Source organism: Populus trichocarpa, chromosome 2 (assembly GCF_000002775.5).
Source record: "Populus trichocarpa isolate Nisqually-1 chromosome 2, P.trichocarpa_v4.1, whole genome shotgun sequence".
Classification (NCBI taxonomy): Eukaryota; Viridiplantae; Streptophyta; class Magnoliopsida; order Malpighiales; family Salicaceae; genus Populus; species Populus trichocarpa.
The window spans coordinates 18,870,235-18,942,323 of record NC_037286.2 but is presented as its reverse complement, the minus strand read 5'-3'; the positions used below and the strand labels follow the sequence as shown (position 1 = coordinate 18,942,323).

Here is a 72,089-nt window from a genome sequence, read left to right as displayed (position 1 = left end):
CTAATCAAGGTGGATTTCAAGTTCAGAACGTGTTCTTTCTAGATTGTCAAACCATGATTGTATTGGACTTTTGTGTAAGAAGATATGGTTGTTTTAAATTTGGTCTGTTTGTGTTAGAAAGGTCAAAAAACGTGTGCTAGTTAATTTGTCTAGGTTAGTTTGTCAAAGTCTGTTTTTTGGGCTTGACTTCTGCCATGTTGAATTATTCCTAACTTTGGAGGGATGTTCCAATTATAAATATAGTATCAGAATATGTAATAAAGAACTTTTGGCCAAGATTTGAAACTTAATTCACAGAATTAAGAGTTGTTCTTCCAAATTGATTTTGTGAAGAACCCTACCTGACTTATCACTCTTCAATCACAAAGAGTGTGGCGTCGAAATCCTAGATTGATCTTTGTGGCGTCCAGATCGACTTATCAAAGTATCATTCTAGTCTATCCTCCATCTTATTTACCTTGAAATCACTATAATCCAGCCTAAACACCAAAAGAAAGACAACACAACCAGACCCATCCTTCATCCATTTTCGTCAGATTCATTGTTGCCGATTTTCGAATCATTCACGGCACATCATCTGGTGATATGCATCATGGGAATTATAATCCATCTTGTAAGGCTAAAACTAATGTGCAAGAGGATTCAGATGGTCCAATGACAAGAGCGAGAGCGAAACAACTACAAAGGGCCTTGACGAGTCAAATTGGAATGATTGAAGCTGCGTCAGAGTTAAAAATTAGCAATCAGTTTGAAATTGGTTCAAGGATGTTTATTTGCCTACAATTGGAACTTGGAGATGAGAAAAGCCCTTAATTGTTCTTTTGATGCTGGGCTACTCGAATTTGGGTTGATATGCAAATAAGTGAAGGAATTGATGCTGTTTATGGTCAGAACAGCAAATGAATTTGAACCCGAATTTGAAGTCATCCATTGCATGTGAAAACAAGACTAATCAAGGTAGATTTCAAGTTCAGAACATGTTCTTTCTAGATTGTCAAACCATGATTGTATTGGACTTTTGTGTAAGAAGATATGGTTGTTTTAAATTTGGTCTGTTTGTGTTAGAAAGGTCAAAAAACGTGTGCTAGTTAATTTGTCTAGGTTAGTTTGTCAAAGTCTGTTTTTTGGGCTTGACTTCTGCCATGTTGAATTATTCCTAACTTTGGAGGGATGTTCCAATTATAAATATAGTATCAGAATATGTAATAAAGAACTTTTGGCCAAGATTTGAAACTTAATTCACAGAATTAAGAGTTGTTCTTCCAAATTGATTTTGTGAAGAACCCTACCTGACTTATCACTCTTCAATCACAAAGAGTGTGGCGTCGAAATCCTAGATTGATCTTTGTGGCGTCCAGATCGACTTATCAAAGTATCATTCTAGTCTATCCTCCATCTTATTTACCTTGAAATCACTATAATCCAGCCTAAACACCAAAAGAAAGACAACACAACCAGACCCATCCTTCATCCATTTTCGTCAGATTCATTGTTGCCGATTTTCGAATCATTCACGGCACATCATCTGGTATCAGAGCATCAGTTGCGATCTAAGGCAGGAGCCAAAAACAGAAGAAAGGCTTGCTGGAATTAAGGTTGATAAACTTAATTATGGCTGGAGATAAAGAAGATTTGCCAAGAGGGTTAAGTTTGGAACAGGCACAAGTTATGGGCTTACAACGATCTCATGCTGAGATTCGGGATGAAATGACTGGAATTCGTGAACAGTTGAATACCCTTATGCAAATGATGCAAAGACATAATTTGCAACCCCAACAAAGGCAAGCACTTAGGGTGCCACGAAATGATATTATAGAAGCTGACGAAGATCCAAATGGGGATGATGATGCCGACGATAGGGGCAGACCAAGAAGGCAGAATTATATTCCTCCTAATGGTCTCAAACTTAAGATTCCACCGTTTAGAGGAAGTAGTTCACCTGAGGAATACCTGGAGTGGATTCAGAAGGTTGAAAAGGTGTTTGAATGGTATGAATATTCTGAAGAAAGGAAGTGCAAGGTGGCAGCACTTGAGTTTACAGATTATGCTCTTTTATGGTGGGAAAACTTGAAGATTCAGAGGAGAAGGGATGGAGAAGAGGAGATTACAACGTGGGCAACTATGAAAAGAGTGATGAAGAAGAGATTTGTTCCTGATTACTATAAACAGGAGCTATACATCAGACTTCAAACTTTGCGACAAGGATCTTTGAGCGTGGAAGAGTATGTGAAAGAGTTTGAGTTGCTGCTGATTCGATGTGAATTGATGGAACCCCAAGAGCAAACAATAGCTAGATTTCTTGGAGGGTTGAGGAAGGATATAGCTAATGTTGTTGAATTACAGCCGTACATCTTCCTTGAGGAAGTTATAAAGCTTGCAACTCGAGTAGAGAGGCAGCAGAAACGAGGAGGTGTCCGAACTGGTGTAACTACGTCAAGCACAACAAGGGCTGTTTCTACACCTACACGAACATGGAGCACACTTAAACGAGATGAGAAGGTGGAGTTTACTAAGGGGAATACCAGTTCTGATTCTTTGAAGGGAAAGGAGAAGGTGACAGAACCTCAACATCCTAGGAGGTCTCGGGACATCAAGTGCTTCAAGTGCTTAGGACATGGGCACATTGCTTCGGAATGTCCAAATAAAAGGGTGATGATTTTGCATGGGGATCATGGAGAGCTGATCAGTGGAGATGAGGTTGAAACTGAAGATGAAGATGAGATACAAGTGGCTGAACAAGAAGAGGATTTCGAACCAGTGAAGGGAGATTTATTGGTTGTGCAACGGGTTATGAATGCACAAATTGATGTTAGTGATGAGCAACGCGAGAACATCTTTCATACTCGATGTCAGATTCGAGATAAGGTGTGTGGGATGATCATTGACAATGGAAGTTGCACTAATGTTGCGTCAACTACCTTGGTGGAGAAATTGGGTTTAACTACCCTTCCACATCCCAGGCCGTACAGTTTGTGATGGCTGAATGAGAATGGGGAGATTCGGGTGACAAAGCAAGTTCGTGTACCTTTTTCCATTAAAACCTATCATGACGAGGTTTTGTGTGACGTTGCGCCAATGTCAGCTAGCCATTTGTTGCTGGGTCGTCCATGGCAGTTTGATAAGGATGTGACCTACAATGGACGAAAGAACACTTATTCTTTTATGCTGAATGGAAAGAAGGTGAACTTGTTACCATTGAGTTCTCAACAGGTTAGAGAGGATCAGATACGAAGCCAACAAAAGGAGGTGAAATCACGTAAGGGGCTGTTGTTAGCCAAAAAAGGAGACATCAAACAAGCATTAGCTTCAGCAGGGGTTGTTTTCATGATCTGGGCAAAGCAATTACTACAAGTAGAAGGATTGGACTTACCAATACAGATTAAAGAATTGCTTGAAGAATTTAAAGATGTGTTTCCAGATGAATTACCTAAAGGGTTACCACCTATTCGTGGAATTGAGCATCAAATTGATTTGGTACCGGGAGCTTCACTTCCTAACAGACCAGCATACAGATGTAATCCAGAGGAAGCAAAAGAGATTCAAAGGCAGGTTGGTGAGCTCTTAGAGAAGGGCTATGTGCGAGAATCACTTAGTCCATGTTCCGTACCTACTTTGCTTGTACCGAAGAAAGATGGTACCATGAGGATGTGTATGGACAGCCGCGCTATCAACAAAATAACAGTTAAGTATCGATTTCCTATACCCAGACTTGATGATTTGCTTGATGAGTTGCATGGAGCTGCATTGTTTTCTAAAGTCGATTTGATGAGTGGTTATCACCAAATTAGAATGAAAGAAGGAGATGAATGGAAAACAGCATTTAAAACTAAACAGGGGTTATATGAATGGATGGTAATGCCGTTTGGGTTATCTAATGCGCCTAGTACATTTATGAGGCTTATGAATCATGTTTTGAGGAAGTATATTGGGCTGTTTGTTGTAGTATATTTTGATGATATCCTGGTGTATAGCAAGACCTTTGATGATCATATGAAGCATCTTAGAGTTGTGTTTGAAACTTTGCGAGATTCTAAGTTGTATGGGAAACTCACAAAGTGTTACTTCTGTAAAGAAAGTGTCGTGTTTCTTGGGTATATTATCTCTAGCAGGGGAGTTAAGGTTGATGAGGAGAAAATTGAGGCAATTCGGGACTGGCCAAAACCTGCTAGTATCGCTGATGTGAGGAGTTTCCATGGTTTAGCTTCTTTCTACAGGCGATTTGTGAAAGACTTCAGCTCTATTGTTGCTCCTATGACAGAATGCTTGAAAAAAGGGAACGACTTTAGATGGAGTGAAGATGCGCAGAAAGCATTTGAGCTAATTAAGGAGAAGTTGTGTACTGCTCCAGTTTTAGCACTTCCAGACTTTGCTAAAACATTCGAAATAGAGTGCGATGCTTCCGGAGTTGGAATTGGGGCTGTCTTGCTGCAAGAAAAGAGGCCGATTGCATTCTTCAGTGAAAAGTTAAATGGAGCACGTTTGAACTACTCTATTTATGACAAGGAGTTCTATGCTTTGATTCGGGCTCTAGAGGTATGGCAGCACTACTTGTTGCCTAAAGAATTTGTTATACATACTGATCATGAATCCTTGAAGTATCTTAAGGGGCAAAGCAAGCTAAATCGCAGACATGCTAAATGGGTGGAGTTTATGGAGTTATTTCCTTATGTCATAAAGTACAAGAAAGGGCAAGTTAATGTGGTTGCTGATGCTCTTTCTAGGAGGTTTGCACTGATCTCTATGTTGAATGCAAAGCTGATGGGTTTTGAACAAGTGAAGGAACAGTATGCTAATGATTCCTACTTTGCTAATGTGGTTGTTGAATGTGCAAAGGGAGCTTGTGATGGGTTCTTTATGCATGAAGGTTACTTGTTCAAAATGGGCAGAATGTGTATTCCTTCAGGATCGTTACGGGAGTTGCTTGTGCGAGAGGCTCATGGTGGTGGTCTTAGTGGTCATTTTGGGGAGAAGAAGACTTATGAGCTGCTGAAAGAACATTTCTTTTGGCCTAGCATGTTACGGGATGTGCACAAGGTGATTGAGAGATGTGCTATTTGCAAGAAAGCTAAGGGTAAAGAGAATGCATATGGACTGTATATGCCATTGCCTATTCCAGAGCAACCATGGATGGATGTTAGCATGGACTTTGTACTTGGGTTACCAAGAACACAGCGTGGAAAGGATTCAATAATGGTCGTGGTTGATCGATTCTCCAAAATGTCTCATTTCATTCCTTGCAACAAAACTGCTGATGCAGTACATGTTGCTGATTTGTTCTTTCAAGAGATTGTTCGTTTGCATGGAGTTCCTAAAAGCATTGTCTCTGATCGTGATACAAAGTTCTTAAGCCACTTTTGGAAGACTCTTTGGAGGAAGCTTGGAACGAAGTTACTTTTCAGTACGGCATGTCATCCACAAACTGATGGACAAACTGAGGTAGTAAATCGAACTTTATCTTCTTTGTTACGAGCTGTTATACATAAGAATTTGAAGAGTTGGGATACTTGTTTGCCTATTGTGGAGTTTGCATATAATCGTAGTGTGCATGGGGCTACAAAATTTTCACCATTTGAGGTTGTGTATGGCTTTAATCCTTGTGTTCCTATTGATCTTATTCATATTCCAATTGATGAGAGGACATCTATGGATGGAATTAGAAAGGCAGAATTGATGAAGAAACTACATGAGCAGGTTCGATTACATATTGAGGAGAAAACGATAAAGTATGCTAAACAAGCTAACAAGGGGCGGAAAATGGTTAGGTTTGAACCTGGAGATCTTGTTTGGATTCATATTAGCAAGGGCAGATTCCCAAGCAAACGTAAGTCCAAGTTGATGCCAAGAGCTGATGGTCCATTTCGGATTATAGAGAAGGTGAATGACAATGCGTATAAGGTAGATCTTCCTGGTAATTACAACGTATCAGCTACTTTTAATGTGAAAGACTTGACTCCATACTTGGATGACGATGACGATTCTGATTTGAGGACAAATCATTTTCAACCCGGGGCTGATGATATGCATCATGGGAATTATAATCCATCTTGTAAGGCTAAAACTAATGTGCAAGAGGATTCAGATGGTCCAATGACAAGAGCGAGAGCGAAACAACTACAAAGGGCCTTGACAAGTCAAATTGGAATGATTGAAGCTGCGTCAGAGTTAAAAATTAGCAATCAGTTTGAAATTGGTTCAAGGATGTTTATTTGCCTACAATTGGAACTTGGAGATGAGAAAAGCCCTTAATTGTTCTTTTGATGCTAGGCTACTCGAATTTGGGTTGATATGCAAATAAGTGAAGGAATTGATGCTGTTTATGGTCAGAACAGCAAATGAATTTGAACCCGAATTTGAAGTCATCCATTGCATGTGAAAACAAGACTAATCAAGGTGGATTTCAAGTTCAGAACGTGTTCTTTCTAGATTGTCAAACCATGATTGTATTGGACTTTTGTGTAAGAAGATATGGTTGTTTTAAATTTGGTCTGTTTGTGTTAGAAAGGTCAAAAAACGTGTGCTAGTTAATTTGTCTAGGTTAGTTTGTCAAAGTCTGTTTTTTGGGCTTGACTTCTGCCATGTTGAATTATTCCTAACTTTGGAGGGATGTTCCAATTATAAATATAGTATCAGAATATGTAATAAAGAACTTTTGGCCAAGATTTGAAACTTAATTCACAGAATTAAGAGTTGTTCTTCCAAATTGATTTTGTGAAGAACCCTACCTGACTTATCACTCTTCAATCACAAAGAGTGTGGCGTCGAAATCCTAGATTGATCTTTGTGGCGTCCAGATCGACTTATCAAAGTATCATTCTAGTCTATCCTCCATCTTATTTACCTTGAAATCACTATAATCCAGCCTAAACACCAAAAGAAAGACAACACAACCAGACCCATCCTTCATCCATTTTCGTCAGATTCATTGTTGCCGATTTTCGAATCATTCACGGCACATCACATGCCGTACTGAAAAGTAACTTCGTTCCAAGCTTCCTCCAAAGAGTCTTCCAAAAGTGGCTTAAGAACTTTGTATCATGATCAGAGACAATGCTTTTAGGAACTCCATACAAACGAACAATCTCTTGAAAGAACAAATCAGCAACATGTACTGCATCGTCAGTTTTGTTCCAAGGAATGAAATGAGACATTTTGGAGAATCGATCATCCGCGACCATTATTGAATCCTTTCCACACTGTGTTCTTGGTAGTCTATGCTAACATCCATCCGTGGTTGCTCTGGAATAAGCAATGGCATATACAGTCCATATGCATTCTCTTTACCCTTAGCTTTCTTACAAATAACACATCTCTCAATCACCTTGTACACATCCCTTAACATGCTAGGCCAAAAAAAATGTTCTTTCAGCAGCTCATAAGACTTCTTCTCCCCAAAATGACGACTAAGACCACCACCATGAGCCTCTCGCACAAGCAACTCCCGTAACGAACCTGAAGGAATACACATTCTGCCCATTTTGAACAAGTAAACTTCATGCATAATGAACCCATCACAAGCTCCCTTTGCACATTCGGCAACCACATTAGCAAAGTAGGAATCATTAGCATACTGTTCCTTCACTTGTTCAAAACCCATCAGCCTTGCATTCAACATAGAGATCAGTGCAAACCTCCTAGAAAGAGCATCAGCAACCACATTAACTTGCCATTTCTTGTACTTTATGACATAAGGAAATGACTCCATAAACTCCACCCATTTAGCATGTCTGCGATTCAGCTTGCTTTGCCCCTTAACAAATTCTTTAGGCAACAAGTAGTGCTGCCATACCTCTAGAGCCCGAATCAAAGCATAGAATGCAAAGTCTGGAATGCAATCGACCTCCGGAAGCATCGCACTCTATTTCGAATGTTTTAGCAAAGTCTGGAAGTGCTAAAACTAGAGCAGCACACAACTTTTCCTTAATTAGCTCAAAAGCTTTCTGCGCATCTTCACTCCATCTAAACTCGTTCCTTTTTTTCAAGCATTCTGTCATAAGAGCAACAATAGAGCTGAAGTCTTTCATAAATTGCCTGTAGAAAGAAGCTAAACCATGGAAACTCCTCACATCAGCGATACTAGCAGGTTTTGGCCAGTCCCGAATTGCCTCAATTTTCTCCTCATCAACCTTAACTCCCCTGCTAGAGATAATATATCCAAGAAACACGACACTTTCTTTATAGAAGTAACACTTTGTGAGTTTCTCATACAACTTAGAATCTTGCAAAGTTTCAAACACAACTCTAAGAAGCTTCACATGATCATCAAAGGTCTTGCTATACACCAGGATATTGTCAAAAATATACTACAACAAACAGCCCAATATACTTCCTCAAAACATGATTCATAAGCCTCATAAATGTACTAGGCGCGTTAGATAACCCAAACGACATTACCATCCATTCATATAACCGCTGTTTAGTTTTAAATGTTGTTTTCCATTCATCTCCCTCTTTCATTCTAATTTGGTGATAACCACTCATCAAATTGACTTTAGAAAACAATGCAACACCATGCAACTCATCAAGCAAATCATCAAGTCTGAGTATAGGAAATCGATACTTAACTGTTATTTTGTTGATATCACGGTTGTCCATACACATCCTCATGGTACCATCTTTCTTCGGTACAAGCAAAGTAGGTACGGAACATGGACTAAGTGATTCTCACACCCTTCTCTAAGAGCTCACCAACTTGCCTTTGAATCTCTTTTGCTTCCTCTAGATTACATCTGTATGCTGGTCTATTAGGAAGTGAAGCTCCTGGCACCAAATCAATTTGATGCTCAATTCCACAAATAGGTGGTAACCCTTTAAGTAATTCATCTGAAAACACATCTTTAAATTCTTCAAGCAATTCCTTAATATGTCTTGGTAAGTCCAATCCTTTTACTTGTAGTAATTGCTTTGCCTAGATCATGAAAACAGCCCCCGCCGAAGCTAATGCTTGTTTGATGTCTCCTTTTTTGGCTAACAACAGCCCCTTACGTGATTTCACCTCCTTTTGTTGGCTTTGTAACTGATCCTCTCTAACCTGTTAAGAACTCAATGGTAACAAGTTCACCTTCTTTCCATTCAGCATAAAAGAATATGCTGAATCCACTCCAAGTATTCCTCGGGTGAACTACTTCCTCTAAACGGTGGAATCTTAAGTTTGAGACCATTAGGAGGATTATAATTCTACCTTCTTGGTCTGCCCCTATCGTCGGCCTCATCATCCCTATTTGGATCTTCGTCAGCTTCTATAATATCATTTCATGGCACCCTAAGTGCCTGCGCCTCTGTTGCAGTTGCAAATTATTTCTTTGCATCATTTGCATAAGGGTATTCAACTGTTCACGAATTCCAGTCATTTCATCTCGAATCTCAGCATGAGATTGTTGTAAGCCCATAACCTGTGCCTGTTCCAAACTTAACCCTCTTGGCAAATCTTCTTTATCTCCATCCATAATTAAGTTTATCAATCTTAATTCCAGCAAGCCTTTCTTCTGTTTTTGGCTCCAGCCTTAGATCGCAACTAATGCTCTGATACCAGATGATGTGCAGTGAATGATTCGAAAATCGGCAACAATGAATCTGACGAAAATGGATGAAGGATGGGTCTGGTTGTGTTGTCTTTCTTTTGGTGTTTAGGTTGGATTATACTGATTTTAAGGTAAATAAGATAGAAGATAGACTAGAATGATACTTTGATAAGTCGATCTGGACGCCACAAAGATCAATCTAGGATTTTGACACCACACTCTTTGTGATTGAAGAGTGATAAGTCAGGTAGGGTTCTTCACAAAATCAATTCTGATACTATATTTTGGCCAAAAGTGTTTTATTACATATTCTGATACTATATTTATAATTGGAACATCCCTCCAAAGTTAGGAAAAATTCAACATGACAGAAGTCGAGCCCAAAAATTAGACTTTGATAAAATAACTAGACAAATTTTTAGCACACATTTTCTGACTTTAATTGAAACATAAACAGACCAAATTTAAAATGACTATAACTTCTTGATTTTAGTATTTTAGTGGAATATAACCAACATAAAAATAGTAGGGGGCGAATTACAATCCAACTGAGCAGCCTATGCCCGAGTCTTAAAGAGTCTTAGTTAGCTAAAAAAACAAAATCATCATCTATGCCACCATATTTTTGGGATAAAAAAATCCAATAATAAAAGTACATATAAGATATGAGATTTTAAGGCGAGAAGGAGAGAGGGAGAGGGGGGCTGATGAGGATCAACCCAACACCAAGCGTAATCATGCCAATGACCCATTGAAGGTGTCAATTGGGCCAATTACAAGAACTAGGGCAAAGAAGCTTAATTGTACAGAACATATAAAGCAAGATGGACCTAGAGGAGCTTGAGATATCTAAGGAGTATGAAGGACAACCTCTAATTCAAGTCTAAGAAGAGCCCAATTCATGTGGAACAAGGGGCTGATGTGTCTAGTCCCATACCACCCTTGTCAGGCTTGTTTTTCCTAATGATACAACGATAGAGTCAGCAATTTATTCTCCTAAACAATCAAGGAAGTTTCGGCAGATCTGATTCCTAAAGAGGAAAGGATTATTTAATGTTTTTCCTAGCCTAGGAAGGAAAGTAATTAAATCAGCAACAAAGGAGGAAATTTGTTTTCTTTTTTGTCGAAGTTAAACAAGTAAATCCAAATTAATCAAGGACCTAAAGGGGGTGACATCATAAATTTTCCAAATCAGATTTCTCCTAGCTTGAAATCGAACTATAACTGAAATTTTAGCTCAATTAGACATTATTTACTTTAGATTCCAGATTTGGACTTAACTCGTCGTAAACGAGTCTGTTTTGCGTCAACTTTTGGAAGTCGTTTCTTGCAGTATATTCTCAAAATATCTAACATATATAGGTGTTGTTTCATCATTTTGCATATTTCATTTCTATTTTTATTTGAGTCTTAAGTTTCGTTCATATTTCGGATAGATTCACCTGCTACTCGCGAGACTATCATCGCAGTTTTGTTTTGTTTATTTTCTGGTTTTTATTGCTTCTTGATTCATATATATATATATATAGATTGCACTGCTAAGTTGGTTCTATATGGTGTTTGGCTTCAGTTGCGCAAGAACCACAAGAAGGTGAGACGAGAGGTGTGAGCGTGTGAGGGTATTAAGAGTGTTTGAGCGAAACACGAGCGATGTGAAGATTGTTTTTACCACTAACCAATTTTAACAAGTACTGATAATGTTAGATCAGAACAACACACCACCCCCTCCTTATGTAGAACTTAAATTTCAAATGTAAGCCATGACGAAGATAATGAAAAGAATGAATTTCCTGATGGGAACGTGTGTGACAAACTTGAGAAGATGGGAAAACATGGTAACATGGCTGAAACATGTACCCAAGACGTGAGAAAGGTTGGGGCTGAACCAAAATCAAACAACGGCAGTGGGGCCGAAAGGCCAAGGTGGGCTGATTATGAGGATTTTGAGGTTGACGTTGACGATATTGGTGATGGTTTTAAGGATGAGACTGATGCGAACCTCGTGATCACGTGGTCACGCAACCCGCACGCAAAGACACTAATTCCCGGAAAGCCAAGTAAATCAAGTTTGATAGAAGTGTGACACAAAAATAACTTGTACCTAGGCACCAGCACTATTGGAAACTTTTTTTTTTTTTTTTTTTTTTTGGTAAGTTGACGTATGTATTAAAAGAAGAAGATACAAACATTATAAGGGGCATACCCCAGATTTACAATGATAACAGAAACATAAAACAACAGATGGCTACAGGCTAACCACCGACCGTAAAACTGAAACCTCACTAGATTCGTTAGGGAAACCAATACAACCAGCTAACTAACAGATTAAGAATCTATGGTATTCACCCTCCAAGCTCGTTGGATCCTTGTGTTTTCATTTGTTGGTACGACATTCCTCATCAAATCAAGCTTATCACGAATGATACATTCGATTTGATTAAGGACCAAATTCGGAGTTCTAGACACTCCAGCAAAGATCCTTGCATTCCGTTCTTGCCATACATGATACACTGTAGCTGCAAAACTCAGTTTACGAGAAAAATTGACGAAACTCTTGCCATGCCAAGAGACAGTGGCCCATCGAATCCATTCATCCCAGCCTTTTGTCATTCTTGGAATGTCGCATCTGTCACAAACATCCCACCAGATCGCTTTAGTATAGGAGCATTCAAAGAACAAGTGGTTGTGATCCTCATTGTTGCGGAGACAGAGTGAGCATCTATTGGGACCATGTATACCAAACCGATGAAGTTTATCTTGAGTTGTGAGTTTCTGTTGGACGGCCATCCATAGAAGAAATGAATATCTTGGAACAGCATTCTTGAACCACACAATGTCATGCCATTCAACCATCTGACGATGATGTCTTAGATGTTCCCAAGCTACTTTGACCGAGAATCTGTGATTTGGCGAGTCCAACCAAACTATCTCATCCTTTTGCCCCATCTTAGGATTAGAATTGGAAGGAATAGCTTCTATAATGGGGTGCCAGCCAATAGCTTGGGTGGTAGGCGTTTTCCATTCTGAGTTCTGAATTAGCACATTCACCTTCGCGTTCTTGGCCATACCTGAATCATAGATGAATCTTTCCCCGTAAGAATCCGCGAGTGGGCTGTGAGGATGCCAATTATCAAACCATAGAGAGGTTGTCATTCCATCTCCTATGATGTACTTCATCTTCGGCCATGCTAAGGATCTGAGCTTTAGAATCTTTCCCCAAGCCCAAGAGCAATTTTGTGGCGTCTTGATTGTCCAGAAATTCCTACCTCGCAACAGATTGGATCTGATCCAAGTAGACCATATTGAGCCATCTGAGTCATTGCACAGGTTCCAAATGTGTTTCAACAAAGCAATCTTGTTCCATTCTGTTATGCTTTTTATTCCTAGCCCCCCCTCCTTTTTTGGAAGACATACCTGATCCCAAGCCACTTTAGCCCCAGTAGTTCTCATATCTGAACCTGACCAAAGAAAGGATTTCATAATTTGCTCCACATTTTTAATTACTTGCCCAGGTAAGAGAAAGAGAGATGCCCAATAGACCTGTATGGAAAATAAGACTGAATTAATCAGTTGTACCCGTCCTGCATACGAGAGTGCTCTACAAGTCCAATGTCGAACTTTAGAGGTGATTCGATCCACGAGGCCCTTACAATAAATAGCCTTTAGTCTGGACGAGAGAAGAGGTACTCCCAAATATTTCATAGGGAGCTCCCCCTCTCTAAACCCAAGAATATGAATAATTTGTTCCCTCTCAGCATTTAACACACCGCTCAAGAAGATGTCACTTTTGTTTGGATTTGGATACAGACCTGAAGATTTAACACACAGCACTATTGGAAACGGAAAACCCCCACCCAACGAATATTGATTCACAAACGAGAAGTATAAGGATGACGCTACGAAGCCAGTTGTTCTTCGATAAGTTGTTTTCAGTTCTTTAAAGAACCAAGGAAGGGGGATTATCCCACCAACATGTACATACACACAAAGTGCGGTAAACAAGAAGTGTTATTAATCTGAATTGTCTAACTTACATGTCTGATTATGCCTTTATTTATACTAACTCTAGACTTAAATAAACTCTAATGGACCCCCCTTAGGTGGACTTATATTAAGCCCACTTACAATTGACCCAAATAAGTAATAATAACCAAAAGACTAAGAAGAAAATAATAAAAATCCAAAAATTACCATCCTAAATATGCTAGAATCAGATTTGTCATCATTAAGAAGTCCCAAATAGACTAGGAAATCTGATCTGAAAGTAGAATTATTCTGAAGTCTTCTTTCCTTTTTGTAGCTAGGATGAATAAGGAATCCTTGTAAGAAAAGGATTCTAAAATAATTATGAATCTTTGCCACACTTGGAAACTATGTTGCAGCACATTAAAAATCTTTGTAGAATTAGTAGATTTCCAAAATAAGCTGCCACATCCTTTTAGGAAAAGAATCCTAGCCAAATAGGAAGTCCACAAGTCAAAAGGAAGTAATGAACAAAATTCGTACAGCCTCTGTTGACCCGTATTGAGATGCCTTCCTGAACTCCAATTGACCTGAAATTTTAACCCAAGGTAGGACATGTCAGGAGACTTCACATAATATTTCAGCGAGATCCAACGGTCGGATTGAGAATTATGACTGTTGCCGTAAAACTGGATAGTTGCGCATTTTTCGGCATCCTAGAAACTGAAGGATTTCATGTATTTTGATGAGGTGTTGTGGCAAAAGAAAAGGAGGATTCAAAAGAAGAGGTGGTATCAAATGGAGAGAAATAAATAAATGTGTTCTAAAAAAAATCCAGGAGTCTATTCCGTATTCTAGGGGAGATGAAGAAGCAACTTTATGTGTTAATGGTAGCAATCAATGTCCAACAAGCTTTAGAAATAGAGGAGAAAAAACGCTGCAATGATAATATAATAAATAGAACGGCTGCTACTTTCATCCAAAGTTGTTGGCGACGATTGTTGGCAAGAAAAGAACTCCAAAGGGTTCAAAAAGAGGCTTAGGAATTGTCCATTCAACTTGTTGGTGATTCGAGGATGAATCATCTTGAAGAGAGAGGGAATGATATGATCCAGGCAAAGTCAAATTCGGATTCTGATGTAAAATGCGCAACTGTCCAGTTTTACGACAGCAGTCATAATTCTCAATCCAACCGTTAGATCAAGCTGAAATTTTACGTGGAGTCTCCTGACATGTTATCCTACCTTGGGTTAAATTTGAGGTCAATCAGAATTCGAGAAGACGCCACAAAACTGGTCAACAGAGGCTGTACAAATTTTGTTATTTACTTCCTTTTAACTTGTGGACTTCCTATTTGGCTAGGATTCGTTTTCTAAAAGGATGTGGCAGCTTGTTTTGGGTATCTCCTAGTTCTAAAACGATCTTTAATGGGCTGCAACATAGTTTCCAAGTGTGGCAAGGATTCACAAATGTTTCAGAATCCTTTTCTTACAAGGATTCCTTATTCATCCTAGCTACAACAAGAAAAGAAGACTTCAGAATTAATTCTACCTTAAAATTAGATTTCCTAGTCTATTTGGGAATTCTTAATGGTGACAAATCTGATTCTAACATATTTAGGATATTAATTTTTGGATTTTTATTATTCTCTTCTTAGTCTTTGGGTTATTATTACTTATTTAGGTCAATTGTAAGTGGAGTATAAGTCCACCTAAGAGGGGTACATTAGGGTTTATTTAAGTCTAGAGTTAGTATAAATAAAGGCATAAACAGACACGTAAGGTAGACAATTTAGATTAATAAAACTTCTTGTTTCCCGCTTTTGTTGTGTGTTGGTGGGATAATCTCCCTTTTTTTGTTCTGTAAAGAACTGAAAACGACTTATCGAAGAACAACTGGCTTCGTAGCATAATCCTTATACTTCTCGTTCGCGAATCAATATTTATTGGGTGGGGGTTTTCCATTTCCAATAGTGCTTGTGCTTGGGTATAAGTTATCTTTGGATTATACTCCTATCAAACCTGATTTACTCGGCTTTCCGGGAATTGGTGTCTTTGCGTGTGGGTTGCGTGACCACGTGATCACGAGGTTTGCATCACTTTTTATATTGAATATAGTAACAAAAATGTTTCTCATATATTTCCAAAGGTTATTGATACGATTCGAGCAATAAAAAAACAATCAGATTCAGATTCTGAAGTAAAATACACAATTGCTCAGTTTCACAACAATAATCATAATTCTCAATCCGACCGTTGGATCGAGCTGAAATGTTTTTTGGAGTCTCTTGATATGTTTTCCTACCTTAGGTTAAAATTGCAGATCAATCGGAGTTCAAGAAAGGATTGCCCAATACTAGTCAACAGAGGCTATAGAAATTTTGTTATGTACTTCCTTTTGACTTGTAAACTTCCTATTTGGCTAAGATTATTTTCCTACAAGGATGTGGCAGCTTGTTTTGAGAATCTTATAGTTCTACAACGATCTTTAATGTGCTACAATATAGTTTTCAAGTGTGGCAAGGATTCATAAATGTTTCAAAATCCTTTTCTTACAAGGATTCCTTATTCATCTTATCTATAACAAGGAAAGAAGATTTCATAATTAATTCTATCTTTAGATCAGATTTTCTAGTCTATTTGAAACTTGTTATGTGTTGGTGGGATAATCTCCCTTCCTTGGTTCTCTAAAGAACTAAAAAACTACTTATCGAAGAACAACTGACTTCGTGGCGTCATCCTTATACTTCTTGTTCGCGAATCAAATTTGTTGGGTGGGGGTTTCTGTTTCCAATAGTGGTAGTGCCTAGGTACAAGTTATCTTTGTGTCACACTCCTATCAAACCTGATTTACTTGGCTTTCTGGGAATGCTCCATAAACCTGCCCCCATATGCTTCACGTACAAGCAATTCACTCATAGAACTTAATGAAACACACATACAATTCTGTTTAAACCATAAAGTTTATATAATTACCAAAAGCTGAAGTTTCACAAGCATTGTACACATCAACCATAATGTTTTCTTTACCTTGCTTATACTTGATCTTATATGGAGATGTTTCAATAAATTCAACTCATTTGACATGTCTCCTATTCAACTTACCTTGCCCTTTCAAATGCTTCAATGATTTATAATCTGAATGTATCACGAACTTCTTGGGCCACATGTAATGCTGCCACGTCTCTAAAGTTCTTACAAAGGCATAGAGCTCCTTGTCATATGTAGGGTAATTAAAGGTTTTCCTATTAAGTTTCTCCTTAAAATATACAATGGGCCTCCTATCGTGCATTAGCATAACTCATATATCTATACCTTAAACGTCATATTCAACTTCAAAAGCTTTTGTAAAGTCTAGCAAAGCTAAAACATGTGTCGAACAAAGTTTTTCCTTCAATAAATTAAAACCTTTATCATGTTCATCATTCCATTTAAATCCAACAGACTTTTTCACAATTTCAATTAAAGGTGCTGCAATAGCACTAAAGTCCTTCATAAACCTTTTATAAAAGTTAGCAAGTCCATGAAAACTCACCTTAGTCACAGATTTCGGTGTAGATGAATCCTGGATGGCCTTAACCTTCCCTTCATCCATCTCAATACCTTGCGCAATTACTATATATCTAAGAAAGACAAATTTCTCCATGCAAAAAGTACACTTACTAACATTAGCATATAGTTTCTCATCATGTAATACACTAACTACTTTGCACAAAAGATCAAGATGCTCGTTCAAGTTCTCATCAAAGTACACAACCATAAATTTACCAATGAATGCACGCAAAACATGATTCATCAATCTCATAAACGTGCTAGGCGTATTTGTAAGTCCAACCGGCATGACTAACCATTCACACAAACAAGTCTTCAATGTTGTTTTCCATTCATCACCTTATTTCATCACCTTATTTCATCTTATTCTCTGATAGTACCGACTTTTTAAGTTAATTTTAGAGAAAATACATGCTCCATACAATTCATTCAACATGTCATCAAGCCTAGGGATAGTATGTCTGATGTGGACCAGCCTAGAAACATCAGCAAGGACCCATTACATGTTCCAAATGGTCCAATGACTCGGACTAAAACAAAGGCATTGAATGCATTGGTTTTGAAGGTTTCGACCAAGTCAGAATTGAAAGGTCCATTAGAGTATCAAGAGGAGGCCCTAGTACATCTTATCCATGTGAAAGAGCGGCCCAATACAATCTTATTTGGGCCATGAGGTGAGGACAGCAAAGGAAACAAAAGAATCATACTACAATTTGGAAACAACATGGGTGGTTACCTTTTCCTTTTGTTTCTAAGATTAATAGGCTGAATGTAAGGCTATAAATAAGCCTTGAATCAGTTCTGTAATATTTTATTTCCTTCTCTTCTTCTCATGGCAGAACATGGATTTAATATTAGGGGCTTTATTTTATTTTGTTAGCTACCCAAGGCTTGTTTGGGCATAATTAATACTTTGTTTTCAGCTAGGATCCAGGCTTGTTTGGATCAAGTTATGGGCTTTTCAGTTTAGGGTTTTTTGGTCAGTTTTGAGTGGACCTCATGTAAGTCCACATAAGAGGTCCATCAGGGTTAATTTTTCAAGAACTATTTAAACTCATATAACCAAAATTTCGGCAGCTACTGATGAATATTACTTCTGAATTTTTTAGTTTTAGCGTGTGAGAGTGATTCTTGCATTCTTCAGTTCTTGAACAAACTGAATCTGACTTATCGAAGATTAACTGGCTTCATGGCGTCATTATACTCATTTCAATAGTGTTGGTGTCTTAGGGTAGGTTTTCATTGTGTCACACTCCTATCAGACCTATTTCGGCTTTCTGGATCAGATCTCAATCTTGATTGTGGGTTGCGTGACCACGTGATCATGAAGTTCGCATCAATGTCGATACTTTATTGTTATGTTATTGATGATGCGACAACTAACACACATCCTCCAAGTTTCATCATTTTTTGGCACAAGTAACACTGGTACAGTACAAGGGCTCATACTCTCATGAATGTATCCCTTAATCATCAACTCATTTACTTGCCTTCGAAGCTCCTTTGTCTCCTCAAGATTGCTTCTATAGGCTGGACGATTAGGAACCCTTTGATCCACACGAATTGGGCTCTTTTTTAGACTTGGATTAGATGAATTGGCTCCTTTAGACCAATCTTGCTCCATATGTTCTGAACAAGATCATTCAATGCCTCTTTAAACTTCTTTGCATGGCTCTTGTAATTGGCCCACTTGACACCTTCAATGGGTCTTTGGCATGATTAAGCTTGGTATTGGGTTGATCTTCATCAACCACAATAAGATGATTGATACCGACAACAATCAACTGAACATAAGCAACTCGTTGCTCTTAGAAAAGATAAGCAACACGGACGAGTAGATCGGACGAGTAGATCGAACGAGCTTCCGTTTATGCCAGAAGGATCTGTCTCAATGCTCGGCAAGTGGGGAGAGATCTTCATCGATATCAGCAAAGTATAACTGAGACTCATGCTTTTCTTAAAGATACCGGAAATAAAGGCTTTGCCTTTCCCCCTGTATTATTAGATGATGAATGAATGTAAAAGTTATTAAATATTAATGAAAAGGGCTTAAACCTAACCTTTTGAACAACATATTGTATTGATGAGTATAAATTTATTAAGCATCAGCTCACGCCAATTTCCATCAACAGTTACAAAAGGATTGAAAATCTCGCCTAAATGGCGGCCATATATTAATCTAGAAATTTGTCTAACCCACATTCAAAGATGCATTTGTATTCAGGAATCTTTGAATATGCCAAACAAGCATTCAAAATATAGGTCCCTTTGCTAATATCTACAATACAAGGCTTTGCAAAAATATGGAAATTGAAGAAAGGGCTCACTACCAGAAAAAAATGGACGACGTCAAAAATAACATGGCTTGGATTACTAGTTTACTCGAGCAACACTTGCAAGCACAGTTAGGGGAAGGGACATCCAGTCAACAACAAACTCTGCTACCACCACTGGTAACCCTAGTTACCATTGACCCGTAAAATTTAAAAGCAAATCTCGCTGCCAGACCACAAGGAACAACAAGCATTCTGATGGCTCGCCCAACTACATGCGCTCAAATGCTAGTCACCGTAAACCTGACTATAGGAGAATCCTATAGGAATAAAACTTCTGGTCACCCTGAACAAGATAAGTGGGTTGCCTGGGAAGAAAGGTTGAGGGGTTGTAAAGAGGTTCAACCATCTATAACCTAGTTAGAGGAGTTGAGATATGCTTGGTACCCAAAAAGTTTATGGTGCTAGAGTTTGTCAAGTACACAATGTTGGAATGCCCTAATACACACCTAAAGTCATATTGCAACAAAATAGCAGAGGTCATACATGACGACAAGTTGCTTATCCACTTCCTCCAGGATAACTTGACTGGTTTCGCACTAAGCTGGTTTATGACTTTAGATAATACCAGGGTTAAGAAATGGAGCGATCTCACGGATGCTTTCCTAAGGCAATACAAATTCAATATTGAAATGGCTTCGGATCGAACAAGTTTGATAGTAATGGAGAAAGGCAATAATGAGATAGTAAGGGAATATGCTCATAGGTGGAAGAACAAGGTGTTGCATGTGCATCCGCCTTTGTTGGAGAAAGAAATGGTGACTTTGTTCACCAACACTTTCAAATCTCCATCCTATAAGTACTTGATAGGAAGCTCTACTCGACATTTTTATGATGGCATTGTTATAGATGAAAGGATAGAGCAAAGGGTAAGAGCCGACAGAATATCAAAACCTATCGAGAAGAAAGGATTTGCTGGGAGAAGGAAGGATGCCGAAGTAAACAATATAAAAAGGTATAAGGGGTAAGAAGGATTTCCAAGCCCATAGTTATCACAGCCAAAGCTACCAAGCCTAGCCTCCTAAAATACCTAATATCAGCTTTCCCAACTCTTTCTAGTAAGCTGGCCCACCTACCTTTCAAAAAACCAAACTGAAAGTAACCCAAGAAGAACATATAAAGAGGGGGCATTTGTTGCTATCCATTTTATAATAAATAAATAAATAAAACTAAATACACCTGAACCAAACCTAAAAGGAATGCCCGAGCCCAATGATGGAAGACCGAATGCCAAGTGCAGTTGATAGGCTGAAATAGCAATCCAAGGTTTTAATTGACAAAGCCAATTAGTAAAAATGTTTATTTTTTATGTTTAAAGACCTAATTGGAATTTTCAAAGGTTTAATTATTTAATTGAGGGTTTAATCGCAAGGGAAATCAACTTTTAGAAGTCATTTGAAGGACTCAATTAGAGGGCGTTTGTTATTGTGGTAGCTTTTGTGGTTGAGGTGTAATAAAAACAATTTTTTAAAAAGCACGTTTTATTGTGGTTGGTGAGGTTGAAATATATGTTTGGTTTCAAGTGTGGTTGAACTTCATAATATGAAAAGCATGTCAAAAGTGTTTGGTAAAAAATTGTGATTCAATTTCATATTATGGTATAATTACCTAAAAGGACTTTATTCATAATCTTAATTTCCAATTACATAAAAATTAATTTTACAACCAATAAAACATTGTAAATGAGACCTAAACATAGTAGAGCAATATTTTATAATTGTGTTATTAAACTTGTTGCAATCCCATCATGTACGTAATCCATACGCAAAGGCCTGTAGTTTCTTTGGACTTGTGAATGTGGAGTCATATCAGTTAAAAAATCATCGGGAACATAATCGAGATAACGATCAAACTCCATAAATGTCACATCTTGCAAAGAAGTTCTTCTAATGTAATTATGAATTACCATGGATGCAATAACAATTTGAACTTGCGCCTTGTAATTAAACGATGACATATTTTGTAAGATACGCCATCTTTTTTTTCCAAACTCCAAATGTACATTCTATCACACAATGTAATGAAGAGTGGACACGGTTGAAAATTTCTTCACGAGTTTGTACTTGTGGGCCTTCAAAATTCTTGCAAATGATATCTCTGACTTCTATATGGACCTAAAAATCTATATTTATTAGGATATCCTGAATCAACCAAGTAGTATTTCCTTGTAAAAACATATAATGAGATAAAAATGAAAATTATGAAAAGAAAATTAACATTAACACACACACACACACATGTTACTACCTTCTAGTGGCTTAGGGAATTTTTTATGTGGATTGTCAATTGCCTTGAGAAAAATTCGTGTATCGTGTGCATTACCTTCCCAGTCCGCCAAAACAAATATGAATTACAAGTCAAGGCTACATGAAGCCATAACATTTTGAGTTCGCACACCTTTTCTTCCAATAAATGGAATTTAATTTTCTGAAGAACACACGAGTGCATATGTGTACCATCGATAACTCCTACACAATTAACATAAGAGAAACTAGCAACCAGCATCAATGTTAGCTGACTACAAAATAAATTTTACAAAGTTATTTAATTCAAAGCATCATCAGTAAATACCAGTAATATCATTACCTTGAAATGAGGCATATACCTTAGATTGTTCAGAATTTCACGCGGTATGCTTACAAACTCGAGATCTGCAACTTGTATTAAATATGTAGCGAGCGAACAAACTGATTTAAGAACATTAAAGTACCTACTATTAGTTTCTGCTGAATATTAAAATCTCTCTTGAACTTCCCTGTTGGAAGCACCCAATGCTATTGTATAAAGAAACATTCTAACTTTTTCAAAAACACACATTCTTCTAGATGCTTTTAACCTATATTGGTTTTCAAGTTGAAAGCAAAGACTTTGAAATGTCGTCGCATCGCTAAACATGTTTACACAGCGTGTCCAATGTCCATGTAATATTTCAGTCAACCATCGCATTCTAGTGTTGTACGAATCCATACAGGGTTCCTTATATATATTAAGTATTATAATATAATGTGAGGGCACCTGCTATGCATAGAACCAATTTTTGACGATTAGACTCCCTTTTTCCAAAACAACTCACCTTCTTCGTTTGAATCATTGTCATCGTTGTTGTTATTATTAGAACTGTCATCGCCACTGGAATCTCCATCGTTATCAGCATAATGACCAAAATTAACATAATCGGCTACGTTATTCATTACATCATCATACCTCCCCTTCAAAAAGTGCTTCAAACCATTGCGAATCCTTAACTATTATGACATAGAATTTTTTATGTTTAATGAGAATATACATTCAAAGTAATTGTTACATAAATTAAAGATGTTCTATGAAATGTGCATTTGTATTATCTTAAAGATATTCAAATTGAAACAACTTTTATATACTAATATGAAATTTCAGTTTTATAAACCTGTTATTAACTTGTTCCTTACAAATACAAAACATTGTACTCACAATTATGGAAATGAAAAGATGTTTATGAAGCTAAGAATGCATTTTGTTTATAATAAAGTTCATCACATTGAAAGTAATATGCTACAATCATACTGAATGAAAAGAAACTTACATATTATAAATACCAACAATGAAAAACCAACACGCCAGTTTTATCAATGCTATAACTTTCGGTTTCTTCTTTAGCAGGATACAATACGACATGAAGTTTGCCTTCTGAAATTTTGGTTATTTATATTTATATACCAATAACAAGAATGTAACTAACATTCAAAATAATAGGCAACAAACATTCCAAAACAGTTGAAACATCATCTGAAATTTCAGTTTTGCCTTCTGAAATTTTGGTTCTTTATATACCAATAACAAGAATGAAACTAACTTTCAAAATAATAAGCAACTAACATTCCAAAACAGTCTCACACCAACTGAAATTTCGGTTTCCATGTATGAAACCAATCATTCAAAAGCAAGTAACCAAACATTCAAAGTCTCACACCAACTGAAAATTTTGATTTTAATAACCTAAACCTAACATTAAAAGTTAAGTATCCATATATTCAAATTCTAATAATGCTAACTGAAATTTTGGTTTCCATGTATGAAACCAAAATCTTCTAACAAGTAACCAAACATTTAAAGTCCCAAGTTAGTATAACAATTCAGTGAAACATAATGTGAAAACATACATGGTAATGGTGTTCCAACTACTTGGTAATAGAAATACACAAATTAGTAGCCAACTTCACATATTTCCAGCAATAATTGCAGCACAAAAAGTCTAAAATAACAATGGAAAAGATAAGTTCAATTGAAAATGTTACTGGATTATAATATTCAACATAAATCAAATGACATGAATAGGTTAATAAGTTAACACTTGACCTTATCCATCTAAGGTTTTCTTCCTTGTTCAAACATTTTTTTCAGCCATGATATTTTTCTATCAATAGAACACATTGCTTCTCGCACAAAAGAATTCAGTGGCAAAGGTATGCAATGCAGCACCAAAGTTAACTCCATCAATTGAATGCAGTTCTTCCATTACCACTTCAATGCTACATCCTTTTTTTATCTCTACAAGTTGAGCTCTCTCTGGTCATGGAGACAGACTCAACAAGTTGATCCAGATGTGCGAATAATTGTGCTCCCATTCTAGTTCTCCTCTTTTTTTTTTCTAGCATTAAGGGTGCAATATGATATGCACCTTTTCTCTTTGCACTACTGTGGTTGTTGCTACGGTTTGCTACATTGCTCTACCAACCATATTACTAGCATCATGTATGAAATCATGGATTTCATCCTCTTCAGAGTCGCCACTTTCTTCTTCTATATTAGTTTACTCATTGGTTGTATTTCTCATTCCAGCAGGCCTATTATCTTCATTTGATAACAGTCCTTGTGAGGGAGTCCAAGCATATTGTCCCGTGACCACTATGTTACTAAACATGATGTCGTACTTAGCAGACAACGAGGGCTCCATGCCAACATGCCTGAACTTCTTTGCTCCTCTCATTTACTGTGTAATGAAAGTTAGATGTAGTTGGCAATGCTAGCAGATTAATAAATAATGCAACAAGACAATTAAAATTTTTGTAAGGCTATTGATAAAGAAAACTAACTTGAATTTTTTTTTTCCACCATTCATCAGTTGTCGAGATGGTCCCAAGTTCAGCACTCCAACCAACTGCAGTTTCATTTATTAATTTTTTCCACACCCTCTGGTCCTTTTAATCCCATTTCATTTGTTTTTAAGCTGAGCTTTTGTTAATGAAAGTCTTGTTTGCTCTTTGAATGACTGTATGGCAAATTTCTAGCCAGCTTTACTGAAATGGGTGTTTGGTCTCATGCCTCTCTCAATAGCCTTAATGCAAATGTCACAAAACATGTGCAACAGTGCCTTGCTCCAACAAGCTTTATCATGTGTGTCAAACTCATCCATTGCTTAATAAAAATTGATGACAAATAAACTATATAAATAACGGATTGAATGTTGACAAGGGCTAAAATAATAGGCAATTACATTTGCAGAAATCAACAAATAACATAACTATAGACAACAATGTAATGAAATTCTTCGAGATTGTGTAGTTGAAGCTAGTGTATTCCATTTACAAAATAACAGGCAATCACATTTGTCAAATAAAGTACTCTATCATTGCTCTACTATTTCTTTACAGGGGAAACAACATCTAACACTACACAAAGAGAGGGAGAGAAAACAGAGGGAATCATGGGAAAGTAAAGAAAAAGGAGAGAAGAAGAAAGAAACTTAGGTTAAGGTGCAAGGGTCCTATCCAAAAAGATTTGGAAGCTTCAGCTTTGGTCTAGGGAGGTTTGAAAACGAGAAGAGAGGCATGTAATACCAAGAATCGATTCAGATTCGGAGTTTCAAAGTTAAGAAGGTATACACATTTAAACCTTGAAAGTGGAGTCCATGACGCCTGCTAGATACTTTTCTTATGTTGAATACGAAGTCTTGCATGCCTTGATATACTCTTGATTGTTTTTCTGTCATTTCATTACATGGAATCGTGGTTTAATGGATGCCAAAGGTGGAATCAAAGGAGCAGTGGCAATTCATGTTAATGAAAGTGATATGATCCGGGAAATGAAAAAACAATCAGATTCGGATTCTGACGTAAAATGCGCAAGTGTCCAGTTTTACGACACGAGTTATAATTCTCAATCTAACAATTGGATCAGACTGCAATTTTACATGACATCTCCTCCCAAGTTTTCCTACCGTGGGCTAAAATTTCAGGTCAATCCAATTATCGGATTGAGAATTATGACTGTTGTCGTAAAACTGGACACTTGCGCATTTTACGTCAGAATCCGAATCTGATTGTTTTTTCATTTCCCAGATCATATCAGAAAGGATATCCCTTGCTAGCCAGCTGGTCTGACCTTATAAAGTGAAAATGATCATATTTTGAAGCTCATTTTATTGAAGATTGATTTCTATTTTGAGTTGGTAGCTTCTAGGATTGAAAATCAATGCACTTTTTGAGTTTTAAGGTTGTTTTGTTGTTTCTTTGGCCATAATTACATTCATAACCAATAGTGTGGTTTATGGGGATAAAGAGGACACACTTTAGAGGCCAAAAAAGGGCCATTTTGGTGGCATTTTGTCCCTAGGCATTTCTGGGTAGCTTTCCTAGGTTTTACGCAGATTCATCCGTTGAATCTTGCCTTAGGTGCTAGTTTCAGAGCTTGTTTGGTTTAATTTCAACTCATGTTGCGATGTCACGGTCGCACAAATTAATTACCCTAGTTTAAAACACAACACACAAGATAGTATAGAGCAAGCAAGGGGTTGATCCCACAAGGAAGGTTCAAGTAAGATTTTTATGCTAGATGATATACAATTTCAGGGGGGTTTGGACATTATCTAGGAGGCTAAAGCAAAAGAAAATAGAAAACTATCAAGCAAAATTAAATAAAATCAGAAAATTACCGAGAGAACAAACCTTGGTTACAAGCACACATCCACCTACAGAAATCAGAACTGATCATGGAAACGACACATCAATTTATATTCTGAATATTTATCTCTTCTTAACATTGGTCAGTTAACGGATCCGCCGTATAACTAACCCTAACCATCAAACAACCACAGTGTCCGCACTAGTAATTTAATTCAATGGCAGCCTTAAGAACTAGATAAGTTGATTAATCAAGAAAACATAATTGTCCGCAGTCTATGTTTGATTTGATTGAATGTTCTCCCTAAGATTAATAACGTCGACCCGCCACAATTATTAAACTCAGTTGCTTCACAGGTTCATATACCACAACTCCGGTTTTGATATCAAACTTAGCAATAGATTGTCTACAATAATAACTTAGAGTCCGCTCTAGCAATTAAAATAAACAATCATAGGATATAAAATGGCCTATGGAGAGAGAGAGAGAGAGAGAGAGAGCAAGAGCAAGATCTTGATCTGAACAACCGAGCCCCTAAATGCATGGCAAATGCTTCCTTTTATAGGCCAAATTTTGGAACTATTGATTTGATGACTAATTGTTGAGTGGGTGGCCAACTCTTGACTTGGTGACAATTCTTATCTTCTTGTCTGAACAAAACGTCATTGCTAACGTCAGAATTCGAACAGACTTGAATCATGAAAGTTCTAGGAAATTGTCTCAGCTTTCCAACAAAAAAACATTAAGGTCATTTGGACTTCTAGAACTCAAGATATGGGCTGAACACTGAACAGTGTCTGGGCAGCAGGATAGATTCGGACTTCTCCGTTGTTGCTACAATTTGGACTTGAAAACGACCTTTTTAAATCTTGGACTCCGCATGAAAGTTTTAGGCCTATGTCTTAGCTTTTCATCCATATAAAGCAGACCTAAATTCAAGATCTACAGCTCTAGATATGACCCGATGACCGAACAGTGTTCCAGTTTGGACTGAACCACCATCTCTTTTCTAAGTTTGGCCCTCTCTTTGCCCTTTCAATTTTAGTACTTAAACTCATCAATCAATCCTTTCATTTATGTGATAGGCCTACATTTAAGATGAACATTTACCATAAATTAAAGGTATCTTATGGTATCAGACTCGTTATTATAAAACATGATTTAGTTAAGGAGTTATTGATACTTCAAGTGTAAAATGATGATATAAAACCTTGATAAAAATGCTCTTTTAAGTACTAATCACCCCCCCAACCAGATTATTACTAGTCCCTAGTAATCAAAGCGTTAAAATAGAAAAAGAATTTGCACATTCCACAAAGCAAGGCATTCATCATTCAACTTCCATTAATCTATCTAGATAAACAAACTCTCATTAAATTTATATATCTGCTCAATACCTCTTAAACAAGATATTAATAAACCTTCCTTTTGTACTTAATATATCAACACATAGTTATGGAGCTTCACTTGGAAGAAAACAAAATTTTTGTTCTAATGTTTAAGGTTAACTTCCTTGGGTTGGGATTATTATCTTTTTCTTCTTTCTTTCTTTTTTTTTTCTTTTTTTTAATATATACATATAACTTAAAACACAATACATCTTTAACCTATGTAACGAGCTTTTGGCTAATGACACCCAGACCAGTTGGTCTTAGGGCATTAGGTGTTAAGACACCCCTACGAGCTTAGTAACTCGGGTTGCAGATAGTGATACGTAGATAGTGCAATGTTTGATTCCCTTAATCTTTTCTCCTCCACCCATGTAACAAGCGTTGGGCCAATAGCTCCCAAGTCAGTTGACTTTAGGGTATTAGGTGTTAAAACACCCCTTCGGGCTTAATTGCTTAGGTTAGGGAGGATACGAAACCAAACTTATCTACGTTTTTATTATCATCATTTTTTTGTTTGTTTTTTTTTTTTTGCAAAGTATATACGATCCTTTCCCTTAGTTGTTACCTTTAACAAAAGAACATAAATAATGTAATAATCCAATGTGCAACCCACAATCATATGTTAAAGTGTGTGTGTGTGAAAATGAAGGTTTTAGAATATTTGTTAAATGAGTATATGAGCAGAATCAAGTGATAATAATGCGAGAGTTTGTAAACCTCAATATTTCAAGAAGTATTCTGATAGACCTTGATAAGAATATTTACTAAGATGCGTCTCAAAAGTCAATAAAATTCCTCCTTACTCTGTCATCCTAATAACAGTTTTGTCAAATGGTTTTAATAATAGTAAAAACAGTTAGTAAGTTAATTTTTTTTATGTCAACTACTACCCTCTCCCCCCAACCAGAACGAGACATTGTCCTCAATGTCATAAGGTAGAAAGATAGAGTATAGAAGACATCACCTGAAACAGCGAACACTGACAAACCTGAAAGACACTTAAACAAATATAAGAAATAACAAAACAAAATAATATGCTATTAATAAAACCAAAAGACACAAGGATTCACAAACGAAGGCTCAAATCCAATCTAAGCTTTTTACGACTTTTCTTAGTTGATCAATTTATGCGACTCATGGAGGGATCAATTACAGGGATGAAAGATTGTAGTTTGTCAATCAATTGTTCAGCAATAGCATAGAGATTATGATTTGTCGTGCTGAAGATGTTAGAAATTTCTGTTCCACAGCTTGATCAAGAAAAGATAACAAATTATCATAAAAACCATTAACATTTAATAGACCACCTGGTAAAGCAATGAAGGCATCAGCATGGTTAAACATTGCATTCAGTCGATTAGACATTGTGGGGACCTGTAGTTCCTCTCCAATTGTTTTGCCAATGATGTCCCCTTTTGCTAAAACTTTGGGGACGACCCCCAAAACCTGACTACCTCCTAAAAATGCAGCTATTGACACCCCCCCCATTGGGGCTGCCTCTTCCATACACTAAATGAATCTTTCTCTCAGCTAGTACCTCCTCACAAGATAATTTGCTGATTCTAAAAACTCCTTTTCTTTCCCAGGACTAGATCCACCGAAAACACAAATATTTCTTATGTGATGACTTGAGGAACCTGTCATTTCTACACACTTCTATATTTGTTAAATGTATGGGTTGAGTAGAAATCAAGGGAAGGAAGAGAAGATTTTATAGATGAGAAATTGAAAATGCAATCATACCACCTACATGTAGGCCAGCTGGAGTCTCACTCTCTCTCTCTCTCTTTATTTATTTATTTATTTTGAAAAAGCATGTGTATATACTAGTAGTTGTGATTGTGGCTCACATCTTCCCTTGGTTTTACATCCAAGAACAGCTTAAACGCCCTATATGGGTCGGAGATAGGCTTCCCATCCAGTTTTCTTAAAAACTGGATGACAAGGTCTTTTTTAGTCAGATTCCCAAGACTATGTCGAGCATGTTCTTTATGGATTTGTGGCCATAAATCATGAATTGCACGATGCACATCTCCATTAGGATGCGTCTCAAGAGTCAATAGAAGATTATCTAAAGACCCCTTACTCAGGCCATCCTTAATGAATTGTATTTTATCTTCACAGTTTACAGATATCATTCCTAAAGAATGACATGTTGCATTACAAGTCCATCTAGCACATCTGTGACAGACTTTCAGTCATTTTGCACGACGTTTCTTTGCAAAAGTGCTTTTACTTGTCCCAGGCATGTATGAAATGAAAGAATTAGAGGACTCACCTGATAATCAGACCTTTGCTTCAATTAGCTAGCAAATATCTTCAGGAATTCCACGATTCATTAACAACATCAATCTTGCACACCTAGCACGGTAAATTTTTGCAATCGTATTTGGAGGCAAAGCGGGAAAATACTTTTTCAATTTTTCAAGAGTGGTGTCCATTTTCAAATGAGAATTGGAGAAGAGATTCAAAGAAGGGAGAAAGAGCAAAGAATTGCACAAATATAAATACAGATATCAGTAATTATGGGAAACTGAAAGAACCGACTTAAGTCACGGAGTAACGTTATCCGCCATTTGACCGGGGTGAGAGAGACTAGCAAAACAAAATTCACACCAAAACAAAACACAAAACAATGTGAGAAAAAGAATCAATCTTTATATACAGGATCACTCAATTCAATAGAGTCATTTTCAACTGAAAAATTGTCAAAATAAACTTTTAAACGATGTCCATTTACCTTGAAAACATTGTCATTCTTTGGATTCTCGATATCACAGGCTCCACATGGATACACATGTTTCACAATAAAAGGACCTCTCCATCTTGATCTTAGTTTTCCAGGAAATAAATGGAGTCGAGAATTATAAACCAAGACTTTTTGACCAATATTGAATGTTTTTCTCAGTATTTTCTTGTCATGAAACTCTTTGATTCTTGCTTTATGAATTCTTGAATTGTCATATGCATCATTTTTTATTTCCTCAAGCTCATTTATTTGTAATTTTCGCAGCTCACTAGCATCATCATGGTTTGCATTGAAAGCTTTAATAGCCCAATAAGCTTTATGTTCAAGTTCTACAGGCAAGTGACAAGGTTTTCCATAGACTAGTCTATAAGGTGACATACCTAATGATGTTTTATAAGCACTTCGATAAGCCCAAAGTGCATCATTAAGTCTTAAAGACCAGTCTTTCGGATTAGGATTCACTGTTTTCTCCAAGATCTGTTTGATCTCCCTATTAGGAAGTTATACCTGTCTACTCGTCTTAGGGTGATAAGGGGTGGCAACTTTGTGTGTGATTTCATATTTCTTCATTAAAGACTCAAATGGCTTGTTGCAGAAATGTGTTCCACCATCACTTATCATGGCTCGAGGGATTCCAAATCGACTCAAAATATTTTCTTTTAAAAACTTTATCATTGTTTTGTGATCATTGTTTCGACTTGAAATTGCCTCTATCCATTTTGGAACATAATCTACTGCGACTAATATGTACAAGAAACCAAATGATAGAGGAAATGGACCCATGAAATCTATACCCCAAGAGTCAAAGATTTCGATGACAAGAATAAGATTTAAAGGCATCATGTGACGTTTTGAAATAGATCCCAACTTTTGACAATTTTCACAAGTCTTGCAGAATGCATGTGAGTCCTTGAACATGGTAGGCTAGTAAAATCCACTTTGTAAGATTTTTGCAGTTGTCTTTCTTGATGAGAAATGACCCCCACATGCCTCAGAATGACAAAATTTAATGACACTACTTACCTCATTGTCAGGAATGCTGATGCAACCATATTATTCGATAGTTTCACACACATTTAACTAGTGTTTTGCCTATGTTTTATATATAAAATGCCTTGATATTCTTTGTTTTATATTTTGAAGGCACTTTTGGATGAAAGATGCAAAAAGGAGTAAATTGGAGATAATTGGCAGATTTGACCTTCAGTCGATGTTTTGTGCAGAGCGCGAGCTCTAGAGGTTGAAATGAAGTGATTCCAGTGGCATTAAAAAGATAACATCCATACCTTTCTGGAAATCTAAGGCAAGAAAATAAAATAAGGAAGAGAATGGAAATCGCAGCCTTCAAAGTCAAATATCGCAATCAGCCAATGTTGACCTTCGGTCATTCCGACTTGAATATCTGGAGCTACAGAAGTCCAATTGATGTAAACTCAATTGTTTTGGATTCCTGACTCAAAGTTCTATAAACGCTCCAAATGTCAGCCAAAAACGATGCATATGAGGGAGATATGATTTTTCAAAGATGACAACTGAATTCTGCCAGCAAATAGGTTTCGTGAAGAAACGAGTTCAAATTACATTCCGAAGCATCTAAACCGATATCCAAGTTTTTATTTCAGCAATTTAGCTCTTTTAAGTCAAAGCTTGAAGATTTCATGCAAGGCTATTTCTCCTTTTTTAGGAAAATAGTTATTAAAGTACTTAAATGTAAACAGTCTACTTAAGGGAGGACTATTTTGTAAAATAGAGACTAGGGTTTCCTAGGATATAAAAAGAATGAGAGAAGAGAAGGGGGGCAGCCAGCCAAGAGGAGAAAAACGCCCCCCTCCTCTAAGAAACTCGAAATTATGCATTCTTCCTTCTTTTTTATTAGTTGTTCAACAAACATGCAAGGCTAAACACTTTTTCTTGGTTGCAAGGGCACGAAAACCTTTGGATTTCAAGAACTGTGAGATTTATTTTACCTTTTCTTTTTAGTTTATATGATGAATATGTTTATTCTCCTATGCTTATTTTTCTTATGATTGTTTATTTTAATTGCTAGAGCGGACTCTAAGTTATTATTGTAGACAATCTATTGCTAAGTTTGATATCAAAACCGGAGTTGTGGTATATGAACTTGTGAAACAACTGAATTTAATAATTGTGGCGGATCTACGTTATTAATCTTAGGGAGAACATTCAATCAAATCAAACATAGACTGCGGACAGTTATGTTTTCTTGATTAATCAACTTATCTAGTTCTTAAGGCTGCCATTGAATTAAATTACTAGTGCGGACACTATGGTTGTTTGATGGTTAGGGTTAGTTATACAGTGGATCCGTTAACTCACCAATGTTAAGAAGAGATAAATATTCAGAATATAAATTAATGTTTCGTTTCCATGATCAATTCTGATTTTCTGTAGGTGGATGTGTGCTTGCAACCAAGGTTTGTTCTCTTGATAATTTTCTGATTTTATTAAATTTTGTTTGATAGTTTTCTGTTTTCTTTTGCTTTAACCTAGATAACGTCCAAACCCCCCCAAATTGCATATCATCTAGCAAAATCTGACTTGAATCTTCCTCGTGGGATCAACCCCTTGCTTGCTCTATACTATCTTGTGTGTTGTGTTTGAAGCTAGGGTAATTAATTTGTGCGACCGCGACATCGCAACAAATGCATCTTCGAAATATTTGGTCAAGATAATATTTGAATAAATAAAGGTCATCCCAATAAAAATTCTTCACTTCGTTCAAGAACTTTCTTTTGTCTTGGGTACTCCAATGAGCTGGCAATTGTCCTGAAACAAGAAAATTAACAATATTAGCAAACCAAGGCATTATAGAGACAGAAAATAAAGATTCATCAGGAAAGTAGTCATCGATTGGTGTGATGTCAGATCTTGAATCTGTTGTCAATCTTGACAAATGATATGCGACAGCATTTTCGGTGCCTTTCTTGTCTTTGATTGTGATGTCAAATTCTTGAAGTAACAAAATCCACCGCACCAATCTAGCCTTAGAATCTTTCTTAGAAAGAAGATATTTCAATGCTGCATGATCACTAAAAACAAAACATATGAGCCAACAAGATAAGACCTGAATTTTTCACATGCAAATACTACTGCAAGTAATTCTTTTTCAGTGGTGGTGTAATTCATTTGAGCACTATGTAAAGTTTTACTTGCATTGTAAATTACATAAGGTTTCTTATCTTTTCTTTGTCCCAAGACAGCACCCACGGCATAATCACTAGCGTCACATATTATTTCAAAAGGCAATGACCAATCAGGAGGTTGAATGACAGGAGCAGAAGTAAGCACGCTTTTAAGTTTAACAAAGGCTTTTTCACATTGTTCAGTCCATTCAAAAACATTTTCCTTTGTTAGAAGGTTACACAATGGTTTAGATATTACACTAAAAATCTTTGATGAACCTTCTGTAAACACCAGCATGTCCTAAGAATGATTTAACATCTTTAATAGATTTTGGTGTTGGCAAGTTAGCAATAAACTCGATTTTAGTACCTCCAAAAATTGGTTAGTGGTAAAAAAAAACTATCCTCACATCGCTCGTGTTTTGCTCAAACACTCTTAATATCCTCACACGCTCACACCTCTCGTCTCACCTTCTTACGGTTCTTGTGAAACTGAAACCAACACCAAATAAAACCAACTTGGCAGCACAATCCAAATATATATATATATATATATATATATATATATATGACTCAAGAAGCAATAAAAACCAGAAAATAAGCAAAACAAAACTGTGATGATAGTCTCGCGAGTAGCAAGCGAGTCTATCCGAAATATGAACGAAACTGAAGACTCGAATAAAAACAGAAACAAAAATATGTAAGATGATGAAACAACACCCAAATATGTTGGATATGATGAAAATAAACTCCAAGAAACGAAAACAACAGAAAGAAAGCGAATTTCAAAAGTTGACGCAAAACAGACTCGTTTACGACGAGTTAAGTCCGAATCTGGAACCTAAAGTAAATGATGTCTAATTACGTTAAAATTTCAGATATGGTGTGATATCAACCCAAATAGATAGAATATAAATTTTGATCAATTTATGATAAGGTTTGATATACTGACGCAAAAACGTTATGAAACAGACCTAATGAGACCCGAATTTGAAACCCAAAGCAAACGATATCCAATTGACCCCAAAATCAATATGTGGTGCGATTAGGACTCCAGTAATATGATTATCTAATTTGAGCTAATTTTGAGTTGATTTGGTCAAATTTTCCCTTGTTTAGTTTTCTGCGGCAGAAACCAATAAACGTCTTTTTGAATGACATTTGTTTTCTTTTTTCTTTGTTTGTTTATGCTACTGATATATTTTGGACAGGAACCAAATGAAATAAATAATTTTTTTTTTATATGCTGCAAAATCAAGGAAAAGAAGAAATTGGACACTAAGGAATTTTTTTGCGGAAACAACAAGAAACGAAAACTTTTAAAAGGATATAACCTGATTAATGGAGTCAAGCTCTGATACCAAATGATGCGAACCTCGTGATCACATGGTCATGCAACTCACACGCAAAGACATTGATTCCCGGAAAGCCAAGTAAATCAGGTTTGATAGGAGTGTGACACAAAGATAACTTGTACCTAGGCACCAACACTATTGGAAACGGAGACCCCCACCCAATGAATATTGATTCGCAAACGAGAAGTATAAGGATGACGCCATGAAGACAGTTGTTCTTCGATAAGTCGTTTTTCAGTTCTTTAGAGAACCATGGAAGAGAGATTATATCACCAACACACACACACAAAGTGCGGCAAACAAGAAGTTTTATTAATCTAAATTGTCTAACTTACATGTCTGGTTATGCCTTTATTTATACTAACTCTAGACTTAAATAAACCCTAATGGACCCCCCCTTAGGTGGACTTATATGATGCCCACTTACAATTGACCCAAATAAGTAATAATAACCCAAAGACTAAGAAGAAAATAATACAAATAATACAAATCCAAAAATTACCATCCTAAATATGCTAGAATTAGATTTGTCACCATTAAGAAGTCCCAAATAGACTAGGAAACCTGATCTGAAGGTAGAATGTAGTCTGAAGTCTTCTTTCCTTTTTGTAGTTAGGATGAATAAGGAATCCTTGTAAGAAAAGGATTCTGAAACATTTATGAATCCTTGCCACATATGGAAACTATGTTGCAGCCCATTAAAGATCTTTGGAGAATTAGGAGATTCTCAAAATAAGCTGCCACATCCTTTTAAGAAAAGAATCCTAGGCAAATAGGAAGTCCACAAGTCAAATGAAAGCAAATAACAAAATTCGTACAGCCTCTGTTGACCCGTCTTGCGATGCCTTCCTGAACTTCAATGGATCTGAAATTTGAACCCATGGTAGTAAAACATGTCAAGAGACTCCATGTAAAATTTCAGCCTAATCCAACAGTCGGATTGAGAATTATAACTGTTGCCGTAAAACTGGATAGTTACACATTTTACATCAAAATCCGAATTTGACCTTGTCTGGATCGTATCACATTTCTGCTTCAACCCCTCCTTTCTTTACAACAAACCAGTTTTCCAAAAACCAAATCCAAATATATTTTCCAAACTAATTTCCAAAATATTTTAACTATCGAAGAAGGATTTTATCATGAAAACCCTTCCATTGCTGCTTAAAAAATTTTCCCTCCAAAATGGTATTACAAACCCTGGAATTTAGCCAAACCATAATCCTACTATGCCGCCATCCTTGAGATTACCAACTCTATTAAGTTCAAACACTTCGAAAATGGTTACCTCCATTTCAAAAATAATTTTCAACCAACTCCTTCTAAAAGGAAGTTTCCTTCCCTTCTCATTTTATGTACAAAGTTTTTTGTTCCATGGGTATGTTCATGGTTCTATGATTATAATCTCTAAAATGGACGTCTAGTACTTGTTCGCAAATTCAAAATCAAATGGTGGAATTCCTTTACAGCTGAATCTAAAAGTTCCAAATAAGCTGTTACGGAATGGTTACAAAAACATCAAACAGCTCCTATTATTGATCATCATCCTCAATCAAAATTTCTAGCCTGGAAAGCTCAAACGACAGCTCTTCTTGCCTCTGCTAGAACTGAGGAAGAATACCTCCAAATAGTACAAGACATTATACAAAGCCAAGACCCGAAAATAGTCTTGTCCCAATCCAGCTCATCTGACTCGACATCTCCTGCCATTTCCCTTGGAGACGATAATGAAGATGACTGCTTTGACATTCTGTCACCTATCAAGAGACATTAAAAAAAAGAGTATTTCAGGCTTTTAAGGCTCATCTGTTTCGATCCCATATCTTTTCGACTCCACTGTTTTGAGTCCCTTTGTTTCAGGCCCATTTTGTTTTAGGTCTTTTTCAACAAAAAATTACTTGATGCTACAAACAGACAAATCAAGTGTCGGTGACATTGACAACAAACAAAAATCCCACAAAAAACATGGGCAATTTCTATTTTGTCGTCACCTAATTATGGCAGGCAATACCACATAGGTTCTGGAGGAATCTCCAGGCTTTCCAAAAAGCAATACCACATGGGTTCTGAAGGAATCTCCAGGCTTTTCAAAAGACGTTTTTGGCCTCTTCCGCGTCAACTCGTCTATAAAAAGGGACTCCTCAATCCTTAGAGGGCAGACTATCATTTTCCCCCTCAGAAGATTTTACTCTGTAACCCATATCCATTCTCCTCTGTAACCAATATCTCCTGTATTGATTTACATTACAAATTTAAGTAAGATTCTATTTTCATTATTTACATTATTTACATTCTTACTATATTTTATATTTCTGTACATTTAAGTATGCTTTGTGTTTGATCAAGGATCCTGACATTGTTGGTCTTGCCTTGTTCATTCGCATCAGAAATCTGTTTATATTTGTTTACTATTATTTATTTGTTCTTTTCACAAAATCAATATATCGGCTAGAAACCTGTGACCCGATCTAAAAGATCATTCTCAGGTATAACAACGCCACGTATTGTTTATTTAATAATACTGTTTTAATCCTTGCTTAAATTGGTTGATTTTACTTGTTTTCTTTTTAAATTGACATCTCCTTAGACTTGATGAGGATCAGCTCAACATCATGACTACATACGCCATTAACGTGTTGGAGGTGTCAAATGAGGCAATTACAAGGATTGGGGCAAAGAAGCATAAGGAAGTAATGAATAGGCTTATTTAGCATTTTTGGTCCAAGATGTACTCAGGAGAGCAAGCGACATCTATAAGGGAGCATGCAATGAAAATCCAAGTGCAAAAAGAGTCTAATCCATGTGTAACATGGTCCTGATGTGTCCAGGCCCTATGGCAACTTTTTTTTTTTTAAGATTTCATAATATTACAAGGATTAAAAGTCAGCAATTATTTTCCTTTATATGGAAGGTAAATTCAGCCAAATAAGATCTTTAATGAGAGAGATTCTTAGCATTCAAAATAAGAAATTTTCTAGTCCCTTAAGAAAATTAAGAGGCGACAAATTTATTTCCTAAGACTTTCTCAAATATATGATAATAGACTGAGTTACTTATCTAAGAAAAATCATAAAGTGAATGTACTTTATATTTTTCATCAATGTCTATCAATTTCTAACATCTAGCCCATTTAACAAAAAGGTAATTGTATGAAGTACATATAACTTTATGTAATTGATAGGTTAAGTTTTATGGGTATAAGTACTCGAATAGAAAAATAAAATTAGTAAGAGTACATGCATGGAAAAAAAATTATAAAATGAAAATACTTTATATGTTAATATTTTTTTAAAATAAAATATTTTAAAATAATATTAATCTGGATCCAGTTGAGCGAGAGTTAATTATCACTTCAGTATTTTAGTAACAAATTAATAAAAATAAGGGATGTATTAAAGTTATTAGAATAAAAAAATACAAATACTTTATACATCATCATCTTAGATATAATTTTAAGAGATGCATAAAAAAAACATGTGGATGTATGAGAGAGACGTTTGAGTAGAGATAGATATTTATCTTTCAAGTCTTAACATCTTATTATAAAGCTTACACTTTGATTCATTTAGAGCAAATTTTCAAATTCAAAAAAACTAGTTCCAAGAAAAAAAATTAGCTTTGTGTTACATAAGATCTAATGTCTTATTGTTATAAGTTTTAGAACTTTCAGTAATTGAAATGGATTAACCCACAAACACCAGCAAGGACCCATTACATATTTCAAATAGGTCAATGACTCAGTTCAAGACAAAGGCATTGAAGGTTTCAAAAAAGTCAGATTTCAAATAGTAGATCTTATCTATGTGCAAGAGGGGCCCAATCCAACCTTATTTGGGCCATCAGGTTTCTGCAACAAGGCTGCTAATTTTCCAAATTTTCAGCCAGTCTTATGTTTATGATGTTTTTGTGTTCTGTGGATTTCTAATTAGTTTTGGACTTCCTATTATACAAGGGGACATTAATTATTCCTTTTAAGTATTAGGATTTGTTATTTTGTTTATTTCCTTGTCAGGTGAGGAGAAAACACAACAAAAAAAAAAAGTATCCAAGCTGACTTAAAAAATAAATTGGCAGCAAAGCTTCCTAATTATGCAAGGAGATTATTCCAACAACTTTAATTGTGTTTCCTAGTATTAGAAGGATCCTAAGAGACAAAAAAAGAAGAAGAAGGGAATTAATACCAGCAATTACTTTCCTTTCAAAGGAAGAAAAACACACAAGTTTGAGATCAGAATCCGACTACAACTTGGAAACAACATGGGAAACCTTTCCTTTAGTTTCTAAGATTAATGGGTTGCATGGAAAGCTATAAATAAATCTTGAATTAGTTCTATAATTTTTTCTTTTCTTCTCTTCTTCTCATGGCAGAACAAGGATTTAATATTATGAGCTTTATTTTTATTTTGTTAGCTACAACGTAAGGCTTGTTTGGACTTAATTAATATTTTATTTTCAGCTAGGATTCAAGGCTTGTTTGGACCTTATTTTGTTAGCTACAGTGCAAGGCTTGTTTATACTTAATTACTAGTTTGTTTTTAGCTAGGATCCAAGACTTATTTGGATCAAGTTATGGGCTTTTTAGTATGATCCATTAGTGTTAATTTTTTTCAAGAACTATTTAAAAACATGTAACCTAAATTCCAGCAACCATTGATGAATAATACTTTTGAATTTTTCAATTTTAATGTGTAAGAGTTCTTCTTGTATTCTTCAGTTCCTGAACGAATTGAATCTGACTTATTGAAGATTAACTGGCTTCGTTGCATCATGCGACTTCATTCCAATAATGTTCACACTGGGGGAGGTTTTCACTGTGTCACACTCCTATCAGACCTATTTCGGCTTCCGGGATCAGATCTCAATATTGATTCTGGGTTGTATGGCCACAAGGTTCGCATCAAACCTAGGATCTGAAACAAGGTCATATCCTTTTGTTATTTTTGTTTTCTTAGTATTCCTTTAAGTTTTTCAGTGTTTGCATTGTTCATCTTTGTGTCTACGGCTTGTAAGCAAATAGAAAAGATAATATTTCATCTTGTTACTGTCTCTAATCATATATCAATAGCATAAAAAAAACATACGAAATTTGAAGGTTGATTCAATTTTGCCGCAGAAACACAACTCTTAGTGAACCATATGCAAACCACCTTAGAATCAACTGAAACTTCATATTCTGTCTAGTGGGAATGAGTTTACACTATATATTAAATTTGGGATTATTTTAATATCTTTTGCTTGAGTTTTTAATTTGATGTTCACTTCTACCACGAAGTAATCATACAAGGGGTTGGGGTAGCTGGATATAAGATAACAAACTATAAACAGATATTTGTTGTTTGTTTAGTATTTAATCTGGGTTTCAATTATGTTATGTAAAAATTGCGTAGCTGGTCGGATTTGTGTCAAGTTCCAAAACGTGATACTTACTGTTTGTTTTTGTCCAAATATTTTTGTTTCTATTATAGCTAGGTTATTTAGGAGTCAAGTAATTGTTTTCACTAATATTCACTTGTGTTATATTTTGAGTCTTCGTTTCGTTCACAATTCATACGAATTTGCATTGCTACTTGCGAACTCGTAATCGTAGTTTTGTTTAGCCCCCGAGATCTCTTTCTTTTTTTCTTATTTCTTCTCTCTTTCTCTCTTCTCAAATTATGAGGAAAGAGGAGAGTGAGAGAAATAAAAAAAGACCCCAAAGACATATTGAAGCTTTGATGACAACACCACTGGTACCATAATAAAAATCTCGATGAGACGAACTCAACAATGCCAAAGAAGATCACTAATGATTGTGGGTTGCATGACCACGAGGTTCGCATCAGACCTAAGCTCCGAAATGAGGTCGTATCCTTTTATTATTTTTGTTTTCTTAGTGTTCCCTTAAGTTTTTTAGTGTTTGCGTCTTTCATCTTTGTGTCTGCAGCATGTAAGCAAACAGAAAATGTAATATTTCATCTTGTTACTGTCTCTAATCATATATCATTATCATAAAAAAAAATAGACAAAATTTGAAGGTTGATTCAATTTTGCCATAGAAACACAACTCTTAGTGAACCATATGCAAACCACCTCAGAATCAACTGAAACTTCATATTCTGTCTAGTGGGGATGAGATTGCACTATATATTAAATTTGGGATTATTTTAATATCTTTTTCTTGAGTTTTTAATTCGATGTTCACTTCTACCACGAACTAATCATACAAAGGGTTTGGGTAGCTAGATATAAGATAACAAACTATAAACAGATATTTGTTATTTGTTTGGTATTAGATATAAGGGTTTTAATTCCAATAGTGTTAGTGCCTTGGGGCATGTTTCTATTGTGTCACACTCCTATCAGACCTTTTTCAGCTTTCCGGGATCAAATCTCAATCTTGATTGTGGGTTGCGTAACCACGTGATCACGAGGTTCGCATCACTTTATTTTATCGTGCAAATATTTTTTATTTTTCTATACACAATCTTGTAAATTCTTTGGCTTTTTTTTGGGTAAGTTGACATATGTATAAAAGATAGAAAAGAAGGTACAAAAATTATAAGGGGCATACCCCAGATTTACAACGTAAACAAAAAGCTTAAAAACAACAAATGGCCACAAGAAGGCCACAAAACAGAAAACCAAAACGTAGCTAGACTAGCCAGAGACAACAACAAAATCAACCAAACATTAGTTTAAGATTCTACGTTATTCACCTTCCAAGCTCTTTGGATCCTAATGTTTTCATCTATTGCTGGAATGTTTCTCATAAAATCGAGCTTGTAATGATCCCTTCGATTTGATCAAAGACCAAATTCAAATTTCTAGACATACCTACAAAGATCCTTGCATTCCATTCTTGCCAAACATAATACACCTTAGCTGCAAAACCTAGTTTACGAGAAAAATTTCTGAAAGTTTTGTTCCAAGTGATAGTAACCCATCTAATCCATTCATCCCAGCTTTTCCTCATTCTAGAAAAGTCGCATCTGTCACAAACATCCCACCATATCGCTTCAGAATAAAAGCATTCAAAAAACAAGTGGTTGTGATCTTAATTCTTAAGGAGACAAAGTGAGCACCAGTTGGGACCATGAAGACCAAACCGATGTAGTTTATCCTGAGTTGTGAGCTTTTGTTGGACAACCATCTGATTACAGATTCTAAGTTGCTCCCAAGCTACTTTGACCGGGAACCTCTGATTTGATGAATCTAACCACAAAATTTTGTCCCTCTTCCGTATCTTAGGATTAAAATTGGAAGGAATAGCATCTATAATGGGGTACCAGCCAATAGCTTGAGTGGTAGGAATTCTCCATTCTAAGTTACTAACCAGCACATTCACCATCGTGTTCTTTCCGATACCTGAATAGTAGATGAATCCCTCGCCATAAAAATCCGTGAAGGAGCTGTGAGGATGCCAATGATCAAACCATAGAGAAGTTTCCTTTCCACCTCCTGTAGTGTACTTCATCTTAGGCCATGCTTAAGGATCTTTCTCCAAGCCCAAGTGTAATTCTCTGGCGCCTTCATTTTCTAGAAATTTCTACCTCGCAATAGATTGGATCTTATCCAAGTAAACCAGATTGTTTGAGTCATTGCACAGATTCCAAATGTGTTTCAACAAAGCAATCTTGTTCCATTCTATTATCCTTTTGATTCCTAGCCCCCTCCCCCCTCCTTTTTTGGAAGAGAAACATGATTCCATGCCACTTTAGCCCCAATAGTTCTCATATCTGAACCTGAACAAAGGAAGGATCTAATAATTTGCTCAACATTTTTAATTACTTGCCCAGGTAAAAGGAAGAGAGATGCCCAATAGACCTGAATGGAAAATAAAACTGAGTTAATACGTTGTACTTGTCCTGTGTTGATGCGGATCAGCCCAACACCAAGCGTAATCATGCCAACGACCCATTGGAGGTGCCAATTGGGCCAATCACAAGAGCTAGGGCAAAGAAGCTTAAAGAAGCAATGAATGGGCTTGTTCAGAACATATGGAGCAAAATGGACCAAGAGAGGCCTGGGACATTTAAGGAGCATGAAGGACAGCCTATAATTCATCTAGTTCAGGTCCAAGAAGAGCCCAATTCGTATGGAACAAGGGGGTTGATGTGTCCGGCCCAATACCAGCCTTGTTAGGCTTGTTATTTTTCCTAATGCGACAAGGATAAAAAGTCAGCAATTTATTCTCCTAATTAAGTAAGGAAGTTGGCCATATCTTATTCCTAAAGAGGGGAGGACTATTTAATGCTTTTCCTAACTTAGGAAGGAAAGTAATTAAATCAGCAACAAAGGAGGAAATTTGTTTTCTTATTTGTCCAAGTTAAACAAGGAAATCCAAGCTAATCAAGGACATCAAGGGGGGTAGCAACACAAATTTTCCAAATCAGATTTTTTCTAGTTTATTTAAGACTTCTTAAGAGTGACAAATCTGATTCTAGCATATTTAGCACGATAATTTTTGGATTTTTATTATTTTTATTATTTTCTTCTTAGTTTTTGGGTTATTATTACTTATTTGGGTCAATTGTAAGTGGGCTTCATATAAGTCCACCTAAGGGGGGTCCATTAGGGTTTCTTTAAGTCTAGAGTCAGTATAAATAATGGCATAACCGTTTTTAGATCAATAAACTTCTTTGCTGCACTTATAGTGTGTTGGTGGGATAATCTCCCTTCCTTAGTTCTCTAAAGAACTGAAAACGACTTATCGAAGAACAACTGTCTTCGTGGCGTCATCCTTATACTTCTCGTTCGCGAATCAATATTCGTTGGGTGGGGGTCTCCATTTCCAATAGTGCTGGTGCCTAGATACAAGTTATTTTTGTGTCACACTCATATCAAACCTGATTTACTTGGCTTTCCGGGAATTGGTGTCTTTGCGTGTGGGTTGCGTGACCACGTGATCATGAGGTTCGCATCATTTGGTATCAGAGCTTGGCTCCATTAATCAGGTTATATCCTTTTGAAATTTTCGTTTCTTGTTGATTCCGCAAAAATTTCTTAGTATCCAATTTCTTTTTCTCCTTGAATTTGCGGCATATAAAAAAAATTGTTATTTCATTCTGTTATTGTTCAAAATATATTAGTAGCATAAAAAACAAAAAAAAAAGAGAAAAGAGAAAAGCAAAAAAAAAATTGTTCAAAAAGACGTTTATTGGATTCTGCCGCAGAAAACTAAACAAGAGAAAATTGGATCAAATCAACTCGGACTTAGCTCAAATTTGATAATCTAATTAATGGGGTCCTAATAGCACCACATATAAAATTTGGGGTCAATTGGATATTTTTTTCGTAGGGTTTCAAATTCGGGTCTAATCAGGTCTGATTCATAACGTTTTTGCGACAGTATATCAAACCTTGTCGTAAATTGCTCAAACTTTATATTCTGTCTATTTAGGTTGATATCGCACTATATCTGACATTTTAACTCAATTGGAATTCATTTACTTTAGGTTCCAGATTCGGACTTAACTCGTCGTAAACAAGTCTGTTTTGCGTCAACTTTTGAAATTCGCTTCTTTCTGTTGTTTTCATTTCTCGCAGTTTATTTTCATCATATCCAACATATTTGGGTGTTGTTTCATGATTTTGCATATTTTTTGTTTCTGTTTTTATTCGAGTCTTCAGTTTCGTTCATATTTTGGATAGACTCGCTTGCTACTCGCGAGACTATCATCGCAGTTTTGTTTTACTTGTTTTCTAGTTTTTATTGCTTCTTGAGTCATATATATATTTGGGTTGCGCTGCCAAGTTGGTTCTATTTGGTGTTGGTTTCAGTTTCACAAGAACCGCAAGAAGGTGAGACGAGAGGTGTGAGGATATTAAGAGTGTTTGAGCGAAACACGAGCGACGTGAGGATAATTTTTTTTTTACCACTAACCAATTTTTGCAGGTACTATCATGTCATTTTAAAACAACACACCACCCCATCCCGAGGGAGAACTTACGTTCCAAATGCAAGCCATGACACAGATGATGGAGAGGATGAATTTTGTGATGGGAAATGTGTGTGCAGACTTGATAGGGTGGAGAAACGTGGTAACAAGGCTGGTACAAGCACCCAAAATGTGAGGAAGCTTGGGGCTGATCCGAAAGCAAACAATGGCAGTAGGGTCGCAAGGCCAAGATGGGCTGATTATGAGGATTTTGCGGAGGCGGTTGATGATATTGGTGATGGTGGTTTTGAGGATGAGGCCATAGGCCATTGGGAAGGTTTTCGGCAGCCTAGAAACCGAAGGGATCGTGGGAATAGAACTAGGGGCCAATTCCGCCAAAGGGAAAATTTCTGTAGTGTTGGGGGACATGCTGATTTAGATGGTGATTTGGATGCTATCAAACTGAAAATACCTTCTTTTCAAGGTAAAAACGATCTCGAGGCATATTTGGAGTGGGAGAAAAAGGTGGATTGGATTTTTGATTGACATAACTATTCGAAGGCGAAGAAAGTGAAATTAGTAGTCATCGAATTCACGGATTATGCACTGATATGGTGGGATCAGAATGTTATTAGTAGAAGGAGGAGTGCAGAGAGGCCGGTAGCGTTGTGGGAGGAGATGAAAGAGTTGATGAGAAGGCGATTTGTGCCTAACCACTATTATAGAGATTTGTATCTGAAATTGCAGGATTTGAATCAGGGTTCTAGGTCCGTGGATGAGTATTTCAAGGAGATGGAGATTGCCATAATTCGGTCAAATGTGATTGAGGATCGGGAAGCTACTATGGCTAGATTTCTAAATGTGCTGAATAGGGACATTGTGAATGTTGTAGAATTACAACATTGTGTGGAATTGGAGGACATGGTCCATATGGCAACGAAAGTGGAGAGGCAAATAAAGAGAAGGGGCAGTACACGTTTTCAGACCAATTCGGCGTCATCTTCCTTAACATTGAGGCCGAATTTGAAGAGAGAGGGGTTGTCCAACCAAAGCCTTATGCAAAGGCCAAACCACCTAATGCCAAAAAGGATACTCATATGGATGGGAAAGGTAAATCTGAATCTTAACCTACTCGTGATAGAGATATTAAATGCTTTAAGTGTTTAGGGAAGGGGCACATTGCATCTCAGTGTCCAAACCGAAGAGTTATGCTTACAAGAAACAATGGGGAGGTTGAATCTGAAAATGACAAATCTGAAAGTGAAGAGATGCCACCTTTGGTGGATTGTAGTGATGAGGAGATTGCATATCCTGTTGAGTGGAGGCCTTTGGTTATAAGGCGTGCGCTGAACATGCAAATCAAAGAAGATGATGTAGATCAGCAACGGGAAAATATATTTCACACTTGATGTCATATCCAAAACAAGGTATGTAGCATGATAATTGATGGAGGTAGTTGTGCTAATGTTGCTAGTGATACTCTTGTGAAGAAATTGAATCTGAGTTGTATTAAGCATCCTAGGCCTTATAGATTGCAATGGTTGAATGATTGTGGTGAAGTGAGGGTTACTAAGCAGGTTTTGATTGCTTTGTTATTGGGAAGTATTCCGATGAGATTTTGTGTGATGTAGTCCCAATGCATGCTAATCACTTACTTTTGGGGCGTCCATGGCAGTTTGATCGGAAAGCGATTTATGATGGGTTTAGAAATAGGTTCACTATTGTAGGATGGTAAAACCATCACTCTTGTACCTCTTTCTCCAAAAGTGTATGATGATCAAATGAAATTAAAAAAGGAATGTGAGGGTGGGAAGAGTGAAAAATTTTTTTTTTTTGGTAAGTTGACGTATGTATTAAAAGAAGAAGATACAAACATTATAAGGGGCATACCCCAGATTTACAATGATAACAGAAACATAAAACAACAGATGGCTACAGGCTAACCACCGACCGTAAAACTGAAACCTCACTAGATTCGTTAGGGAAACCAATACAACCAGCTAACTAACAGATTAAGAATCTATGGTATTCACCCTCCAAGCTCGTTGGATCCTTGTGTTTTCATTTGTTGGTACGACATTCCTCATCAAATCAAGCTTATCACGAATGATACATTCGATTTGATTAAGGACCAAATTCGGAGTTCTAGACACTCCAGCAAAGATCCTTGCATTCCGTTCTTGCCATACATGATACACTGTAGCTGCAAAACTCAGTTTACGAGAAAAATTGACGAAACTCTTGCCATGCCAAGAGACAGTGGCCCATCGAATCCATTCATCCCAGCCTTTTGTCATTCTTGGAATGTCGCATCTGTCACAAACATCCCACCAGATCGCTTTAGTATAGGAGCATTCAAAGAACAAGTGGTTGTGATCCTCATTGTTGCGGAGACAGAGTGAGCATCTATTGGGACCATGTATACCAAACCGATGAAGTTTATCTTGAGTTGTGAGTTTCTGTTGGACGGCCATCCATAGAAGAAATGAATATCTTGGAACAGCATTCTTGAACCACACAATGTCATGCCATTCAACCATCTGACGATGATGTCTTAGATGTTCCCAAGCTACTTTGACCGAGAATCTGTGATTTGGCGAGTCCAACCAAACTATCTCATCCTTTTGCCCCATCTTAGGATTAGAATTGGAAGGAATAGCTTCTATAATGGGGTGCCAGCCAATAGCTTGGGTGGTAGGCGTTTTCCATTCTGAGTTCTGAATTAGCACATTCACCTTCGCGTTCTTGGCCATACCTGAATCATAGATGAATCTTTCCCCGTAAGAATCCGCGAGTGGGCTGTGAGGATGCCAATTATCAAACCATAGAGAGGTTGTCATTCCATCTCCTATGATGTACTTCATCTTCGGCCATGCTAAGGATCTGAGCTTTAGAATCTTTCCCCAAGCCCAAGAGCAATTTTGTGGCGTCTTGATTGTCCAGAAATTCCTACCTCGCAACAGATTGGATCTGATCCAAGTAGACCATATTGAGCCATCTGAGTCATTGCACAGGTTCCAAATGTGTTTCAACAAAGCAATCTTGTTCCATTCTGTTATGCTTTTTATTCCTAGCCCCCCCTCCTTTTTTGGAAGACATACCTGATCCCAAGCCACTTTAGCCCCAGTAGTTCTCATATCTGAACCTGACCAAAGAAAGGATTTCATAATTTGCTCCACATTTTTAATTACTTGCCCAGGTAAGAGAAAGAGAGATGCCCAATAGACCTGTATGGAAAATAAGACTGAATTAATCAGTTGTACCCGTCCTGCATACGAGAGTGCTCTACAAGTCCAATGTCGAACTTTAGAGGTGATTCGATCCACGAGGCCCTTACAATAAATAGCCTTTAGTCTGGACGAGAGAAGAGGTACTCCCAAATATTTCATAGGGAGCTCCCCCTCTCTAAACCCAAGAATATGAATAATTTGTTCCCTCTCAGCATTTAACACACCGCTCAAGAAGATGTCACTTTTGTTTGGATTTGGATACAGACCTGATAGATCTTGAAACTTTATGAGCACAGTTCTGATCATACGAATTGAGTTTACATCCCCGTTGCTAAAAATCATCAAATCATCAGCAAAACAAAGATGAGAAATTTTGTCCTTCTTGCATCTCCAGTGGAACTTGAATTCTTGGTTGGCACTCATCTTGCAGAATAGCCCCGACAGGATTTCCATACATAGGACAAACAAATATGGGGACAATGGATCCCCTTGTCTCAGCCCTCTTCCCCCTTGAAAGTAACCTGCAAGCTCACCATTGACGTTGATAGAGAATTGACATGATGTAACACAAACCATGATCCAATCAATGACTGTTCTAGGGAATCCCATTTTTATTAACATAGCGTCAACGAAATCCCACCGCACCGAGTCATAAGCCTTCATCAGATCAACTTTCATAGCACAACGAGCAGGTCCCGTAGATTTATGATAGCCTTTCATTAGTTCCTGAGACAAAAGAATGTTATCACTGATTCTCCGTCCTGAGATAAAAGCAGTCTGATATGGACCAACTAAGGATGGCAAAACAACTTTGATTCTCCCAGCTAGAATCTTAGCGATGCATTTGTACACTGTATTGCAGCAAGATATAGGACGAAAATCTGTCAACCTTGTAGGATTAGCAACTTTAGGAATAAGGGAAATGGATGTAGCATTCATTTCTTTAAGCATTCTACGAGTCTGAAAGAAGGATCTAACAGCGTTGATTACATCTTCCCCAACTATGTGCCACATTCTTTTGAAGAAACCTGCGTTAAAGCCATCCGGACCAGGGGCTTTGTTGTTCTTCAAACTAAACATAGCATGCTTAATCTCCTCCCTTGTTACATCTTGTGCGAGTACATGCTGTTGCGTTGAAGACAGTTTCAAGTTAATTGCCGATTCCATCACTTCCTCGTTCAGAACCCTAGGCATCTGATCAACTCCTAACACACGATGGAAGTATGCAATTACTTCTGATTTGACTGCCTCGTGTCCTTCGACAACCTCTCCATCCTCCCTTGTAAGTGATAGAAGCTTATTTCTATTCTGTCTTCCATTTACTGATTTGTGAAAGTAGCTAGTATTCTGATCCCCCAAGCTAAGCCATTGTATCCTTGCCTTCTGTTTGAAAAAACTCTCTTCAGCCCTGACGGTAGAAGCGTATTTATGAACAGCATCCCTTTCTCGCATGCACAAAATTGGATTCGCATGCGCTGTATGCAGAGCCTGTTGAGCCTTATCCATTTCGTTTTTTGCATCTTTCACTCTATCTGAAATGTTGGAGAAGTGAGCCATATTGAAAAGTTTCAATTCCTGCTTTAGCTTTCTTAGTTTGCAACACAGCTGATACATTGGACAACCCCCCGAATTCTGATCCCATACCTTCTTCACCAAGGGCATGAACTCGTCATGATCCATCCACATATCAAAAAATCTGAATGGTTTCTTTATGTTCTGATCATTGCCAATAACCTTTACCACCATAGGAGAATGGTCTGACATACCCGAAGGCAAAAATCTCGCTTCCGATAATGGAAAGTTCAGATTCCATGGTGAGAGTGAAAATTCACGTGAGGACAATGGTGAGAGAAAACCATCAGATTCGGCTAAACCTAAATCATTAATTAAACCGGTTGAGAGTAGAGGTAAAAACTGAGGAGTGAAGAAAGTAAGCTTGTGTGATGATAATAGTGTGGAAAAATTAAAGAAACAACCTAATTTTTATGCAGAAAGATCTCAAATCAGATATGCATTTTTCACTAATAAGCCAATGATCTTACTTGTGTATAAGGAGGCTTATTTTAACACTAACGATCTTGATTCTGCTATTCCTAGTGTGGCTGTTTCTTTGATGTAGGAGTTTGATGATGTATTCCCTGAAGACATCCCTAATGGATTACCACCATTAAGGGGGATTGAACATCAAATTGATCTTGTGCCCGGAGCTTCAATTCCTAACCGTCCAGCCTATAGAAGCAACCCTGAGGAGACGAAGGAGCTTCAAAGGCAAGTAGATGAGTTGATGAAGGGGTACATTCGTGAGAGTGTGAGTCCTTGTGCTGTGCCAGTGCTACTTGTGCCTAAAAAGGATGGAACATGGAGGATGTGTGTCGATTGTCGTGCACTCAATAACATAACGGTAAAGTATCGACATCCTATTCCTAGGCTTGATGACATGCTAGATGAGTTACATGGATCATGTATTTTCTCTAAGATTGACTTAAAAAGTGGGTACCATCAAATTAGGATGAAAGAGGGTGATGAGTGGAAAACTGCATTTAAGACTAAGCATGGTTTGTATGAATGGTTAGTCATGTCGTTTGGACTTACAAATGCGCCTAGCACGTTTATGCGTTTAATGAATCATGTATTGCGTGCGTTTATAGGTAAGTTTGTTGTTGTGTATTTTGATGACATTTTGATCTATAGCAAGAACTTAAATGAGCATCTTGATCATTTGCGTAATGTACTTAGTGTGTTGTGTAGTGAGCAATTATATGCTAATCTTAAGAAGTGTACCTTTTGCATGGAAAAAATTATGTTTATTGGCTATGTCGTAACTGCGCAGGGTATCGAGATGGACGAGGAGAAAGTTAAGGCCATCCGGGATTCGCCTACACCAAAATCGGTAAGTGAGGTAAGGAGTTTTCATGGACTTGCTAGTTTTTATAGAAGGTTTGTGAAGGATTTTAGTACTATTGCTGCACCTTTAACTGAAATTGTGAAAAGTCTGTTGGATTCAAATGGAATGATGAACAGGATGAGGCTTTTAATTTGTTGAAATATAAACTTTGTTCAGCGCTTGTTTTAGCTTTGCCAGACTTTACGAGAGCTTTTGAAGTTGAATGTGATGCGTCAGGTATTGGTATAGGAGCTGTGTTAATGCAGGATAGGAGGCCTATTGCGTATTTCAGGAAAAAACTTAATGGGGCAGCCTTGAATTACCCTACATATGACAAGGAGCTCTATGCCTTGGTAAGAACTTTAGAGACGTGGCAACATTACCTCTGGCCCAAGGAGTTTGTGATACATTCTGATCATGAATCATTGAAGCACTTGAAAGGGCAAGGTAAGTTGAGTAGGAGACATGCCAAATGGGTTGAATTTATTGAAACCTTTCCGTATGTGATCAAGTATAAGCAAGGGAAAGAAAACATTGTGGCTGATGCACTTTCGCGCAGGTATGTTCTTTTATCTACTTTGGATGCTAGATTTATAGGATTTGAACACATAAAACTTCGACTTTTGGAAAGTTTTATAGACTTGATGGATATTTGTTTAAAAAGAGTCATTTGTGTGTTCCATTAAGTTCTATACGTGAATTGCTTGTACGTGAAGCACATGGAGGCGGGTTAATGGGGCATTTTGGTGTTGTTAAGACTTTGGATGTGTTGCATGAGCATTTTTATTGGCCTAAAATGAAAAAAGATGTGCAACGCATATGTGATAAATGCATAACTTGTAGGAAAGCAAAGTCTAGGACTCAACAACATGGCTTTTATACCCCTTTGCCTGTACCGAAAGAACCATGGGTAGACATTTCAATGGACTTCGTCTTAGGTTTACCTAGGTCAAAGCGGGGTAGGGATCCCATCTTTGTAGTTGTTGATAGGTTTTCAAAGATGGCACACTTCATTCCATGTTATAAAACTGATGATGCAACTAACATTGTTGATTTGTTCTTTAGGGAGATAGTACGACTTTATGGGGTCCCTAAGAGCATTGTTTCCGATAGAGATGTTAAGTTCCTTAGCTATTTTTGGAAGGTGTTATGGGGCAAATTGGGTACCAAACTGTTGTTTTCAACTACTTGTCACCCCGAAACAGATGGACAAACCGAAGTAGTTAATAGGACCTTAACACAACTTCTGCGTGCTGTCATTCAAAAGAACTTAAAGAATTGTGATGTGCCGTGAATGATTCGAAAATCAGCAACAATGAATCTTGATGGATGAAGGATGGATCTGGTTGTGTTGTCTTTCTTTTGGTGTTTGGGCTGGATTATAGTGATTTCAAGGTAAATAAGATAGAGGATATACTAGAATGATACTTTGATAAGTCGATCTGGACGCCACAAAGATCAATCTAGGATTTCAACGCCACACTCTTTGTGATTGAAGAGTGATAAGTCAGGTAGGGTTCTTCACAAAATCAATTTGGAGGAACAACTTTTAATTCTGTGAATTAAGTTTCAAATCTTGGCCAAAAGTCCTTTATTACATATTCTGATACTATATTTATAATTGGAACATCCCTCCAAAGTTAGGAAAAATTCAACATGGCAGAAGTCAAGCCCAAAAAACAGACTTTGACAAACTAACCTAGACAAATTAACTAGCACACATTTTTTGAACAAATAACATAAACAGACCAAATCATGGTTGGACAATCTAGAAAGAACACGTTCTGAACTTGAAATCCACCTAGATTAGTCTTGTTTTCACATGCAATGGATGACTTCAAATTCAGGTTCAAATTCATTTGCTGTTCTGACCATAAACAGCATCAATTCCTTCACTTATTTGCATATCAACCCAAATTCAAGTAGCCCAACATCAAAAGAACCATTAAGAGCTTTTCCCATCTCCAAGTTCCAATTGTAGGCAAATAAACATCCTTGAACCAATTTTAGACTGATTGCTAATTTTTAACCCCGACGCAGCTTCAATCATTCAAATTTGACTCGTCAAGGCCCTTTGTAGTTGTTTCGCTCTCACTCTTGTTATTGGACCATCTGAATCCTCTTGCATATTAGATTTAGCTTTACAAGATGGATTATAATTCCCATGATGCACATCAAATTGGGAAAATTGTTTGCCATTTATAGAGTTTGCATATAATCGTAGGGTGCACTCTACTACTGAATTCTCACCATTTGAAATTGTGTATGGATTTAACCCTTTAACTCCAATGGATTTGATTCCTTTGCCAATTGATGAAAGGGTTAGTTTGGATGGTAATCGTAAAGCACAGGTGGTGAAAACACTTCATGAGAGTGTGCGGCAACAGATTGAAAAGAGAAATCGTGTGTATGCGACCAAAGCCAATAAGGGGTGCAAACATGTTGTCTTTCAGCCCGGCGATTGGGTTTGGGTGCATATGTACAAAGAGAGATTTTCGGCCCATAGGAAATCAAAGCTACAACCACGAGGAGATGGGCCATTTCAAATCCTTGAGAGGATCAATGACAATGCTTATAAAGTTGATTTGCCAGGTGAGTATGGTGTTAGTGCTACCTTTAATGTTTCTGATCTTACTTTGTTTGATGTAGGTGATGATTCGAGGTCGAATCCTTTTGAAGAGAGAGGGGATGATGCAGATCAGCCCAACACCAAGCGTAATCATGCCAACGACCCATTGGAGGTGCCAATTGGGCCAATCACAAGAGCTAGGGCAAAGAAGCTTAAAAAAGCATTGAATGGGCTTGTTCAGAACATATGGAGCAAAATGGACCTAGAGAGGCTTGGAACATTTAAGGAGCATGAAGGACAACCTTTAATTCATCTAGTTCAGGTCCAAGAAGAGCCCAATTCGTGTGGAACAAGAGGTTGATGTGTCCGGCCCAATACCAGCCTTGTTAGGCTTGTTATTTTTCCTAATGCTACAAGGATAAAAAGTCAGCAATTTATTCTCCTAATTAAGTAAGGAAGTTGGGCATATCTTATTCCTAAAGAGGGGAGGACTATTTAATGCTTTTTCTAACTTAGGAAGGAAAGTAATTAAATCAGCAACAAAGGAGGGAATTTATTTTCTTATTTGTCCAAGTTAAACAGGACATCAAGGGGGGCAGCAACATAAATTTTTCAAATCAGATTTTTCCTAGTTTATTTAAGACTTCTTAAGATGACAAATCTGATTCTAGCATATTTAGCATGATAATTTTCGGATTTTTATTATTTTCTTCTTAGTTTTTGGGTTATTATTACTTATTTGGGTCAATTGTAAGTGGGCTTCATATAAGTCCACCTAAGGGGGGTCCATTAGGCTTTCTTTAAGTCTAGAGTCAGTATAAATAACGGCATAACCAAACTTGTAAGGTTATGCAATTTTCAGATCAATAAACTTCTTTGCTGCACTTATTGTGTGTTGGTGGGATAATCTCCCTTCCTTGGTTCTTTAAAGAACTGAAAACGACTTATCGAAGAACAACTGTCTTCGTGGCGTCATCCTTATACTTCTCGTTTGAGCTGAAAGTTTCAACCAAGGTAGGACAATATATCAGGAGACTGCACGTAAAATTTCAGCTCGATCCAATGTTCGAATTGAGAATTATGATTGTTGCCGTAAAACTGGATTGTTGCACATTTTACGTCAAAATCTGAATTTGACCTTTCATGGATTGTATCATTTAAGAGTACTTGTTAAATAGTATATGAGCATAATCAAGTGATAACAATGTGAGAGTTTATAAACCTGAATATTTCAAGAAGTATTTTGATGGACCTTGATAAGAATATTTACTAAGATGCATCTCAAGAGTCAATAAAATTCCTTCTTACTCTGCCATCCTAATAACAGTTTTGTCAAATGGTTTTAATAATAGCAAAAACAGTTAGTAAGTTAGTTTTTTTTATGTCAACTACTACCCTCTCCCCCCAACCAAAACAAGACATTGTCCTCAATGTCCTAAGGTAGAAAGATAGAGTATATAAGACATCACCTGAAACAACAAACACTGACAAACCTGAAACACACTTAAACAAATATAAGAAATAACAAAATAAAATAATATGCTATAAATAAAACCAAAAAACACAAGGTTTCACAAACGAAGACTCAAATTCAATCTAAGCTTTTTACGGCTTTCCATAATTGACCAATTTATGCGACTCATGGAGGGATCAAGTACAAGGATGAAAGATTGTAGTTGGTCAATCAATTGTTCAACAGTAATAGCATAGATTATGATTTGTCGTGCCGAAGATATTAGAAATTCCTGTTCCACATCTTGATCAAGAAAAGACAACAAATTATCATAAAAACCATTAACATTTAACACACCTATAGGTTTATGGTGAATGTGCAGCTAGGCCCAAGAGGAAATATGAAAGATCTCTTTCAATGTGCCCAGACCACCTGGTAAGGCAATGAAGGCGTCAGTATGGTTAAACATTGTATTCAGTCGATCAAACATTGTGGAGACCTGTGGTTCCTCTCCAATTGTTTTTCCAATGATGTCCCCTTTTGCTAAAGCTTTGGGGACGACCCCCAAAACGTGACTGCCTCCTAAAAATACAGCTATTGACACAGCCCCCATTAACCCAAGGCTGCCTCCCCCATACATTAAATAAATCTTTCTCTCAGCTAGTACCTGATCAAGATGATTTGCTGATTCTAAAAACTTTTTTTCTTTTCCAGGACTAGATCCACCAAAAACACAAATATTTCTTATTTGATGACTTGAGGAACCAGCCATTTCTACACACTTCTATATTTGTTGAATGTATGGGTTGATTAGAAATGAAAGGAAGGAAAAGAAGATTTTATAGATGAGAAATTGAAAATGCAATTATACTACCTATATGTAGGCCAACTGGAGTCTCTCTCTCTCTCTCTCTCTTTTAAAACATGTGTATGTACAAGTAGTTGTGATTGTGGATCACATCTTCTCTTGGTTTTACATCCAAGAATGGCTTAAACGCCCTCTATAGGTCAGGGATAGGCTTCTCATCTAGTTTTCTTAAAAACTGGCAAACATGGTCTTTTTTAGTTAATTCCCAAGACTAAGTCGATCAAGTTTTTTATGGAATTGTGGTCATAAATCATGAATTGCACGATGCACATCTCCACTAGGGTGCGTCTCAAGAGTCAATAGAAGATTATCTAAAGACTCCTTACTCAGACCATCCTTAATGAATTGTATTTTATCTTCAAGGTTTATAAATACCATTCATAAAGAATATTATAATGTTTGTAATATTGTAAATCTGGGGTATGCCCCTTATAATGTTTGTATCTTCTTCTTTTAATACATACGTCAACTTACCAAAAAAAAATACCATTCATAAAGAACGACATTGTACATTACAAGTCTATCTGGCACATCGGTGATAAATTTTCAGTCGTTTTGCACGACGTTTCTTCGTAAAAGTGCTTTTACTTGTTCCAGACATGTATGAAATGAAAGAACTGGAGGACTCACCTGATAATCGGACCTTTGCTTCAATTAGCCAGCGAATATCTTCAGGAATTCCATGATTTATTAACAATCTCAATCTTTCACACCTAGCATGGTAAATTTTTGCAATCGTATTTGGAGGCAAAGCGGGAAAATACTTTTTCAATTTTTCAAGAGTGGTGTCCATTTTCAAATGAGAATTGGAGAAGAGATGCAAAGAAATGAGAAAGAGCAAAGAATTGCACAAATATATACATAAATATCAGTTATCATGGGAAACTGAAAGAATCGACTTAAGAGTCACGGAGTATCGTTATCCACTATTTGACCAGGGTAAGAGAGACTAGCAAAACAAAAGTCACACCAAAAAGAAACACAAAAACAATGTGAGAAAAAGAATCAATCTTTATATACAGGATCACCCAATTTAATAGAGTCATTTTCAACTGAAAAAATTTCAAAGTAAACTTTCAAACGATGTCCATTTACCATGAAAACATTGTCATTCTTTGGATTCTCAATATCACAGGCCCCATATGGATACACATGTTTCACAATAAAAGGACCGCTCCATCTTGATCTTAGTTTTCCAGGAAATAAATGGAGTCGAGAATTATAAAGCAAGACTTTTTTACTAACATTGAATGTTTTTCTCAGTATTTTCTTGTCATGAAACTCTTTGATTCTTACTTTATGAATTCTTGAATTTTCATATGCATCATTTCTTATTTCCTCAAACTCATTTATTTGTAATTTTTGCAGCTGACTAGCATCATCAAGGTTTGAATTGAAAGCTTTAATAGCCCAATAAGCTTTATGTTCAAGTTCCATGGGCAAATGACAAGGTTTTCCATAGACTAGTTGGTACGATCCAGGAAAGATCAAATTCGGATTTTGATGTAAAATGTGCAACTATCCAGTTTGACGGCAACAATCATAATTCTCAATCCGACCATTGGATCGGGCTGAAAATTTACATGGAGTCTCTTAACATGTTTTCCTACCTTGGGTTAAAATTTTAGATCAATTAGAGTTCGGAAAGGCCGATATCGCAACACAGGTCAACAGAGGCTGTACGAATTTTGTTATTTACCTCCTTTTGACTTGTGGACCTCCTATTTGGCTAGGATTCTTTATTGGCCTGCAACATAGTTTCCATGTGTGGCAAGGATTCATAAATGTTTCAGAATCCTTTCTTACAAGGACTCCTTATTCATCCTAGCTACAACAAGGAAAGAAGACTTTAGAATAAATTCTACCATCATATCAGATTTTCTAGTCTATTTGGGACTTCTTAATGGTGACAAATCTGATTCTAGCATATTTAGGATATTAATTTCGGATTTATTATTGTTATTATTATTTTCTTCTTAGTTTAGGGTTTATTTATATTATTTGGGTTTAATTGTAAGCGGGCATCATATAAGTCCATATAAGGGGTCCATTAGGGTTTATTTTAGTTTGGAGTCACTATAAATAAGGGCATAAGCAGACATGTAAGGCTAGACAATTCAGATTAATAAAACTTCTTGTTTGCCGCACTTTGTGTGTGTGTGTGTGTGTGTGTGTGTGTGTGTTGGTGAGATAATCTCCCTTCCATGGTTCTCTAAAGAACCGAAAAATGACTTATCGAAGAACAACTGTCTTCGTGGCGTCATCCTTATACTTCTCATTCGCGAATCAATATTCGTTGGGTGGGGGTCTCCGTTTCCAATAGTGCTGGTGCCTAGGTACAAGTTATCTTTGTGTCACACTCCTATCAAACCTGATTTACTTGGCTTTCCGGGAATTGGTGTCTTTGCGTGTGGGTTGCGTGACCATGTGATCACGAGATTCGCATCATTTGGTATCAGAGCTTGGCTCCATTAATCAGATTCTTCTGAAATTTTTTGTTTCTTGTTGTTTCCGCAAAAACTTCATTAGTGTCCACTTTTTTCTTCTCCTTGATTTCGCAGCATAACAAAAAAAAAGTTATTTCATTTGGTTTCTGTCCAAAATATATCAGTTGCATCAAAATAAAAAAAATAAAAAAGAAAAAGAATTGTTCAAAAAGACATTTATTGGTTTCTGCTGTAGAAAACAAAACAAGGGAAAATTGGATCTAATCAACTTAGCATTAGCTCAAATTTGAGAATCTGATTACTGGGGTCCTAATCACACCACATATTGATTTTGGGGTCAATTGGATATCGCTTGCTTTGGGTTTCAATTTCAGGTCTAATCAGGTCTGATTCATATCGTATTTTGCGTTAGTATATAAAACCTTATCTTAAATTTCTCAAACTTTATATTCTGTCTATTTGGGTTGATATCGCAATGTATCTGAAAGTTTAGCAATTGGTGGACATCATTTAATTTAGGTTCTAGATTCCGACTTAACTTGTCGTAAACGAGTCTGTTTTGCGTCAACTTTCAAAATTCGGTTTCTTTCTGTTGTTCTCGTTTCTTGCAGTATAATTTCAACATATCCAACATATTTGGGTGTTGTTTCCTTGTTTTGCATATTTTGTTTATGTTTTTATTCGAGTTTTCAGTTTCGTTCATATTTCAGATAGATTCGCTTGCAACTCGCGAGACTATAATCCCAGTTTCGTTTTTGGTTTTCTGCGGTAGATAGGAGGTCCACAAGTCAAAATGAAGTAAATAACAAAATTCGTACAGCCTCTGTTGACCCGTATTGCGATGCCTTTCCGAACTTCGATTGATCTGAAATTTTAACCCAAGGTAGGACAACATGTCAATTTTCCGAACTCCATGTAAATTTTCAGCCTGATCCAATGGTCGAAATGAGAATTATGACTGTTTCCATAAAACTAGATAGTTGCACATTTTACATCAAAATCCGAATTTCATCTTTTCTGGATCGTATCATTAGTCTATAAGGTGACATACCTAATGATGTTTTATAAGTAGTTCGATAAGCCCAAAATGCATCATTAAGTCTTAAAGACCAGTTTTTCCTATTAGGGTTCACTGTTTTCTCCAAGATCTGTTTGATCTCCCTACTAGCAAGTTCTACTTGTCCACTTGTCTGAGGGTGATAAGGGGTGGCAACTTTGTGTGTGATTCCATATTTCTTCATTAAAGACTCAAATGCCTTGTTGCAGAAATGTGTTCCACCATCACTTATCATGGCTCGAGGGATTCCAAATCGACTCAAAATATTTTCTTTAAAAAACTTTATCAGTGTTTTGTGGTCATTGTTTCGACTTGGAATTGCCTCTATCAATTTTGAAACATAATCTACTGCGACTAATATGTACAAGAAGCTAAATGATGGAGGAAATGGACCTATGAAATCTATACCCCAACAGTCAAAGATCTCAATGACAAGAATAGGATTTAAGGGCATCACGTGACGTTTTGAAATAGATCCCAACTTTTAACAATTTTCACAAGTCTTGCAGAATGCATGTGAGTCCTTGAACATGGTAGGCTAGTAAAATCCACTTTGTAAGATTTTTGCAGTGGTCTTTCTTGATGAGAAATGACCCCCACATGCCTCAGAATGACAAAATTTAATGACACTACTTACCTCATTGTCAGGAATGCATCTTCGAAATATTTGATCAGGACAATATTTGAATAAATAAGGGTCATCCCAATAAAAGTTCTTCACTTCGTTCAAGAAGATGTCAGATCTCGAATCTGTTGTCAATCTTGACAAATGATCTGCGACAACATTTTCGGTGCCTTTCTTTTATTTGATTGTGATATCAAATTCTTGAAGTAACAAAATTCACCGCACCAATCTAGCCTTAGAATCCTTCTTAGAAAGAAGATATTTCAATGCTGCATGATCACTAAAAACAAGATAAGATCTAAATTTTTCACATGCAAATACTACTGCAAGTAATTCTTTTTTAGTGGTAGTGTAATTCATTTGAGCATTATTTAAAGTTTTACTTGCATAGTAAATCACATAAGGTTTCTTATCTTTTCTTTGTCCCAAGACAGCACCCACGACATAATCACTAGCGTCACACATTATTTCAAAAGGTAATGACCAATCAGGAGGTTGAATGACAGGAGCAGAAGTAAGCAAGTTTTTAAGTTTAACAAAGGCTTCTTCACAATGTTCAGTCCATTCAAAAATATTATCCTTTGTTAAAAGGTTACTCAATGACTTAGGTATTACACTAAAATCTTTGATGAACCTTCTATAAAAACCACCATGTCCTAAAAATGATCTAACATCTTTAACAGATTTTGGTGTTGGTAAGTTGGCAATTAACTCGATTTTAGATTTGTGAACCTCAATTCCTGTCGATGAAACAATGTGACCAAGTACAATGCCGTTTGTTACCATAAAGTAACATTTTTCCTAATTCAGCACAAGATTCTTCTCTTCACACCTGTTCAAAACTTTTTCCAAGTTAGCTAAACAATCATCAAATGAATCACCAAAAACAGAAAAATCATCCATAAAAATCCCAAGAAAACGTTCAACCGTATCACTGAAAATGCTAAGCATGCATATTTCAAACGTGGCTGGTGCATTACATAATCCAAAAGGCATCTTTCGATATGCAAAAGTACTTAATGGACATGTGAAGGTAGTTTTCTCTTAATCTTCCAATGCAATTTCAATTTGGTTGTAACCTGAATAGCCATCTAGGAAACAATAAAATTCATGATCTGCAACTCTTTCTAGGATTTGAACCATGAAAGGTAAAAGGAAAATGATCTTTTCTAGTCATTGAATTAATTTTTCTATAGTCAATGCACATGCACCAACCAGTAATAGTCCTAGTTGGAATTAACTCATTTTTCTCATTTGTTATCATAGTGACTCCAGATTTCTTGAGTAGGACTTACCCATTTGCTGTCAGAAATAGGATAAATGATTCTATTATCTAGAAGCTTAATAATGACTTCATTTTTCACTACTTATTAGGATTAAGCCTTCGTTGCATTTCTCTAGAGGGTTTAGCATTTTCCTCTAAATAAATTATGTGTGTGCAAATCAAAGGACTAATTCCTTTTATGTCAGCTATGGTCCATCCTAATGCATTTTTGTGTATTTTCAGAGTTTGTAATAACTTACCTTCTTGATGTGCATTAAGTTTGGAAGAGATTATTACCGGAAAGGTTTTATTTTCTCCCAAAAATGAGTATTTCAGATTGGATGGTAATGGCTTCAAATCAGGTTTTGGTGGTTGAACACTTGAAGGTACGGACTCAATTGATCGTGGTGGTAATTCTTTAATTTGTGGTCTCCAATTACTTGCTTTTGATTCTTTCTGAAAATAGACCATTTGCAAACCGTCAGATTCGTCAATCTCAGTTTCACTGGAAGTGGTTTGAAGTTGATCATGAGCTATTTTTTCAATAAATTCCACTTCCTGTAAGTCTATCATCTCCAGGTTGCTTGCAAATTTTAAAAATATTCATCTCCAATATCATGTTTCCAAATGATAACTTCATCAGTCCATTCCTACAGTTAATCAATACATTAGAAGTTGCAAGAAATGGACGTCCTAAAATAACAGGAATTAAATTACATGCTTCAACAAGTTGTGTATCCAAGACAATAAAATCCAAAGGATAAATAAATTTATTAACTTGTACTAATACATCTTCAACTATTCCTCTAGGCACTTTTACAGATCTATCAGCAAGTAAAAGAGTTCCAGAAGTTGTTTTTAACTCACCTGGATTAAGACTTTGAAAAACCGAATATGGAAATAAATTCACACTAGCTCCAAGATCAAGTAAAGCTTTTTCAATTTTATGTTCTCCAATAAAGCAAGAAATTGTAGGACAACCAGGGTCTTTATATTTTAAAGCATTATTGTTTTGAAGAATGACACTTACTTGTTTGGCTATAAAAGCTGATGCGATCCAACCATCAAAGGATCCATTGGAGGTTCCAGTTGGTCCAGTTACTAGACTTAGAGCTAAGAAGTTCAAAGAAGCTTTCAATGGACTTCTTCAAGATACATGGGCTAAGGTGCACTTCAAGAGGATTTGTAATAATAAAGAGCAAGCCTTGATTAATCTGATTCATGTTCAAGAGGGGCTTGTTGGTGGAACCAAGAGACCATTACACAAGGATTGGGAGAAGAAGACTAGATTCGGATAGTTTGACCTATCGTTACTCTTTTGGTCATAACTTAAGCTACATATAGAATTTTCATGTGATTCTAGTTGGGCTAGAAACTAGACTTCCATACCTTTCCAAAGGTATATGGCACGCCTTCTAATTAATTAAGACGAACCATCCATTTTTAAGTTGAGCCTTGCTGCTGCCAGACAGAATGCGGAAACAACGAACTTGTCTTATTTAATTAGTTGGGCTATCAAAATTTAATTATTTTGAGAGGAGACAATTTGTTTGGGTTTTAGACTTGTTTATTTTGTTTATTTTAATTAGTTTGGACTAGTTTTAGCTTGGGTTGATTATTATTTAAATTGGGTTTATGTGAGACTCATAAGGGAAACTAGGGTTTTGGCTTAGAGTTTAAATACTCTTTAGGAATAATTTTAGGTCAGACTTTTGATGATATTTCAGCATTGTAGCCAACTTTTGGTTGCTTAATCTTGGTTTTTGATTGAACTTTCAACTCTTCAAAGAATTGACTATTCTTTGTTGTGAATTTATACTTCCTTTGCTCGTCTTCAGGTGTAGGCGTTGTGATCGAGTTGGTTTATAGTCTTATTTCCTTGGAGCAAGTCTTCCATTGTGATAAGCTCATTCAAATCTCAACAAACTTGGGTTAGATTGATCTTGGGGTCGCGAATACCATTACATTCCGCTAGGGTTCGCATCAGTTGGTATCAGAGCTGATCTAATCACAAGTTATATCCTTCTATTTGAGTCTTTATTTTTTCTTGTTTGATTCTTGATAGATTCGGCCACTGCTATAAAAAAAATAGGGATCTTACTTTTGATTGCTTTGTTGAACACTTAATCATAAGTAGTGTTCTTTTGATGCTTTCTTGATCAAAATTGGCATACACACCTAAGTTATTGATTTTGTTTTGTTCTTGCCGAAATATATACATCTATATATATATATAAAAAAATGGAGGCTTGTCTTGAAATCTAGATTGCTGCCGCACAAAAAAAAGAGGAAAAAAATCACTTTTTTTTTTTAGTTTTGGCCGAATACTTGAGTTTTGTTTTGTTAGTTTCGTAATTTCTTGCTTCTGGAGTGTATATCAAATTTATAAATTCACTGCATAGTTGGTTGCTTTTTCTGAATTGTTGCTAAGTGATGTCAAGAACTAAAGAAAGGCAATTTGAGTGGAAAAAGGCATAGGGAGCATATTCGAGTGAAAAGCCTATAAATTTGTGTGAAACACGAGTGAGTGAGGTGTTATTTTTATTGCTAACAATTTTCGTGCAGGTTTAAAAAAAATAATGTCTTCTAACAGTGTGCAACAGAAGAAGGGTGAAATCCCAGAAGATGGGCTTTCGAGAATATAACAACAGATGGAATTTATGTTTGGTGAGCTGATGATTAGGATTGAAAAACTAGACTAGGTCTAATGGAGGGCGTAGTAAAAGGGGTAGAGAAGCTAGGAAGGAGGAGAGTGTTGCTGGAAACTCTGAAGATGAAGCTGAGGATGATCTTTACCGTGGTGGTGGGTTCCGTACACATAGGGGAGAGAGGTATGAGAATCGGTCAAGGAGGGGACATATTCGGCCACATAGGGATTTTGATGATTTGGGAGATATAGACCGAAATTTAGGTAGTATTAAGTTAAAAATCCCAGCCTTTAAGGGAAAAACTGATCTGGAAGCTTATTTAGATTGGGAAAAAAAGGTGGAGATGATTTTTGACATCCATAGGTACTCTGAAGAAAAGAAGGTTAAGTTAGCTGTAGTGGAGTTTACTGATTATGCCATGGTTTGGCGGGAAAGATTGGTGGTAGAAAGAAGAAGGAATAGAGAAAGACTAGTTAGCACATGAGAGGAGTTGAAGACAATAATGGAGAAGAGGTATGTTCCTAAACACTATTATCGGGAGTTGTTTAATCGTTTACTAATGATTACACAAGGTAATAAGAGTGTGAAGGAGTATCAGAAAGAATTAGAGGTGGATATGATTAGAGCTAATGTTAATGAAGATGAGGAAGTTACTGTGTCTAGGTTTTTGAATGGCTTGAATAGAGATATAGCTAATGTTGTGGAGTTGCAATCATATGTTGATTTGGAGGAGTTAGTACACTTAGCCGTTAAGGTTGAAGGACAGTTGAAAATGAAGGGTAATACACGATCTGGAGCTTATACGGGGTCTTCTTCGTTTGGAAGATGAATTATAGGAGAGAGGTTAGTGCGTCATCGAAGTCTCCATGAAGAAGCAGGTTTCGACCACTGATCAAAAACTTAAGGGAGAAGTTCAACCGAAGCGTAATTGTGATATAAAGTGTCAGGGATTGGGACATTATGCATCAGAATATGCAAATCGTCGAGTTATGATTTTAAGGGATGATGGAGAGATTGTGTCCACTAGTGAGGAGTCTGATTGTGATGACATGCCTCCACTTGAGGATGCTAGTGATTTAGAGTATGCTGTTGGTGATAAAGTTTTGATGATTAGAAGGTCACTTAGTGTTCAGACTAAGGAGGATGATGTGGAGCAACAAATGGAGAACATCTTCCATACTAGATGCCTAATCAACGATAAGGTATGTAGTATGATCATTGATAGTGGTAGTTGTACTAATGTTGCTAGTGTTACTTTGGTTAGAAAGTTGGGATTGAATACCATAAAGCATGAGAGGCCTTATCAACTTCAATGGTTGAATAAATGTGGTGTTGTTAGGGTGAATAGACAGGTGACGATTTCTTTTCCAGTAGGCAAATATAAGGATGAAGTGTTATATGATATTGTGCCTATGCATGCTACTCATATGTTACTAGGGAGGCCTTGGCAATTTGATAGAAAAGCCAAGCACGATGGGTTTAAGAACATGTATTCATTAGAGAAGGATGTAAGGATTTATACACTTGCCGCACTCTCACCAAAGCAAGTGTATGAAGATCAAATTCAATTGAAGAAGGGCTATGCGGAAGAGCAACATGTTTCAACCAAAATGGAGGAACAAAAAGATTCGGCCAAAATGGAAAAAAAAGCTGAACAACATGGTGAGGATGTGAGGAAGAGAGAAAAGAAAGTGAGCCATGAGTTGAAAACAAAAGGGAACAAAGTTTCGGCCCTTAGGACATTAGGGGAGGGTCACGGCTGATGCAACTATATTATTCGATAGTTTCACCCACATTTAACTAATGTTTTGCCTATGTTATATATATATAATGCCTTGAAATTTTTTGTTTTATGTTTTGAAGGCACTTTTGGATGAAAGATGCAAAAAGGAGTAAATTGGAGGTAACTGGCAGATTTGACGTTCAGTCGATGTTTTGTGCAGAGCGTGAGTTCTAGAGATCGAAATGAAGTGATTCTAGTGGAAATAAAAAGCTAACATCCATACCTTTCTGTACATCTAAGGCAAGAAAATAAAATAAGGAAGAGTATGGAAATCGTCGCTTTCAAAGTCAAATCTCGCAATCTGCCAATGTTGACCTCTGGCCATTAAAAATTCAATATCTGGAGACATAGAAGTCCAATTAATGCAAACTCAATTGTTTTGGCTTCCTGACTAACATTCCTATAAACGCACAAAATATTAGCCAAAAACGATGTCATATGAGGGAGATATGATTTTCCAAAGATGACAACTGAATTCTGCCAGCAAACTAGTTTCGTGAAGAAACGAGTCCAAATTACGTTCCGAAGCATCTAAACCGATATCCAAGTTTTTATTTCAGCAATTTAGCTCCTCTAGGTCAAAGCTTGAAGAGTTCATGCAATGCTATTTCTCCTTTTCTAGGAAAATAGTTATTGAAGTACTTAAATGTAAACAGTCTACTTAAGGGAGGACTATTTGTAAAATAGAGACTAGGGTTTCCTAGGATATAAAAAGAATGAGAGAAGAGAAGGGGAGCAGCCAGCCAAGAAGAGAAAAATGCCCCCCTCCTCTAAGAAACTCAAAATTATGCATTCTTTTTTTTTTTATTAGTTGTTCAACAAACATGCAAGGCTAAATACTTTTTCTTGGTTGCAAGGACAAGGAAACCTTCGGATTTCAAGAACTGTGAGATTTATTTTACCTTTTCTTTTCAGTTTATATGATGAATATGTTTGTTCTCCTATGCTTATTTTTCCTATGATTGTTTATTTTAATTGCTAGAGCGGACTCTAAGTTATTATTGTAGACAATCTATTGCTAAGTTTGATATCAAAACCAGGGTTGTATGTTTGTGAGTATGGGTTATGATTGGGCCTTTGGAAACTGTTTAAAGCATGGGCTTGTTCATGGAGACATTCTTTAAAAGAAGGCAAAGTTGGACAGTCATTGGTTGAATGTTCATTGGTTTCACATATTTGACACATAATGTCTTGAACAGATTTTAGTTGACCACTCTTTTTTAATTCTAATGCCTCGACTTTTCTAGCTAAATATGCAAACTTGGCTTGGAGGTCATGATCTTCCCTAAGGTTGTACATACCTCCACCAGATGTATGAGGTTGGGTTTTACTTAGTGCCTCATAAGTTCCTGCAGTGTCCCAATTTTGCGCATTTTCAGCTAGCAAGTCTAGGTACTCCATTGCTTCATTAGGGTCTTTATCCTCAAAAGTTCCATTGCACATCAATTCAACCATTTGCCTATCTCTAGGAGTTAACCCTTCATAAAAATGTGAAACCAATCTCCATGTTTCAAAACCATGATGAGGGTTTTGTTCTAAACCCTAAACCCTAAACAATTTTTATGTTTCAAAACCATAAAAATTCGAATAATGTTAATACTTGTAAATGTTGTCAGGCATTCATGATTATAACTTATGTTAACAACAAATCAAGTTCCTTTCATAGCTCAGGTGTCGGTTATACCATACAGTATGGGCTATGAAAGTGCCAAGTATTTGTTGTACCAAGGGTTATACAACATAAATCTAGATTAACCATTTAACAAGCAAAGTATTAAAAGTGAACAAGATAACAAATATAAAGCATGTTAGTATCCAAGAGAGAGAGAGAGAGAGAGAGAGATATAGAGAGAGAGAGAGAGTGGTGCTGTCGGAGCTACATCTACTCCGTCCACCGTTGGATTGTTCTCATTTCTGACTATGTTGTTCCTTCCAACCTTCTCTCAACATTGACCGAACGGATTTGTTATCCAATCAACGAGGTAAGAGATATTGATCTCGCAATATTTCTACTATTCTGCATTTTCAGTTCTGGAACTATGAAGAAGTGGTGAAGTTGCAGCATAGTGAATGGATTGTCATAGACATCAAGGCCTTTGCCATATGTGAAGATTAAATCACAGTTCTTTGGAAAAAGTTTCATTTTTTCTTGCTAGTTTCAGAGTGGTTTGTCGTAGCTTGATCTCCTTTGTTCACCGTTGGATCGTTACCATTTTTGAGTATGTTGTTCTTCGGAACCTACTCTACATCTTGACCGAACGGATCATTGTTATAATCAGTGTGCTGGGAGATATTGGCCTCGTAATTTTGTAATTCTCTCCTTCCTTCATGAACTATTCTGCATGTTGTTGTTTATGAGTTAGGTTGCTGTTATTTCTGAATTTAGGTTGCTTCTTGGACTCAGTTTATCTTCTTAGAATTTTGTTCTCTCTAGTATTTGTATGCTACCATAATGTCTCTATGTTCTTCTGTGGAAAATGTTCCAATGGTTAGCTCTAACATTGAACAACACAATCAAGTTAAGTCTGGACATACATTAAGATTACAATTGCAAGATATGTTGAATAGCCATGGGATGAGGATTTCTCAATTTCAAGCTGATTCTGATGTTAGTATAGAGAACCACTCTACTGTCCAAGCTTCTAATGTTGTTCCAGAAATGAACCATGTGTTGGGTTCTAAAGTTGATGAGGTGAAGGTAGGGTCTCATCAACAAGAACAACTAAAACCTAGACCCAAATTGAATTTTTTAACTGCTTTGAAGGGTTCTGATGTTGATGACAATGAGGGTAGCAAGACCCTTGGCATTAGTTCAGTCCGTAATCTGCACTTTGCTCCCCCTACTACGACGGATGGTCGTGTGACAGTAGCTCCTCCACTTGATGTGTTTGAAGATGGCTGCGAATTTTGGAAATCCACCCTAGTTGGTCATTTTGTGGGGCAGAAATTACCGTATCCCGTGGTTAATTCTATTGCCAAAAGAATATGGAGCTCCTACGGTCTATCAGAAGTTTTGTCTTCGGATAACGGTTTCTACATCTTCAATTTTGATTCTGTTGATCATGCCACTAATGTGCTGGAAAGAGCCCCATGGCACATGGCCAACAGGCCTTTGGTGCTTAAACGTTGGCAGCCGAACATGCAATTTTTGAAAGATGATTTGGCCAGAGTTCCGGTATGGGTTCGGCTGTATAATGTCCCTCTCGAGTATTGGACTATTAAGGGGTTGAGCTGTGTAGCGAGTGCTGTTGGAGTCCCCCTTCATGCGGATCATACGACATTGTTGCGTAAAAGGCTTAGTTACGCAAGAGTTTGCGTTGAGATAGATGCTTCGAAGACGTTGGTTAAGGAATATGATCTTCGCTGTCCAAATGGGTTATTCATAACAATTTCAGCTGAGTACGAATGGATACCGTCGAAGTGCAGTAATTGCAATGTCTTTGGACACACCACAACGCTTTGTGCTACTAATAACATTGATAATCTTAAAGTGGTGGCAGAGGGTAAGAGGAATCTAGGAGCTATGAACTCTAAATCTGCGGATAACAAGCAGAATCAGTTTCAGTGGCAGGTAGTTGGTAAACGAAACAAGGGTTCTGTGAGTGGGGAGAATGCCCCCTTGGCATCTAAAGTGGGTAATTGTAATGAGAATGGTTGTTCAACATCTGGTATAAATATGTCTGATTGTAAGATGATTGATCATGCGGCATCAGATGTGCACAATGCTGCTTGTCATGAAGATGAAAATCCTTCCTCTCCTCTTGCCTTGAAGAGTTTACGAGAAGACATGAATCAGGAGCAAGGGGCTGCAAGTACTGCTTTAGATCAAGATATGGACACAATGGGAGGTGATACAAATGGGGAACAAACCGATAAGGAGTCAACATCAACGATCCTGACAACCCCTCAAACCCTGAATTCCACCGAAAGGGAAACTGTTAATCAGTTAGCTATTAAGGCTAGAGACTCTCTAGAGAAAAAGAAAAAGGGTTCAAAAGCCTCTTCAAAGAAGCATAAGAAATCTGGCTCCTCTCCAGGAGGCACGTCAAGGTAATCTTTGTGTTGCTGTTTGTACTCCTCTCTATTTTCCTATGATTATTGGATGTTGGAATATTAGAGGTTTGAATGATCCTATAAAGCATTCAGAATTGCGTCGGCTCATCCATCAAGAGAGGATAGCTCTTTTTGGTCTGGTTGAAACTCGAGTTAAAGACAAGAATAAAGATAATGTTACTCAACTTCTTCTGCGTTCTTGGTCCTTCTTGTATAATTATGATTTCTCTTGTCGTGGGCGTATTTGGGTTTGTTGGAATGCTGATACGGTGAAGGTGGATGTTTTTGGAATGTCAGACCAGGCTATTCATGTTTCTGTCACTATATTAGCTACCAATATCAGTTTCAATACTTCAATTATTTATGGAGACAATAATGCTTCCTTACGTGAGGCATTATGGTCTGATATTGTGAGTCGTAGTGATGGATGGGAGTCAACCCCGTGGATTCTTATGGGTGATTTTAATGCTATCCGCAACCAGTCGGACAGGTTAGGAGGGTCTACTACGTGGGCTGGTACTATGGACAGATTGGATACATGTATTCGAGAAGCGAAAGTAGATGATCTTCGGTATTCAGGTATGCATTATACTTGGTCGAACCAATGTCCTGAGAATCTGATTATGCGGAAACTAGATAGAGTGCTTGTCAATGAGAAGTGGAATCTGAACTTTCCATTATCGGAAGCGAGATTTTTGCCTTCGGGTATGTCAGACCATTCTCCTATGGTGGTAAAGGTTATTGGCAATGATCAGAACATAAAGAAACCATTCAGATTTTTTGATATGTGGATGGATCATGACGAGTTCATGCCCTTGGTGAAGAAGGTATGGGATCAGAATTCGGGGGGTTGTCCAATGTATCAGCTGTGTTGCAAACTAAGAAAGCTAAAGCAGGAATTGAAACTTTTCAATATGGCTCACTTCTCCAACATTTCAGATAGAGTGAAAGATGCAAAAAACGAAATGGATAAGGCTCAACAGGCTCTGCATACAGCGCATGCGAATCCAATTTTGTGCATGCGAGAAAGGGATGCTGTTCATAAATACGCTTCTACCGTCAGGGCTGAAGAGAGTTTTTTCAAACAGAAGGCAAGGATACAATGGCTTAGCTTGGGGGATCAGAATACTAGCTACTTTCACAAATCAGTAAATGGAAGACAGAATAGAAATAAGCTTCTATCACTTACAAGGGAGGATGGAGAGGTTGTCGAAGGACACGAGGCAGTCAAATCAGAAGTAATTGCATACTTCCATCGTGTGTTAGGAGTTGATCAGATGCCTAGGGTTCTGAACGAGGAAGTGATGGAATCGGCAATTAACTTGAAACTGTCTTCAACGCAACAGCATGTACTCGCACAAGATGTAACAAGGGAGGAGATTAAGCATGTTATGTTTAGTTTGAAGAACAACAAAGCCCCTGGTCCGGATGGCTTTAACGCAGGTTTCTTCAAAAGAATGTGGCACATAGTTGGGGAAGATGTAATCAACGCTGTTAGATCCTTCTTTCAGACTCGTAGAATGCTTAAAGAAATGAATGCTACATCCATTTCCCTTATTCCTAAAGTTGCTAATCCTACAAGGTTGACAGATTTTCGTCCTATATCTTGCTGCAATACAGTGTACAAATGCATCGCTAAGATTCTAGCTGGGAGAATCAAAGTTGTTTTGCCATCCTTAGTTGGTCCATATCAGACTGCTTTTATCTCAGGACGGAGAATCAGTGATAACATTCTTTTGTCTCAGGAACTAATGAAAGGCTATCATAAATCTACGGGACCTGCTCGTTGTGCTATGAAAGTTGATCTGATGAAGGCTTATGACTCGGTGCGGTGGGATTTCGTTGACGCTATGTTAATAAAAATGGGATTCCCTAGAACAGTCATTGATTGGATCATGGTTTGTGTTACATCATGTCAATTCTCTATCAACGTCAATGGTGAGCTTGCAGGTTACTTTCAAGGGGGAAGAGGGCTGAGACAAGGGGATCCATTGTCCCCATATTTGTTTGTCCTATGTATGGAAATCCTGTCGGGGCTATTCTGCAAGATGAGTGCCAACCAAGAATTCAAGTTCCACTGGAGATGCAAGAAGGACAAAATTTCTCATCTTTGTTTTGCTGATGATTTGATGATTTTTAGCAACGGGGATGTAAACTCAATTCGTATGATCAGAACTGTGCTCATAAAGTTTCAAGATCTATCAGGTCTGTATCCAAATCCAAACAAAAGTGACATCTTCTTGAGCGGTGTGTTAAATGCTGAGAGGGAACAAATTATTCATATTCTTGGGTTTAGAGAGGGGGAGCTCCCTATGAAATATTTGGGAGTACCTCTTCTCTCGTCCAGACTAAAGGCTATTTATTGTAAGGGCCTCGTGGATCGAATCACCTCTAAAGTTCGACATTGGACTTGTAGAGCACTCTCGTATGCAGGACGGGTACAACTGATTAATTCAGTCTTATTTTCCA

General features: G+C 36.9%; 1 pseudogene; it reads left to right on the top strand.

Annotated features, from left to right (window-relative positions):
* Window positions 1-19,763: 19,763 nt before the first annotated feature.
* Window positions 19,764-64,268, top strand: LOC127904984 (uncharacterized; annotated as a pseudogene).
* Window positions 64,269-72,089: the final 7,821 nt, after the last annotated feature.